Genomic DNA, 57199 nt, shown 5'->3' with positions numbered 1-57199 from the left:
GGTGGCTTGTGTGAGGTAGCAAGGTGAAAAGTATGACGTTACATTAATTTTCTCTGCCAAGTCAGTTAAGGTCAGGTTTATGTGCGACTAATGGTCATCGCTTTGTATAAGTACTGCAGGTCTGTCTTTGTTTCTGCATTGTATAAGCATACCCAACAATGTCCATGCGTTTAATGTAACGGGAAAGGTTTTCTTCCTCAGCCCAAGAGAACAAACTCAGGACCTTCACGAAAGCTAAGTGACATTATGCCAAAAAAATACCTTTGATGCTCTGTACACAGACATCCCAGTAGGTTTTCCTATAAAAAAGGAACACGAGGTTCTCTAAACGTCTACGTGTTAAAAACAATACAGGTCAGTGTTTAACTTTAAAAATATTCATGGGTCTGCAACCAACCGGAATATTTGACAGAAGACGCACGCAAATTTGGAATAACTTTTTGAAGTAAAAGCGATTTAAAAATTGAATATTTTTGATAAACATAAGTATTCTTATATGTACACTTACCGTAAATATGTTCATTGTGCAGTACGTGTTGAAAGAAAACAGTCCTCATAAAATGTAGGTCAATTTTCGTAGATGGCGCTGTAGTTTTTTATTGTCACGAAAATCAGCTCAGAAAAGTTCAGAAAAATAGAGTTCATTGACGGGAATAAATGCTTATAACTGGAAAGTTTTAAAGATCTGATATTAATAATAAAATATTTTGTTTATTTAATGGCGTCAGCATTATGATATCACCATGCGTGCGTGTATAGGTTGTCTTTCCCTATTAGGGAAAAGATAAGGCGATTTACTACAAGAAATCTTTGTCTTTCCGCGCTAAGCAGCCAAAAATGTAATTCATTTACCATACCTATACAAATGTACGTAACAAAGTGTTTTATTATCAGCCTTTTCGTAATATTAAAGAGAATATAAAAGCAAGCATAATTGTAAATAGAGTCTATACGATATATACAGTAAGACATACTAACCTATTCCTATTAAAGGACCTCTGTGGTATTGTCGTTAAAATTGAATAAAGATTACGTAATACGTTCATATCTTATTGACTGACATCATCAAAGTGTAATTTTATTATGTTTAGAATTATGTACAGAGTAAAGAAAAGTTTTGGTCCGTTATAGATCTCAAAACATACCAAACTGATTACTGTGCACACGACGTTTGTAAACAACAGACCATCGTTTGGGATAGTACCTGTGAACTAAGGTTACTAACATAAGGTCAAGCACATCAATGACTAAAACTTTATTTATCTTTATGTGCGGTCACGGATATTATTCAGCTATTTATGTAAACGCTTATGTAAACAGGGTAGTTAAGTAGAACACAATTTAAACGATAGATGGATGGATTTTGCATTTTGAAATTCAGAATATTCATTGACATTTTTATCAAGTTTGTGACTACATTTTCGTTGACTGAATTACATTTTAACGATGATTGAAATTTCTACTATAAGTGTTCTGCTCATTGCATTTACAGTAAACCTTTTACTTTTTAAACTTTTTGTTGTTGTAAAACGAAAACGGTATCCAAACGGACCAGTTGGTTTGCCAGTTCTCGGTCATTTGCCGTTTTTCGGAAAAAGTCCTCCAATCACGTTTTCTCGATGGAGACAAAAGTATGGAGACGTGTTCCGTATTAGAATGGGAAGCTGGAATACCGTTGTTGTGAATGGCTTTGAAGCAATCAAAGAAGCTGCTGAAAAACCGGACGATGCCTTCTCAGGCCGACCGGATTTCGTGACACAAAAACTGTTACAACAAGTTAATGGAGACATTTCACTTGCATTTGGACCTTTTGATAATATCTATTTACAACATCGAAAGTTAGTCGCCACTGCCTTGCGACATTTTACTTGTCGTAAAAGTATATTTACAGAAGATCTGATATCTGAAGAAGCCGACAATCTTATTGAGAATTTGTTAAAGAAGTCAGAAAAGGAGCCTGTAGATATTAGAGAGAATATACAATATGCTACCGGGAGTGTGATCTATCAGATGTTGTACGGACGTGGTAATGATTTGAATGATAAATTGAACGAAATGGTTGAATCTGCAAATAGATTTATCAAATTCACAGAAAGCGGAAACCCTGCTGACGTACTACCATGGTTACGAAATCTGATGCCTTGGAAAATTTCTGGCTTCAAAAATATGGCCATCCACAACACAGTAATCCGGAAAGGACAAATTGATAACCACATCAGATCATTTTCCGCCGGTAATGTAAGGGACATCACTGACACCTTTTTAGCTGCAGACCTGCGAGGAAAGAATAGAAATGAACGTGGATTGACTAGGTAATCATTAGCACATTTCATTTCGCGTTTAGACAACTAATTTTTGAATCTTAAAGATGATTCTGTCGATAAATATCAGCAGACGATATAAAATGTGTTTAATCCAAAGCGAACGAAGTTACTGTGTTAATTAGTGTCAGAAAAATGCTGTTGTCATCCGCACTTGTTTAAGAATATCCGTAGTATAGCTATATCCATGTAAATATATGTGTCAAAAGTTAAATGAATGAATGAATGTTAGGATAGCTAGTAACGTAGTTTAGTCATTTGTATCTCAGATATATATTTCATAAAAATATATTTTAAAATTTCTCGTAATTTCTCATTAATGAATTGTTAAATAATTTATTGAAATATTAACAAAAATGTTGATTACATTCATTTCAAAGTGAATACAGTCCATACCTTACATTGTATTCAATAGTTAATAAAATTTAATTTGCTTAAACAGGTCAAGACTTCTGAATAGCACTGCGGATCTGCAAGGTGCTGGATTCGATACAAGTAACAAATCGTTTCAATGGCTCATCTTATATATGTCCATGTATCCAGAAGTTCAAAAACGTGTCCAGCGCGAGATCGATGACGTCGTAGGAAGCGGGCGCAGAATCGAGTTAGTGGACAAGTCCCGTCTTACCTACACCGAAGCGACCATTTTAGAAGTAATGCGAATGACCACAATTGTTCCATTTGCACTGCCAAAACTTACAATTAAAGACACTACATTAGGAGGATACAACATTGATAAAGGAACCGTAGTCTTTTTCAATCTCCATTCGGTATCGTATGACAAGGAATTCTGGGGTGATCCCCAAACATTTCGCCCTGAACGATTAATTGACGAAAACAATAAATTGAATACGGAAAAGTGCAACCATATTTTACCATTTGGACTCGGACGGAGACGATGTGTAGGAGAATTCCTTGCAAGAATGGAGCTATTTCTTCTGTTTACAAACGTCATCAGAAAATGTAAATTTTCAAAACCTGCTGGTGAAAGTTACGATATGGAACCCGACCCTGGACTTGTATACTCACCAAAACCGTTTCGTGTTTTAGTGGAGGAACGACAGTAATTTGACTTCCATTTTTAAAATGATGTGTGCCATTTTTTTATTGTACGACAAGGAATTTTGGGGAGATCCGCAGATGTTCGACCTAAACGCAAAAAAGGTGACAGCGACAATTTATATACGGAAAAATGCAAACATATTTTATCTTTTAAACTTGGATGAAGACGATGTTTTGGATGATTTCTGGTTGAAAAGGAATCATAGCCTTTGTTTACAAACATCATAAGAAAAAGTAGATTTTCAACGCCTGCTTGTGAAAACTATGACTTGGACTTAGACCCTAGTCTTATATATTCAACAAAACGATTCATTGTAGACAGTTAACGAAAATTTGAGCCACACCATAAGAAAACCAACATAGTGCATTTGAGACTAGCATGGATCAAGACCAGCCTGCGCATCCGCACAGTCTTGTCAGGATCAATGCTTTTCGCTAACGGTTTACTTGATTGCAATTGGGTTTGAAAGCGTACAGCATGGATCCAGACCAGACTGCACAGATGGACAGGCTGGTCCGGATCCATGCTGGTCGCAATGGCACCATGTTGGTTTTCTCATGGTGCGACTGATTTTGGTACCATTTTGAAAATCTAAAGCACCGACATCAATCATAATTGTTAATATACATGATGATAAGATTACGTAATACAGTCGATGAAATTTTATTTGCCAATGTCTTAAAATATTTGTATCATCCATATTATGTTCATAAAATGTGTTAACCTGCGACTTTTGAAGATGTCATTACAGTCTCCAAACAACTAGATTATCGTTGTGCATGTTCCTACAATAGGCACATCCTACCAGTCATACAGTCGTTTTGGACAAAGCTACGGTAAACGATTTGATTGTGTTTAATACACTGTATTATGCACTAGATATTTGTATTACAGTTTTCAGAAAAAAAAATGTCCTGCTATGTATTGTTATTGAGAACCCCTAGCTGCAAGCCTAGCTGTAAACCTTGTTCAGTTATGTATAACCGTTTGTTACTTTTGTCATATAAATAGATTTAATCCGAAGTATGTGGAATTCAACATTTGTGTTAATTCTCAAAATCTAAATATTTCTAGTTTTCTTATCAATTACAAATTAGCTCAAAGATAAAGTAGGCTTATACTGTTTATGTTAAACGGGCCTTTTTCGTGTTGGTTCGAAACCAATTTCCCTTTTTAGGTCGACTTTTCGAAGAAAATGTAGAGCTACTGCACTCGCTCCAGCGTCGTTTTAAAGTTTTGATAATGTAAAATACCTCTTTTACTGTCAAAGCTATTGACTTGAAACTTAAAATAGTAATTTACTATCAACGTCTACGCCAGGAGTAGCAATCCCCATTACTCTGATTCGAATTTTGATAAATTTATGCTCCTTTTTAAATTAGAATTTTTGTTTAAAGATTTTGACAATGTGTTATTTCTTAATGTAAATCATGTATAATTATGTGGCTTTTCTTTTAAGCCGTGCTTGTAGTACTCGAGCCTGAAATGTAATGTACTTTTATTGTTCTCATTGTTAAATGTTGCTTTGGGCGTATCACATTACCTAGTCTTAAGCCGGGAATTTCATTGGTCAAAGCCGTTGCCATTGGCACTCCGACGGCTATAAATACGGGTGTCTGCGTTCAGTCGGTATCTTCTTCTCAACCGTAAAACCTTGAGAAGTAAAACTTACAGACGAGTCATTTCTATCCAGAAATACATTTCTCTATTCAGAAATACATTAAAAGCTCTTTAGCAAGGTGAAAGAAACACTATTTGGCAGTCTTAACTTTATTTTAAAGAGCAGAAAGTCAAATTCATAGAATAGGCACTTTTAGCCTTACAGAACAACAACAACAACAACAACAACATTATGAAGTAAATACAAGACCATGTAAAACCGAACCTTGCAGAATTACCACGTTATAGCAGAACCAAAGAGATGCATTGGTCTAGGTAATTCTACTTATATTCACATATATTACAATGCTTTGTACTGATGTAGATTCTATATATATCTGCTTTGACTGAAGAAGATCCTATTGCATAAGCCTAGGTCCTCCATTGTTAATCTATGACGATGTATTTATTTTCTACGGTGTAATATCATTTCTACGATGCCATATTGTCAACTTCTGGAACGTACTTTTGTGTTATGTTTACAAGCGTTACACGATTATTATGATGTCGCAATATTAAAGAGCTATTTTTAACCGTTCATCCGAGTTCTTGTGGTAATTTGAAGGTATTGATGTAAACCAGAAAGGAGTACCTGTATATATGCACTTCATCTTAACTGATGGTGATGTGTGTATACTGGTTATCATTATGGTCCGATATCCTGACTAGATAGGACCGAAAAGGTTTTCCCAATAGGTATATGATATATATATATATTGACGCATCTACAGAGATTGTCCAATATCGACGCATCCAGAGGTTGTCCCAGGTATACATTTCAACGCATCTGGTGTTAATCCCAACATACACTTGTATTTGCATGCTTTATCAGAGGAGATGTTGATGTGCAAATACCAGTTATTACTAAGTAGATCGGTATCCTGATTAATAAAGATGTGCAACTACCCAGGGGGTAGGTCCTTAGAACTTGGTGTCAGAAGTGGGATACCTTTTCTTTTAAGGTATCCATGAGACGAATATATCCTGGTGGAATGGAGAGAATACCAGATGGTCAAGCATTGGACACGAATCCATAGGAGTTCAAGATGTATATTAACTATACCATATTACTTTTAGACATATGAAGATGGCATCATATGCAGATACACTAGTTTGGCAATCGAAGACTTATGCAATGGTAGTTTTTTTTATTTTGTCTGTATCAAAGGACCCTTGACACAAACTACTAATCTATTGTTTTTTTTTATGTTTGTAAATAGCAAACCTGACGGATTCCGATTCCGGAGTACAGTTAAATATTCCGAGGAATGGGGACGATATACCTGATCGTGCACAGAATGATGACAGTGCAAATGAAGTGGATCAAGTGGCCTACTACACTATGCCGTCAGCATCAGATACAGACGTAGATGATGAGGTACATGATTTAACAGGACAAGGAAATGGTAGTAATGTTCCACAAGATAACAATGTCAATAGTAACAAAGCTGGAAGTTGAGATATACCAGATGATGAGCAGTACATAATACATCGATAGAGTGATGTTGAAAACCGCAGAACTAGACGCAGAGTAAACTTTGACAAACATGATGACAACATTAACGATATTGACGATACAAAAACAGTTGGACTTGACAGAAGACAGAGAAGACGTGGGACCACATCAAGGTATACAAACAACCGACAGCAATACACCGACTCTGACGAAAGTGAAGATGACGATGGCCAGGCTTTACTTAGACCATTTAGAGTGAATCAACAAGAAAAGGTAAAACGTGGTCCTAGTAACGTTGAAGAAGGTAACAGCAGAGGTTTCAGTGACGGTTATGAACCAGATAGAGAAAATGATGTTCTTACCCGCAAAGAAAATTCAAAGAGAAACAGGTCACATCTTCCTGTAATTAAACCTGGAATATATGATGGTATTGAAGATTGGGAAAGTTATTTTTCACATTTCTTAAATTGTGCCGACCTTGGTAAATTGTCAGATGAAGAAAAAGCACTTACTTTAGCATCTTGTTTGAACGGTTCAGCAAGAATGTTTTATTTAGGACTGCGAACAAGAGAGCAAAGACTGTATGTAGTCTTGGTGCAGAAACTATCAGAAAGATTTGGAAGTACCAGACAACAGACCAGATATTTAACCAAATTTGAAACTAGAAAGCGTAATCTAGGAGAAACTGTCGCATCTTACGGAGATGATTTGAGACTTTTAACACGAACAGCTTACCCCGACCTTGGAACAGAGGCACAAGAGCCCCTTGCTCTTCATCAGCTTTACAAGAATATAAGCCCTGATCTGAAGTAAAGATGTATGGACAGAAATTGCAACACAATTGAACAAGCCGTAGAAATTGTAGAAAGATATGAATCAGTCTTAGGAGTTGATGACAAAAAGAGGTCAACTGTACGTAATATTACAAACACTGGCAAGCCCAGTACTTTTTCAACAACAAAGAGGGCTAATAGCAACATTAATATAGAAGGTGAGATAATGAGCCAAATGCAAAACATCCTGAGCCGACTTGACAAAATGGAGACAAAAATAGAGAAGGTGGGTACGAATGAGAAAGATGACAGGGGTGACCGTTATGAACGAAGGTGGTCTGGTTGTTTCTTATGCAAGGGGATGAACCATTATGCAAGGATTGCCCAAAACGTGGACAGAAGTCGGAAAATTTCAGACCGCTAGCTTGAGTGGCCAATTGTTAGCAGATGATGAAAGCCAGGATGACGAATAATTAGAAAGATGATTAGATGACTTGATGATTTGACGTACCTGATTCGCACTTCAACTAAAATGGTACCGAAGGCGGTACACATTGACAGACTTCTTCCCTACCGAGGCACAAATCTACCACGATGGATTCGAGACTTTAAACAGATTACTTGAACAAAGACATGAGATAGAAGACAAAATGATGATATTTACTGTTGCAAGCTTTAGTTGCCTTATATTTTTCTTATATATATGCTCTAAATGATATGGTTTTAACTCGCCTATGTTTCATACGCTTGGTAGCGTACGGTGATTTAAAGGCTGATGTTTGATTTGCCTTTGTGTTTCATATATTTGGAATATATGAGTAACAGAGCCCAGGGTGGGTTCTGTGTCATTTATGTATATTGTAAATATACATGTGTTAGTCTTTACTTGTTACGCAAAAGTAAGACTGTTGTGATAGGTTGGGTAAATGAGGTGACCATAAACTCTTAGATGATATATACAAGTCTTAACATCATTAGTTATAGCAGCGGAAATATTTTCGACGTTTATAGGCGACGCGTATTTTCCGTTTCTTCCGAAACTGCTTCGGTAGCACACTTCAGTCAATAAAAGTCCAGCGAATCCATAACAATAATACCAATCTAAACCATTTGGATGACAGAGTCAGTGACCATAATGGCCTATGCAATATGGACCCTTTAATGAGTAAAGGATGACCCAAGTAACAAAGTTCTTTTACCACTATATTTTCAGTATGGTACTCAACTGTTGGTCGTGTGGCCAAGGGTTTCCAAACAAAGATCGCTTGAGGAACCACTTTATGAGTAAGCCTCATCGCTTTTTGGAGGTCGTCTGTGCGTGGTGCTCTGCCAGAATTAAAAGACCGATAGATCTGCGTGCACACATTGTCTCCAAGCATCGAGCTGTGGCGAAAGAGCATGGGAATGACTTTCCGTCTGTTGGAGAAGCCTTCTACGCAGCGGTTGTACCTAGGGCCTTCCGGACATGTATGAAAGGAGTCCCTGTCGAATCTCCAAGCGTCCTGATCATGAAGGAGCAGCTTTTGAAGGGTAACGCGCGAACACCTGACGAGTGGCAGCGAGGTTAGGAGAGGCATGGTCCCCACTCTACAGTAAGATACAGCACCACTGAAGTCAGTAAGCCAGAGGCTGGATCTTACTCTCCAACAAAGCCTGAGATTTGGACGGTCCAGTCAGTGGAAACTGGAGGCTTCGTTTCCAAGGTAGTTGCATACGGTGGAAGTGGGCTGCATCATCGTCTTACCCTGGAAAGTGTATAGCAAAGGTGCCGGGACAGACTGATGAGAGTTATGGGAGCAATCAGGGAGATACCAAACCTCCAGCCCAAGCAATGGTCAACATCTGAAGTAACACGGAAGTGGGCAAGATCCTTAAGACGATTGGACTAGATGGGATGACGGTGATAAAACTGAGGTCAGCCGTTGGAAGCCGGCAGACTTGAGCTCAAGCCCACCTCGAAAAAGGCTAGCGTTGTCACCTGCATTATCCTTCATATCACCAATGCTGTCTATGCCGCCTCTTTTTTCTCCTTTGCATGAGCCGGACCTGGACTACAGTTTCAGCGAGTCAGAGTCTCCTGATGCCACTACTACGACCTCTACAGCAACCATCACTTCATCCATCTCTGAATCTAGTACTTTAACTACTGCTCTCACAAGAACAACTGCCACGGGTACGACAATGTCTTCTTCATCAGCTGCGTCCACATCATCGTCTGGAACCACACATTCATCTTCTTGTGTAACGTCCTCTATGTGTTCATCCGTCTCTACTTCAAGCACTTCAACCACTGCTCTCTCAGGAACGACTTCTTCAAGTATGACAATGTCTTCTCCATCACCTACATCCTCATCATCCTCTGGAACCACTCAGTCATCTTCTTGTGCAACGTCTCCTTCTGATTGTTCATCAGCATCTGCCGTCTTCTCAACTTCTGACACTACTGGGCTACTGGCCACAGCTACTTCTACAGTTACTACTACAGCAACTGTGTGCTCTTCTTCATCATCTGGAACAACATCCCATACTTCATCAGTTAGACCGAAGTCTGTAACCTCCACTGTTTTATCATCATCTGTTTCTGGCAAGAAGACCGAAGTCATTTCTTCCATGGACAGCGCTTCAGAACTTTTCCTTCCTACTGTCTCTCTGCCAAGATTATCTTCCTCAGTTTTCCTACCAAATGATGTGACGAAGGAACCAGAAATTTATACAGCCACGCCTACTACCACAGATTCTGACAGCGAGATATCTATTGCTGAGTTAGCATCTCTTCTTCTTCTTTCTGGTGAGATGCCGCTTTTCCCTCCTGCCCGACGTGACTGGGACACTGCACCATCCATCAACTTACCAATACCAGGACCACTAAGAACTTGGCCACCTGCCGACTGGAGAACCCTCTCACCTGACAACCGCCTTCTTATGTGGCAGACTGTTTCTACATCATTAGCTGTTCAATGGGACATGCCTTTAGACCGAAGCTTCATCATGGATGCCTTCCAGTTTCTCGCCCTTCCAGGAACGAAGGAGTCTGATCTTACTTCAGCTGAATCCCGTCTTCGTCATGCAAACTTCTCCATTGTAAAGAAAATTTCTCAGAAGAAACCCGTCACTGGATCCACTTCTCTTATCGCTATCTACGAGTCAGGATATCCAAACAGTTTCAGCCCACAGCCAGGACCTTATCGCGACTTCCTTGCCAGCTTGAGCCATATTCCAGTTCGAATATGAACATTTTCGCCTGAAATAGAGTTTTAAAGGTGACGTAATTTGTTACGTAGTAACATTATTAAATATTATTATTATGGACTTTGTCAGATACAGGAGTATCTAATTCTTTAAGGTGGGGAGCGTGTAATGGAATTCTCCCTTACAAAATGAACGTCATGAAATTATGTGACAAATAAACATTTAGCCTACAAGTAACTGCTGAACTAGAGTAATTTAACTTAATTATTCCTTCTCTTGAGAATATTATAGTTCAATAAGTCACACTTGACTGAGCTACTGATACCGAAAGCTGTCGTCATTACAAGCTGGCCAATAAAACTCCGTGACCTTAGAAATAACCTCTGACGTTTGACTATTCTTTCCTAATTGAGGCGACTCTGACTGAACGCGTTCCGTGGATTACATATTACTAAACCCGAGGATGTTATTTCCTCCATTCTTGAAGAACATAACATACATTCATTCGACCAGATAGACATATATCAGCAAATTTAAATGTAAACAACTAAATATTATCGTTACCTTGAAATGCACAGTAAATATATGAAAACAAACCCCATTGAGACCCTCTAATTATGCGCAACAAATTCACGCATCAAATCGTAATGGATTGACCGGGTCAATGTCTTATTGCCGTATTTACTCTACTGAAAGTGGTAACAGATTTAATTTGTTGTTGGATTTAACAATTTATGTTAAATAACTAGCGTAAATACTAACTTGAAAATTTTTGGCAGTATAAAACAGACATTGCAACCAAAAGTTTACAAGATGATCATTTTATATTTATATAGATATGCCCTAGAAGGAATTTTTGCTATGCTTTAACTTGTACAAGGACTGTTTTCAATATTTAAAGTGTTTATATACATCATACCTAAGTAACTTTCCTTCAAATGAACTGTTTCCTACAAAGATTCTTCATAAAAATTAGAATGTCATCGTTGTTGACATTTCTCCTTGTAAGAGAGTAGTCTACATTAGGATACGTAACTCTTGCCATAATTAGTACAGGAGGCAGATGGTTCTCTTGGCAAATAAATAAATTACTACCCGACACGTACAGGAAGAGATTTTTACCACATCAGACTATCTACAGACGTATTGGAACATTTCTGACGATGCTGCCTTGTGCCATTTACGGTATTTAAAAATGGCGGACACGGAACTTTGGACTACTTCTACATTTTTAGGGTCCGGCTTTTCGTGAATGTATCTTTGTTATGAATAAAACTTTTAGGGATTCATATTTATGCTTAAATAACTTAAAGCCTGATGTAAGCCGGATATTTTACATCAATTTTAACATTTTACTATGTATGTACTATATATTGTTAGCGTAACAAATTTCGTCTGCATGTATCACTACGCTCAGCGTATAATGCTCCAGCTTTTTGTCAATATGTTATTTCTTAATGTATATCATGTATAATTATGTGGCTTTTCTTTTAAGCCGTGCTTGTAGTACTCGAGCCTGAAATGTAATGCACTTTTATTGTTCTCATTGTTAAATGTTGCTTTGGGCGTATCACATTACCTAGTCTTAAGCCGGGATTTTCATTGGTCAAAGCCGTTGCCATTGGCACTCCGAAGGCTATAAATACGGGTGTCTGCGTTCAGTCGGTATCTTCTTCTCAACCGTAAAACCTTGAGAAGTAAAACTTACAGACGAGTCATTTCTATCCAGAAATACATTTTTCTATTCAGAAATACATTAAAAGCTCTTTAGCAAGGTAAAAGAAACACTATTTGGCAGTCTTAACTTTATTTTAAAGAGCAGAAAGTCAAATTCATAGAATAGGCACTTTTAGCCTTACAGAGCAGCAGCAACAACAACAACAATATTATGAAGTAAATACAAGACCATGTAAAACCGAACCTTGCAGTATGCCTAGTCTGAATTACCACGTTATAGCAGAACCAAAGAGATGCATTGGTCTACGTAATTCTACTTATATTCACATATATTACAATGCTTTGTACTGATGTAGATTCTATATATATCTGCTTTGACTGAAGAAGATTCCATTGCATAGGCCTAGGTCCTCCATTGTTAATCTATGACGATGTATTTATTTTCTACGGTGTAATATCATTTCTACGAGGCCATATTGTCAACTTCTGGAACGTACTTTTGTGTTATGTTTACAAGCGTTACACGATTATTATGATGTCGCAATATTAAAGAGCTATTTTTAACCGTTCATCCGAGTTCCTGTGGTAATTTGAAGGTATTGATGTAAACCAGAAAGGAGTACCTGTATATATGCACTTCATCTTAACTGATGGTGATGTATGTATACTGGTTATCATGATGGTCCGATATCCTGACTAGATAGGACCGAAAAGGTTTTCCCAATAGGTATATGATATATATATTGACGCATCTACAGAGATTGTCCAGTATCGACGCATCCAGAGGTTGTCCCAGGTATACATTTCAACGCATCTGGTGTTAATCCCAACATACACTTGTATTTGCATGCTTTATCAGAGGAGATGTTGATGTGCAAATACCAGCTATTACTAAGTAGCTCGGTATCCTGATTAATAAGGATGTGCAACTACCCAGGGGGTAGGTCCTTACAATACAATACAATAAATATGAAAAATGTAAAAGGGGAGCATAAGTTTTAAAGATATATTTTTCAAGATCAGTTGCTTTAGGTTCTAGGGGAGGTAAGAGTTGCATGGAATTGCCACAGTAAGGCGAGAAGAATCTCGCAAATCAAATTCGTTTTAGAAACATTCTGACTTATGATGGAAGTAATATTGTAAACAGGGTTGGGGGTTGGGGATGGGGTTGGTAGATGTAAGCCCGTTATCAAATGCATTTGAGGTTATATTAAGATAGCACTTTATTTATTTATTTAATTTTTTGGTGGGGTGGGGGAGGGTAACATCGCACCGACACAATCATCGATCACATGGCAACATTCCAGCTTTGATTCAAGCTGCCCATTCGTGAATTATTTCATCATGAGCAGGGTACCTGGGTAGAACCACCGACCTTCCTACGCCAGCTCGATGGGTTCCTCATATAAGAAATTCAACGTTCGAACCCACATCGGTTAGGGGCCAGTGGTGCGAAGTCAGCGACCTTAACTACTAGGGCATGGAGGCACCTATTAAGATAACCACAGCGCAAAATGATCGCAGAGAACTCATTATACCAAACATATTGATGAAAGAAATCTCAAAGTATTGCTTAACGACTATAAAACACAAAATAAAACTGTCGATAACATTTTTTTTGGTGTGGGGCGGGGGGGGGGGGGGGGGGGGGGGGGGGGGGGGAAGTGGATAGACTCAAGCAAAATGATTTAATCGGACAGAAATTATGCTCCAACCTGAAATTATGGCATTGCTCTTGGCATTCAAAAGGAACCAAAGTGCAGAAGTTAAACCTACCTACATTTCTTCAACAATATGTAAACTAAAGAATAAATGCAAAATAAAGAACTTTTACCACATGTGACTCAGTATTTTTAAAGATGTCTAAATCTTCACCCTTCTCCATCAGAGGTTAAATTCACTTTAACTTTTAACAGCAAGACATTGTTAATCAAATGACAAATTTCAACTTTTGTACAACAAACCAATATTAAGTCTTGAAAAATGTTTATCTTACTAGTTAAAAGAAATCTAATGAGAAAAAAATACCCTTGGTCCTAGTGGGACTTGAACCTACGTCCTCCTGAAAAATTAGTTAAAGTAGGTTCATGGCAATCTGACTAAAGTGCATCTCCTATTACGCTACGCATAGGATCTGAGAACGAGCTATTGATAGCCTCGTTCTGACGACCCTTTCGCTAGCCAATCAGAGCTTAACTTACAACATTTTGCAAATTTCTATTTAACCTTGATTTTTGATATTTACAAATCTTATGTCGTAATGAGTCAGATAGCCGGTTAGCTCAGTCGGTAGGCCACTTGCTCTGTAAGCGTGGAGTACCGGGTTCGAGCCCTGGAATGACTGCACAATATTTTACTCTTTGACATTGGAACAAGTCGTCTGATTGGTTCAAATAAAATAAATTTGCGAAAACAAAAATAGCATTATTGGAAATCCAAAATATGGAGAAGACGTATGTGAATAGGTCGTTCTCAGATCTTCGTTTAGAAGATCAAGTACTTAAGTCAGATTGGGTTCATGGTTGCAATTGAATACTCTTCAGAAAAGGAGGTACACTATAACAGGTCCATCAATTTTCCTAATCATCGTATTAGGGAAGGAACAGAACTAGACCATAGTAATTAACAGTCCGGCAGGTCGCGGTTTTCGAACCTAACATTTCTCTCAGACCGACAGGAAAATCTTCCCTTCAGTACCCCAGTGCTTTGATTACACAAGTGAGCTACAGACTACAGTTACTGATATAAACTTATGGTACAATCAATGTGAATTTCATCAATTATCATGAAACTGATGTAGCCTCGCGTTTGCGCGGGAATCATGCCATCATTGAGGACTACCATAACGGAAACGTTGTTGTTAAGACTGTAATTGGATAGCCCGCGAATGTATGTAAATGAATTATTACTTCTACACAAGATATTTCGATCCATTGTTCGAATCTCTGGTTATTTCTTTTTTCATCATAATGAGTTATCATTTAATATGAGAAGGCTGTAGTGAACCAATGCCGTTGAGTGGCACAAAGAGTAGATGAAAAATAAAATGTGTAAAAAGATCCCTTGCAAGGAAAGTATTCAATCAAGAAGAATAATATCAAACTCGATTATATTGAGTCTATTCATGAGAGGTAATGAAATGTGTAACACCTCTCAAGCCCACTAGCACCGGCTTAAGCGGAACTCTATCACACATGATGAATGGCGTCCATGATCCCAAAGGACCAGAAAATATAACAACACAGAATCCAAGTACAGGGAGACATTTTACAGCCGCCAGACGGCACGTAAAGATTGTTGTTGTGACACGCTATAGATATTGTTACATACCATATTCAAGAGCCAGTTATCGCCAGACTAACAGATTCGCAAGGTGACATTGAAAATGAGTCATAGATTGATACTGTAAGCTACTATTTTTCAGTGTTAAACTCAAGCTGAGCACAGGTGACTGCCATAGAACACGTTTATTATTATCATAGTATTTCTAAAATGTTGAATGTTGTGCTTTAGATATTTTATTTTGAATGATAAACCTACTACGCTATCTGGTTTATTTTAAATAATATATTTTGCAATATATGGTTAATAAGTAAGTGGGTAATCGTTTTAAATAGCAACTCGATTGCAAAATTGTGTTAGCGTTGGGTGGGATGGATAGGGATTGGGGTAGGGGCACAAGTGTATTGCTCATGAAGAGAGGCGTTTTAGAAGCAAACGCTTGAATTTTAATTTCAACGCAAATTTAAAGATATTGGAAGCTTCTATAATAAATTATCATTCTGTTAATTCGATTTACATCAGGTGATGTCATAAACATTTAAACATAAGCCATGTTAGTTCTTCCGAAGAGGTGCCGATCCCTCCACGTGTATCTTCAATCAAAAATAACATAAACTATGAACAGTACGAAATATTGTTCAGCCCCAATTCTTATTACTATAGGTTGATAAAATCTGCACATTGAGTCCTTGACGAGTAATTAAGTGTTGTAATGGAATATTATCTCACAATCCCTTTTGAAGTTGTCACATTCCTATAGACATATTTAATCAATAAACATGCAAATAAATGGGTATTCTACATAACGTCTTTTTCATTTTGTTACATTTTGTCTACTCTTATGTATATAGGTGAGATTATCCTCCCTCCCATATTCTTACTGACTTCGTAATCATGACACTTATTGTGACTGGTATATAAAACTTTACGATCACTCCATTTCCAGTTCACGTGTAGCTCTGTTTGAAGTGTGTAGCTCTGGTTAGGTTCACTTTGACCAATGCTTCCTTAGAATCGAATTTCACATTTATGTTAATATGCAAAAAGCAATCTGTCACATTGCAATGTACAACTGTATTATCACCAGTGACACTAGAGTAAGAAGTAAGAAGAAATAGCCATTCATGTATCACATCCGATTTATTTTCTCTAAATAGATGACACAATTATGATATGACATGTAAACAATATGGAACACTTATTTGAAATAAACTTTAATTTTCTGCAGTCTTTTCGATGATAAAATACGTAACAAGTCTTTTGGCAATCATTAATATTTTCAATATATCACTAACATATCAAAGAAGATGCCTAATATCTTCTCCTTGGGTATTGTTTAATTGGCTTCGCCGGGTACACGGGTTCCACTGGGTTGACTTGGAACAAGGAATTGAGTGCGTTGGCTTGGTACGTGGGATTAACTGGTCGTACGAATGAAATTGGTCCTCCTCTGTTCATGTTATTATAGCCGCAGTATATTAGAGCTATCAATAGCTCGTTGTCAGATCCTATGCGTAGCGTAATAGGAGATGCACTTTAGTCAGATTGCCATGAACCTACTTTAACTAATTTTTCAGGAGGACGTAGGTTAAAGTCCCACCAGGACCAAAGGTATTTTTTCTCATTAGATTTCTTTTAACTAGTAAGATAAACATTTTTCAAGACTTATTATTGGTTTGTTGTACAAAAGTTGAAATTTGTCATTCGATTAGCAATGTCTTGCTGTTAAAAGTTAAAGTGAATTTAACCTCTGATGGAGAAGGGTGAAGATTTAGACATCTTTAAAAATACTGAGTCACATGTGGTAAAAGTTCTTTATTTTGCATTTATTCTTTAGTTTACATATTGTTGAAGAAATGTAGGTAGGTTTAACTTCTTCTACTTACGGACAATATATATGCGAATTTTTACAAAGCAAGTCATAAGCTGTATCCTAAATGTTTGCTTCTTATATAAACATATTTTGGAAACTGGTATCCCGGATGAACATTTAACAATTAAATTTAGAGGTCTGCAAGGTCTAAAGAATATAAAGTATTTAAATGAGGTTTTCTCATGAACTTCTGAATTTTGTCTTCACCAAAATGTGTCTGAAGCCTCCTTGTTTGCTCCTCTCTCAGATATTTTAGAAGATTCAGCTTTGCGGTCTCATTTAAGGGTCACCAGAGCTAAAACTAAAATAAAATAAAAAACACATTTTAACAGCTTCTGTTCATAAACTACCAAATGACCCTGAACCAGACTTGGTTTATACAAAATTACAAATAACAATTCATTTACAACATGTACATTATATCAAAAAGACATACAGGATTTAGCAGGAAGCTGAACGAATGTGGTCCTACAAAGCTCATTTGAAACTCTCTCCTTCAAACCGACAAATTGAATCTGACTTGATCTATAATATCCGTGTATGATCCTCTGTAAACGGTATTCAAACGTTTTACTTCGTCGTCCAGTTTAGGGTCCACCAGAGCTAAAAGAACAAACAAAAATTAAACGACTGTTATTCATGAACCACATGATGGATATCGAATTAATTCAAGCTACATATAAGCTGGACCTTGACAGGAAGTTTGAAGAGAATTCCTATAGTTTTTTATGCGCATCTTTCTGCGCAGCCAACACTTTCTATGGAAAACTGAACTGAAGTCAACATTTGTTGAAACGTGTTACAGACAATCTTAAATATGAGGAATCTTGAATGAAATAACATTTTTGATAAGTTTATCAATAATCAAATGTTGATACTGGTTTATGTTGTATTGACAAGTATCATGCCTGACAGGTATCTTGCTATTTTTGTGGTTGTGTTTTCACATCGCATTTCAGTACAAAGACAGTGTTGTTCATATAATGTAAGATAATTGACTTAGGCCTGTTTCGTCGGGCCCTTAAGGGTGTTTTCCTTGTTGCTCTGTCTTCTGCAAAGGCATTGAGTACTTGCGTATTAGGTTCTTAAGGACTGCATTTTTATATTATATTTACAAGGGCATCTTTGTGTTTTACATAACATACCTTCTGTTGCCTTTACGTATGTTAGGATTTCACCTGGCGGGGATTATTTTTATTTACACTGTCTTGTAACTTTGGAACATGGTGGGGGTAAGAGTGAGGTTAGGTGCACCATAAACCGGTTTAAACTCCCCAGTGGTGGTTTTGCCACTGACCGTTCCAAGGCGGTGCCCCACTATGTTCCTATATTTGTTTGTTTTGTCCTTTGGTGTTTCATTTTCTGCGTTGTGTGAGAGGGTTGTTCGTGTGTGTCTTTGGGGAGGCTGCGTGTTTTGAACATGGCTTTCCATGTTGGATATTCTTCCTTGTTTTTTAGTACTGATATGACAATATCACCTTTCAGATTATTTAGTATTCAATTATAGAAAGAACTAAGAATTTTTAAAACTTTTTTTTTAAATTTTTAGCAGACATACATGTAATCAATTTGGCCAGGTTCGCGCCATTTCCGTCCGAACAGGTGTTCTATTCTAGAGGTCTTCACATAAAATTTAGCCTAGTGACACATACATTTTTAGCCATTTTTATGCTCACAATACAATTATCTATACACAAGAAAAACAGGAAAAAAATCTACGAAAGAGTTTTTTTCAAAATTAAAAAAGAAAAATTCTTCACTATGGGTATTTTTCAAAAAAAGTTCACAGAATTAAATATGAAACAATATTTTATTTTTTTTTTCATTTGTACCCATTATTGTAAGGATAGAGTATTACAAACATGACTATGATATCAAATAAGTATATAATAAAATCTGTAAAAAGAAAAAACCGTATTGTGCTGTCTTGATGTATATTTTGGTTGGTATTTATAAAAAAGCAGAAAATTATGAAAATGTTGAAAAATCGCTGGCAGTTTCAGCATTAGTAGGTGTGTTCAAAACAATTTTTCACAAAAACAAGCCTGGTGACCTATTGTTTTTATTTGCTCATTGTTTTCAGCACAAATGTTCCTACCATATATGTTAATTTAAAAAAATTCTATGAAGGGAAAAAAACTATAGGAATTCTCTTTAATATACAAGAAACAGAACTAGTCATGTTAACTGTTTTGGAATGATCTCTTTTTGTTGAATATCATTGTCAGAATGATTATTTATTCGAACTCCATACAATGATAGAAGGCATACAGGGAAATTGCACTGTTTAAGAATCATACCTCTACTAAAAGTAGAGCTCTCTTTTTTAGCTCACCTGAGCCAAAGGCTCATGGTGAGCTTTTGTGACCGCTCAATGTCCGGCGTCCGTCGTGCGTCGTGCGTCGTCCGTCCGCCAACATTTCCTAAAAAAAAATCTTCTCCTTGAAAACCACTAGGCAGAATTACACCAAACTTCACAGGAATGATCCTTGGGTGGCCCTCTTTCAAAATTTTTCAAAGAATTGAATTCCATGTAGAGCTCTGGTTGCCATGGCAACCGAAAGGAAAAACGTTAAAAATCTTCTTGTCCAAAACCACAGGGCCTAGGGCTTTGATATCTGGTGTGTAGTATCATCTAGTGGTTCTCTACCAAAATTATTCAAATTATCCCCCTAGGGTCAAATATTGCCCCGCCCCGGGGGTCATATGGTTTATATAGACTTGTATAGGAAAAACTTTGAAAATCTTCTTATACAAAGCCACAAGGCCTAGAACTTTGATATTTGGTATGTAGCATCATCTAGTGATCTTCTACCAAGATTATTCAAATTATCCCCCTAGGGTCAAATGTGGCCCCGCCCAGGGGGTCCCAAGTTTTTCATAGACTTATATAGGAAAAAAAGTTAAAAAATCTTCTTGTCTGAAACCACAACACTTAGACGTTTGATATTTGGCTTTTAGCATTGTCTTATGGTCCTCAACCAAAATTGTTCAAATTGTAACCCTTGGGTGAAAAGAGGCCTTGCCCTGGGGGTCCCAAGTTTTATAACTTTCTTCTTACAAGCAGATGCGGCGAATAATGTATCATTGAAAGCGTAACTGGGGAAAATTGACTGCTGCGGACATGTTTCAAATATTGGTCATCAGTGTGCGCAACCCAAGGATTGGACGCAAAGACATGACCATTCTACCTTATTGACATATATTCCGCTTTTTCTGTTTAACATCCTAATGTAGTGATTTGCTGCGTTAACAGTCTACGTTCTCGCACACAACAAACTTAGCGGTCATTGATCAAGTAATTCGTAATCCTGATTGACTTACTGACAAAAATGACTTACTGACAAAAATCAAGATTCCTAGTTAGCGTAAGTGAATATGTTGGTGTCAGTAGTGGTCACTAACATACATTTTAAGCCTATTAAGATACTTAAGTGGATAACACGCAGTTTTGACACTTAACAGATAATTTTTTTATCAATATTATACCACATTTATATAGCGCTCTTTTCATGCACATGCATGTGCGCGTTCAGAAGTGCTTTACAGAATAAATTGTAAACAATACAAACAAATATGCATACAAAATAATAATGCATTCCACATTAACACAAATCATGAATGTAAAACATATAGATAAATCAAGACAAACATACTGACTAAACGGATATTTATGAAAACTGTAATTGCTTTTTTCCTGAAAATGAAACGTTGTATAAAACTGTGAAAGAAAGTGTTACTTTAACCGAGTACGATAGATGAATGTTTTCCAATTACAAATCATTGTAAAGCAAATATGGGGTATAAAATAGACCTACATGTGAAAAAGATTCATCAGCCCATCAACAACTTAAGCATCCTTGATTAATGCAATTTGAAAGCTTTTGCTAATGTCATTTGACATTTGTAACTGTTTTAAGAGGCTACGTCACACAGAAAAAGTTTAGTTCATATGACGACATCCCAATTCAAACCAAGGTGTCCCATCCGTTTATTATTTCAAGCACGGGCAGACACGTGGCCGGCCTTCCAAACAACCAGCTAGACGGCCTCCGTACGTGCACGAATTGTACATTTAAAGTGGGATGTGGAAAGGCAAAATATTGAAAGGCATCTTAAGCACATAGCCACGGAGGATACAAGATAAATGGTGTTCGATAGTGTCATTGTTTCGAATACACCCTCCTCTAAAGAAAATTAATGTAGCCATTTAGAAAAAATAAAAATTCGTATCAAGCAAGCCTCATTACCGCCTAATGCGCAGGTGCCCTCGGGACGGATATTTCTATCCGATTCGTAAACACATGACAGATATTATTATTCTTGCACTTAACCAATCTACGAATTTGCTTAAACATCTTGATTTTTTTTAAAACTTAGTACATTGTAGTTAGAAATGTGTGTAATCTGTAATACCGAAATTTAAATACTGTGAAATTGTGAAATCATATGATAGTATACGCTTACATACTTTTAAAAAATCTCGAAATGCCCATGCCGATATTGACTTTATCTACGATTTGAATTTCTTACAGCATACTATCGGTTACTCTTTATTTACGGGTTGCACCTTTCAAATGATTAATGCTCTACAAATAAATTCCAATAAATTAATTATTTGTACAAAGTTTCTACTTGACGATGTCGGCATCGAATCCTTCTTGTCATGAAACTCAATATGGGAATATTTTCATCTATGCAATTATCATCTTTTCTACCAGATTTTTCCTTAGTGAATCTTTTTGAAATTCAGATATATGTTTGTATACCAGTAAGTGTGATCGACCCTACAACAAGTCCAAATTTTCTTCCTGCTATCATCATATTTTCGACATTTGAGCCCCTATCCCGGGCTTTCCGACCTGCCCACAGCCCAATAGATAAGATAATCAAGTAGAATACAATGATTGCAATAAGCCCAGGTATATGAACCTCCATAACCGAATCTTGCTATTGCTTGCAGAAGCCTTGATCTGGAACAAATATGTTTAATGTTAAAGTTATCATTATGAACTGCAATGGCCCATATTACAAAAGTATTTTCTCAAAAGAAAGAAAACGGCATAAAGAAATTGACGTTTTCATATATTTTCTGTGTCCTTGTCCTAGTGTTATAGTCTTGCCTACATATTTTTGTTTGTTTGTTTGTAAGTTTGAGGTTTAACGCCGTTTTTCTCAGTCATGTAACGGCGGGCAGTTAACTTAACCAGTGTTCCTTGATTCTGCACCAGTACAAATCTGTTCTCCTCAAGTAACTGCCAACTTACCCACATGAATGATCAGAGGTTTGTCCAATCGTCACGGAGAACATACGCCCCGCCCGGGGATCGAAGTCCACAAAGGGTCATAATTCAGCCAAAATGGTTGACAGAGTTATGTACCCTTGTCTACAGATAGAAATTGTTATCATAAACAAGTGATAAAAGTTTAAAAGCCGTATTTAAGCATTTGAACTAAAAATACAAACTTCAAGTAAGCAGTATCTATTTCAGATATATGTGTAGTTAACTCCATCAAAGTACACATTCTGAAAAAAATATCTGAAATATCTTTTTCTAAAACAAAAAGTTATTTGATCTGAAAAAAAGAAGATCTTGATTAAAATATTTTGAAAAAATGGAGACAACTAGGCTTAGGTGACTGTGTACATAGTATCTCATACAAACCATGCACTTTTTGCCTCTAGGCAGGAAAAAAATTGTGCTTAATTATATTGATGGAGTTATGTACTCTTGCCTAAAACTGGACATCGTAATGGTATAGCCTGGTTAACGTCGTGTACTTATAGTACCACTGCGTAGCAGTAAGGGGCAGGTAATCAAGACTAGGTGATGAAAGTTTCAAAGCTTTATCTCAAAATGTTTGATCAAAATGTGGACTGGTACGAAAAACTAAACCAGGGTGTGACGTCGACGCCGACGCTGCGGTGAGTAAGATATCTCTACTTGTTCTTCGAATAGTCGAGAGCTAAAAATGAAATTGACATGAACTGACACATCGGGTCACTGGTGGATGTTTAAATGACAATGTAGATCTGTGTTGTCGCTGAGAAGAAAGGCCAGATTCTTTTTGTCTTATACACTCATGACCATGGTGAAAACTTGAGAGTGATTAATATCTGTTGTAAAACTTGTTTCACTATCGGCACAAACAAATAAGTATAGCCTAAGCTTTTGGTTAAAATTAAGGGTTAAAAAAAAGAAATTTATCAGCTAGAGACTCTGTATTCCAGCAAAAGACTTAGTACAGGTAGACAAGCAGGCGCGGAAAAGAGAGCGCTGATTTAATAATGTCTGTCTTCAAGATATGGTGAGTAACAACGTTGTGAATAAAATATTTATATGTATAATTGCAATTTTGAGGTAGTCTTAATTAAAAGTCTCTTTAATCATATACCAAATAGCGAAATAACTTCTATTCAATTACTTTAAACGAAAGATGAAAACAGATATATTAGGTAGATAATATGCGTGAATGAATCTAGGTATATAATCGTGCTAAAACTAGGTGGATTTGTAACATGATTTCTTTTCGTTTTCCTTAAATAAATTGTTTGTTTGTTGTTTTTGTTTTGTATTGTTTCTGTTTTATTTTGGAATTACAGGTTAGTCCTTCAACTTTATCTTTTTTAATGTTTACACTGTAATAAATAGCTGAAATAGCAAAGAAGAAGCGATTCACCAAAACATATAGAATTATCAACGAGGAGATGATTGCATATATTTTTTCTTTAATGTGTAGTTAAAAGCAGGTGATGCAAACAAAATTTGTTATCGGGGTAATTTGTAAATATAGTTTTCCTTTGTCCTTATACTAGAGCTTAATAACATGATAAGTAAGCCCGGTTATCGAATGTAAACCAGAATTATTGTTTGTTTAGACAGTAGGTGCAATTTAAACGAGGGCATGTTAAGGATGTTGTTAACCAGTCAAAAGATGTTACAGTTATGATACTCCTAATTAATCACTAAACTGAACGCTTTTTTAACTAGCGATTTGACTTGTTCGTCTGACTGTAAGCTTTAGCAGTAAAAAAATAGTACGTTATTTATAAAACATTTGACATAGATACGTCTGAGCATTTTATTTAAGCACAATATACCAGTTGTATAAATGAATCGAGAGTAGCCGAGATCACTCATTCGTTTCATATTTGTGAAATAAAATCCTATTAACGATGAAAACTATTACATTTATTGGGATAATTAGATGTATCTAGAGCTAAATTTAACACGGTAAAATAATTTTCCTGAATATTTGTTTTTAAACCGATGTCTAGGAACATAACAGTTAGTTAATTAATTCGTGTAAATCTTCTTTTGCTAATTGCAACAAACTCATTGAAAACAATGAGTTTATTCAACTATACATGATACGCATTTCAAAGTATTACTGTAATGTTTTCAGACCGGATGCGGTAGGTACGACAGTCGTAGCGAGTTTTAAGTCCACCAAAAGCATCTCGTGTACTTTAATCACAAACATCCGATCGAGTAGATAATGTAAACAGGATTTTTCTATGAGCAACATCCGGTTTACATGGGACCATTCAGATTATGCATGAACATATTACAATTACTAGGGATAGGTTCATCACAGTAAATACATTCAAACGTCAAATTGTTTATGCCTTTTTCTTTCTTTTGAGAAAATAGTTTTGTAACATTGGTCAATACAGTTCATTCTGATAACTTTAAAAATCTTTTGTACATTTGAACTACATTAATCATATTTGTTCCAGATCAAGGCTTCTGCAAGCAATAGCAAAGATTCGGTTATGGCGGTTCATATACCTGGACTCATTGCAATCATTGTGTTCTACTTGATTATCTTATCTATTGGGCTGTGGGCAGGTCGGAAAGCCCGGGAGAGGGGCTCAAATGTTGAAAATATGATGATAGCAGGAAGAAAATTTGGACTTGTTGTAGGGTCAATCACACTTACTGGTATACAAACATATATTTGTATTTCAAAAAGATTCACTAAGGAAAAATCTGGTAGAAAAAATGATAATTGCAAAGATGGAAATATCCCATATTGAGTATCATGACAAGATGGATTCAATGCCGACATTGTCAAGTAGAAACTTTGTACAATAGATTATTTTTTTAGAATTTATTTGTAGAGAATAATCATGTGAAAGGTTCAACTGGTGAATAAAGGGTAAACGATAATATGCTGTAAAGAAAATCAAATCGTAAATAAATTCAATATCGGCATGAGAATTTCGAGATTTTTAGAAAGTAGGTAAACGTATACAGTTATATGATTTCACATTTACATGGTATTTAAGTTTCGGTATTACAGATTACACACATTTCTAACTACTGAATTTAAAAGAAAAAAAAAAGATGTTTTAGCAAAATTCGTAGATTCGTTAAGTGCAAGAATAAACATTTACATCAGACAATGTATTGTCCAAATAAACTACCTTTCACATCCCAGTAAATTTCAGCTACCTGGATAGGAGGAGGTGCAATAAATGGAACAGCCGAAGGCGTTGTTAGATATGGTCTTGTATGGTGCCAGGGTCCTCTTGGATATGCATTATCGATGTTCATAGGTACATTAATTTTATAGTATAATATTAAATTCTTCACGTCTCGTAACTTTATTTTTATCAACAGATCTGATAGAAGATACATATATACATGTAAAAAGGACTTTCTCAAGTCATTAAGCTTCAGCAGATGATTATGCACAAAACAGGTGAATTAAACCTATTTTGTGACACGAATTATTATTTTTGCTAAATGGCTACATTAATTTTCCTTAAAACCCTTTAGAGGATGGTTTATTCAAAACAAAGGCACTTTCGAACACAATTTATTTTGCATCCTCCGTGGCTGTATGCTTGAGATGCCTTCCGATATTTTGCCTGTCCACACCCCGCTTTGGATATACGATTCGTGCACGTATGGAAGCTGGTTGTTTTGGAAGGCCGGTCACGTGTCTGCCCGTGCTTGAAATAATGCACGGATGGGACACCTTGGTTTGAGTTGGGATATCGTCAAATCAACTAAACCTTTCTGTGCTTTCTGTGTGACTTAGCCTCTTAAAACAGTTACATTGACTGTCAAATGACATTAACAAATGTTTTCGAAATGCATTAAGCAAGGATACTTAAATTGTTGGTGGGCCGATGAAATATTTTCACATGTAGGTCTATTTTATACCCCACATTTGCTTTAAAATGATTTGAATTTGCAAAACATTCAAATTAACACTTTCTTTCACAGTTATATACAACGTTTCATTTTCAGGAAAAAAAGAAATGACAGTTTTCATAAATATCTGTTTATTCAGTTTGTTGCATCCTTACACCATGCAGCTATTCTACTTTCTACTCAAGTTGTATTGCTAGTAATGTTTTTAAATGACTTCTAAAATAATTATAAAATTGTATTTGTTTGTAATTCGAAGTTGTTTTGCTTTAAACACTACTTGCGGTTAGATGAGATTTATTTGAATGTTCATTTAGGGGTTAATTAGAAGTAATACCTGTTTGTCTTTGCATACATTCTGGCATGTCAACAACTGTTTAGTAATTTGGTCTTTTGTTCTATGAAAACACTTTTTAGTCAAATGTTGGTCTTTAACTCTAGGAAAACATTTCTTTGTCCATTGTCTTTCATTCTAAGGGAACACTTCCTTGTCTATTGTTGTCACAAATTGACATACGGGCCTTATTTTATCTGTAGTGTAAAGGCAGGTATTGCATCATCTTTTTGTAAATTTTTGAGTTATTGAGGTAAATGTCAGATTTCACGCATGAAATACCTCAGAGACACTATCCTAGTAGTCGTAATGTAGGCACTAGTAATAGAGGTAGTAGCAATGTTGCTAATAGAGGTAGAGGTTATCAACCCTTTGGTGTACTGAAGTGTTATAAGTGTGGTCGAATAGGGCATAGTTCATATTACTGTAGGAGCGGAAAGTACGGCGGTAACAGTGCTAATGCATCAGCAGAGTTAGAAGTCCATTGTGACAGGAAAGGCCGTACCGGCGACAGTAACCATCAGAACAAATCAACACCCTTTACAATATTTACAAATTTATTTACATAAGATGATTATTAACAATGAATAGATATGAAAAGAAAAAAAAAACTGATTATAAGAAAGAAAAAAAAAGTTCAGTATCTCTAGATACAAAAGTTCTTATAGTCCATTCTAATCTGACGTGACACAGGTCTTTAATGTAATTGTGAACTTTAAGTAGCACAAACAAAACATAGCTTCTAAATTCAGTCCCTTTAAACCGTGAATACGTTGATTCCGTGTTGGCTTCCTATGGTGGTAGGTGATTGCATCCCTGAGCTGACTTCAGAGGATAACAAAAATCATCGTCTTCGCGGTTTACGGCACAACCATGGGACGAAAGCTCTGCGCTGGGAATATCACATCCAGGCGAGTGAAGACAAGTGAACCTCGGGCATTGTACTTCCGGGTTATGACATCACCAGGAAAAATCGTCTGGCGGAAGAAGCTAAAATATATAACATATGGTAAGCACCATAGCAAAACAAATAAGTCAGGGCATAAAACTGCTCCTTTGGGTATACCATACCTCCGTAGGCCCCCATAAATAATACGTGCTACTTATACAAAATATATGTGCTACTAAGTTCAAACGTCACATGATTAAAATACGTCACTTATTACTTCCATTATTACAAAGATTACTTACTTAAAAGACTAAAGTTAAAGTATGAAATGATATGAAAAGTATATGAGGAAACATTATAGATACGGACATGATAAACTGCAGCCATTATTTACAACTACAAATTAACAAAATTCAATGTAAATCAAACGTTATATGATAGTTGGCATCCATATAATATCTAATGCCATACACTAAAACGGACATTGTATGTGTATGCAATAGACTGTCACACAATTTCATTAAATTCTGTTCAGTAATAAGAAAGTTGATATTTTATAAACTTCAGTAATTTATGTTTTTATCCCCAAAACCACTATAATGGGCCTCAAATTGTCAATTTAAATTCGCGCCAAAGTAGTTAGATTTCCCGGCTATATCGTGAATCCCGTGAAAATGACAATAGTCATAGCTCACGGCTTAGCCGTGAATCCCATGAAATTTAGTATTTGGCGGGACATTATCCTTTAAATAGACTGGACTAGATATGCCTTGCGCACACCACCTTCCGACATTATAGACGAATCTATGTCTGAATTATTTTCTTGCTAGAAATTTATGCTCGATCGAGGTAAGAAATTTATTTGTTAGATTTTTGTATGATTTTTGCATTACGATTTTTTTTGGATAAATTTTTGTTCATTCTACAGAATTCTGTAACATTTACTTTTCGGCATATGATTTTTGCTAGTTTCGGTATGTCAGGATGATTTATTAAATTTTTCAGACTTTTGTAAATTATTTCGAAAGAGGAATCTAAAATGTTTCATTTATATAAGATGTAAAATTTGTACTGAAATTTGTAACATGATATTTATAAAGTACTTTGTTTCAAAAACTTATGTCAAACATTTTGTTAATTATGGAACGCCATTACTGCATTGTATGGTTATGTATAAATCTATATGGCAAGTCTAGTGCCATGTTTGTAATATATTATTGTAATATGAAATTGTGTGACAGTCTATTGCATACACATACAATGTCCGTTTTAGTGTATGGCATTAGATATTATATGGATGCCAACTATCATATAACGTTTGATTTACATTGAATTTTGTTAATTTGTAGTTGTAAATAATGGCTGCAGTTTATCATGTCCGTATCTATAATGTTTCCTCATATACTTTTCATATCATTTCATAGTTTAACTTTAGTCTTTTAAGTAAGTAATCTTTGTAATAATGGAAGTAATAAGTGACGTATTTTAATCATGTGACGTTTGAACTTAGTAGCACATATATTTTGTATAAGTAGCACGTATTATTTATGGGGGCCTACGGAGGTATGGTATACCCAAAGGAGCAGTTTTATGCCCTGACTTATTTGTTTTGCTATGGTGCTTACCATATGTTATATATTTTAGCTTCTTCCGCCAGACGATTTTTCCTGGTGATGTCATAACCCGGAAGTACAATGCCCGAGGTTCACTTGTCTTCACTCGCCTGGATGTGATATTCCCAGCGCAGAGCTTTCGTCCCATGGTTGTGCCGTAAACCGCGAAGACGATGATTTTTGTTATCCTCTGAAGTCAGCTCAGGGATGCAATCACCTACCACCATAGGGAGCCAACACGGAATCAACGTATTCACGGTTTAAAGGGACTGAATTTAGAAGCTATGTTTTGTTTGTGCTACTTAAAGTTCACAATTACATTAAAGACCTGTGTCACGTCAGATTAGAATGGACTATAAGAACTTTTGTATCTAGAGATACTGAACTTTTTTTTTCTTTCTTATAATCAGTTTTTTTTCTTTTCATATCTATTCATTGTTAATAATCATCTTATGTAAATAAATTTGTAAATATTGTAAAGGGTGTTGATTTGTTCTGATGGTTACTGTCGCCGGTACGGCCTTTCCTGTCACAATTGTTGGTCTTTTATTCTAGGGGAACACTTCTTTGTCCGTTGTTTGTCTTTTATTCTAGGGGGAAGATTTCTTTGTCCATAGTTGGTCTTTTATTCTAGGGGAAAACTTCTTTGCCCATGGTTGGTCTTTTATTCTAGGGGAACACTTGTTTGTTTGTCCATTGTTGGTCTTTTATTCTACTGGAATACTTCTTTGTCCATTGTTCGTCTTTTATTCTAGAATACTACTTGTTTGTTACTTGTAGGAGGATACTTCTTTGTTGATAAGATGAGATCCCAAGGATACGTGACAATGCTAGACCCTTTTTCGCATAAATATGGAGAAAAGATGGGCGGACTTCTCTTTATTCCTGCTGTTCTAGGTGAAATATTTTGGTCAGGTGCAATTCTGGCTGCTTTGGGTAAGTGTTTTTCCAGTTTGTTCGCATATTTATTAACAGCTGATGAGGAACTGAGGAGATATGCCCATATTATGCAGATATTACTGAATAGTACTTGTTATAGTTATAATATGTGTTTTTTTTTTAATTTCCTGTCTTCGTTCTCTTATATATTTATCATCAATTTGAATATTTTGATTGACTTCTTTAAATAAAGTTATTTCATCCATTCCCTTTTATTACCCATATTTATGGCTCTGGCAGAATAAGTTCATGTGTAACATTAAAAGTAGTGCTTTTCTGAACGAGTTATTATGCATATTTGTATTGGACAGTATCTGTATTTAACACAAAATAAAAACTATTATTATATGAATCCGTATACTGTGGACCGGTCTATTTTTCGGCACTAATTTTTGCTGAGATAAGGTCAATTTTTAAGAAAAATATTACGGAATTTTATTTCTAATGTCAAGTGATAAAACATAGAGATAGTACCTACGTTTTTTCAAATCATAGGTATGAAGTTAAAAAGCTTTGAAATGAAGACAAATATCCATATATTTCTCAAAAATAGATATATTGACAATATTTTAAGCAAAAACGTAGAGTTATGAGAATTTAATATTTTCATGTAAAAGAAAATTTTGTGATCAAGGAAATGTAACTCTTCTTGAAACTGGAGAGCAGAAACATCAAAGGGACATAATATAGCGAATATTTTCTTCTTGGGTGCATTTGATTTAACATTCAACTGTGATCTGGATTTCTAAATAATGATCCATGATACTGTGTGCTAAAACTATAGAACAACTGGAACAGTCGTTTAACAGCAAAAAGATGCTGTAGCAGAATGAAAATTGTTAAGCTGTACCTGGGACTCGAACCCAGGACCTCTCACACCTGAGGCAGACACTCTACCACTTCCCTATAACAGCAGTAGCTATAGCTAGGCAATTTAAGTGCACCGATTACATTACGTAAACTGGAACAGTTTTGTGACAATAACACATAATCGGCCTACTCGGGATTATCGGCGTATTCGCTTTGTTACCTAACGGCAATTTTCGTGTAAAGAAAAAATAGAATCTAATGCTGTAAACATTTTAATCGGTCAAAACTGCCCAAATTTCTCTGACGTGTTTTTTAGAGTATGAACTTACTAACTGGTAGTACCAGTGAATTATAACTTACACTGAATCTTATATATTTGCCTTTTTAGTAGCTGGCGAATGGCAAAGACAGTGGGCTTCGTCCAAGTATAAGCAATTACTTTACCAATTTCGAGAGGATATCAATTGATAGGAAATCACAGTTACAAACTAAATACCTTTCTGCAACACAAGGAGTCATTAGCATTCACTGTCAATCAATATTATGACTAAGATCGACGATCATTCATTCATTCAAATAATTTATAGACAAAGTCCGTTGTTTACATTTTTAATCGTAACCGGTGCTCTTGTAAAAACCACTTTTTTTTTTTTGAAAAATCGAAGAATGCGAGCTATGGCACGGTCTCTATAAAACACTAGCAGTCAACTATTGCCCTCGGTCCAAAAATAAGTATATTATTATCATGGGTCTTTGCCTTTGTTTTTTACGAAGCAAACAATTTATGGGGTACACACATTTTAGTTTCGTTACACATTTTGTATTATTTATCAACTGAATAAAAGATTATACGGATGATATATGACTTCCTATGTAAGACAAGATTTTCCCAAAGTCGAAGAATAGTACACCGATCGCTAACGATGTTTTGATTAACGATTACCCGAGGGGCAAGGAAACATTCGGGCCGATATGTTAGATCATCTTTCTTGACCCAAAGATATTGTTAGTAAAAAATCACTCATGCACTATAACGTTTTGACGTCGCAATATGACGTTGATGTATGGCGTTCCTGTGCGCATATGTGACTTGCTTTCACTAGGGAAGAGGTTATTAATATTGTTTCCCCCCGTTAAGCAGGCATGAAAATGTGATCTCCTACCGATGTAATCTTGTCTTTCTTCAAAAGATAGGAAAGAAAAAAGATTTTTACTTAATTAAGAGTATGATGATTTTATGTATATACTCTGTAGAAAAGTATAAAATGTACCTTTTATGTATACACTCTGTAGAAAATTATAGAATACACCTTTTCTAAGCATTCATTGATTTAACAAGACAGTGATGACACAAAGTAATGATCCTCGGGACTGATAAGGACCACTTGAATTTTAAAAATATCACTGTTCCTTGATCTGCTATGTTGTATTTTGCTTGAGCGGATTTTGTTAAGAGCATTTGCGAGCGATGAGAGCGAGAGCTGAATGCATCATTGCAGATCAATGTACTGTTTTAATCAAATTTTATTATATAAACCTTTTTTTGTGTTATGTTAGTTAAAACTGGCTATCACTTAAATAAATAACTAATGGTTGTTGGCAGATTCGCCCAATAACTTGCGGATCAAGGCTGAGCGGCGGGTTGAGTCATCTGCCTATAATCTCGAGATTATTCCGGAGTCAAACGGGTTGTGCATGAAAATTTCAAGTCTCACTCAGTTGAGTAATAGATGATCGGCAAATCATGTTTATTGAAGTATTTACATGTATAGTATGTGTATGTGTATACACGGTATAGCATTATCAGATTGAAGATGCCCAGGCAAAAGGGCGTACTATTTTCTCCTTATGAGAAAGAAGTTTTAATAGAGCTTGTAGAGAACCATAATATCATAGGAAGCAAATGCAACAATGCGAAGATACTGTTTCAGAAGGAGGAGTCCTGGATGAAGATAGTAACATCATTTAAGTCGTACAATGCACTCTCCATAAATTTCTGTCAAGTTCCTTAAATATATCTAGGTAATCAAACGCAAACATATTTTAATTTACCTCATGTACAATTGAAAACAAACCATGTATATAAATGAAATATGTTTTGACTCGGCGATAAACCTACTAACAAACAGGTTTGTACAAGAAGTGTCCACTGAGAAATCATTACCTTGAAATTTTCGTCGTGCAACCCAGCCATATCTTGGCCAGAAAATGTAACGCTTACCTAAGATAAGAAGGCACTTCATGCAACCCTTTTTATCGGCGAATTATAGTTGTGTTGCAACCGGCCATAAGACTGAACACTCGTTTGTCACTGTGGTCTCTTTGACGAATAGAAAGTCGAGGTATCATCATTAAGTCGTTTCCGATTTGATAGTTTGCCATATCCGATGGGAGTTGATTAATTAGTGAAATACATATATTTTTCTCTCTAATACTTTAATGCTTTGTAATTACGAGATACACGCATTTTCATTTTGCATTTGGACTATTATTTGACATATAAACTTTATCTACTCCAGGTTCTTCCTTGTCCGTTATACTAGAACTGGATTCCACTATTTCTATTATTGTATCAGCTTGTATTGCGGCACTTTATACCTTCTTTGGGGGACTGTACTCTGTCGCATACACAGACATAATACAGCTAATCTTCATATTCATAGGTTTGGTAAGTTCAATAAAGTACCTTGAAATCTAATCAGTTTTAAATATATTAGTCAGATACATTTGAATTTTGAATTATTTGTTTAATAACCTATCCTTTCAAAAGAAATGTTTGACTTGAAATGTTATGGACACACCTACCATGCTGTTCTTCTTTATCACATTTTATTCAACACATTAAATTTAACGTTTCAGTTCAGTGTCTCAATATTTTTGTATCAATTTCTTAAATATAGTTTTGTTACATATTATCGCCTTTACTTAAGCTTACTTAAGATACTTCATATAAATAAATACATTATTTTTATTATTTCGACTATTCGAAGAATAGTGAAATCTATTCTACCAACCAGACGTCAGCGTTGGCAACGTCGTCGGCGTCACATCTTAAAGTTAAAGCGTTGCATGAAAGGTCGAATCTCAGTTACCACAGTGCATTAAATGCTTCCCAGTTGTCAAACTTACTAAAATGTTCAGTTAGACATCTCGTGAATTGAACGGAACTTATGGACCTTTCCGACATTTGTTTAAAGTTCTGCGTGCAGCTAACCATTAGATTGTATCTCCGTCAAACCTTTATAATGTGGATTGCAATTCCACACAAGATTTTCAAGTCATCATGCTTGCTTATAATAACCAAATCACATGACTCGTAATAAGTGGTGAAAGGTGTTCTTGACCTTTAAGTCTTGCATGCTACTTACTGTCAAATAGTATTTTAGCAGCAACTGTTAATATTGGAATTGAATTGTCCACAATGGATCCTTCTTATCAAACGTACCTATATGACCAAGTTAGGGAGAAGTTGCTTTAAACTGATTCATACATTATATACAAGCTGTTATCATTGCCATAATAACATTTGATTTTTAATACAATCACTCAGTAACTAGGTTTTACCTGACTATAATGAAAGTTTTAGTTCTTGTTAGACAAAGACATGGTCGAATAGTTGAGCACGCTGTCTTAAAGACATCTCTTGCCTTTAAAGAAAATTGTAAAATTGTATGATGGTCCCCTCCGGTACCGCGGTACTTAATTTCGCCGAAAAAATAGAATAATAAAAAGAACTTACTTTTATGTATTTCCTAGACCATGATGAACTGTTGTGTCTCAAGTATCTATCCACGAGGAATCAAAAATTTAAAGCCATGTTTTGAAATAGTTTATCAAGCTCAATCGGCCATATTGCATAACAGGTGCTCCCAAGGGAGTCCACTCTGGTACCGCGGTAATTCTGTCATTAAAAGTATGGTGTCCATGAAGGCACAACATTTTCAACAATGAACTGGAAAACGTTACTTAACACTGTTAAACCACAAAATTTATGAAAATAATTTATTTTACTTTTTTTGTTCATATTTTTTGCAAATTTTATATAAAAAAACCTCTAACTTGCTGTTATTTAGTCAATTTGCAAACAGTGATGACATCTAAATACACTGTTCCTCCTCAACACTTTCACCTCTGAGCAGTACCTTAAGTGTGTCCAGTGTGGACAAAAGTCACATTTTCCCCAGGTCACGAAAACAATAGTGTCACATCCCCTAATCTCCTCGGGTTGCCAGCCAGAGCAAACACAGCACAAATCTTCATTTTCCTGTTCAGAGACAATACTGTTATCTTAAATATAGGGGAATATAGCAATAACGACGCTGTTTCAGGTTCGATACCTTTTTAGTAATGACGTTACATACAAAACATTGCAAGGATGTGACGTTGACGTTTACATTAGTTTAAAGCGCACTAATTCCTGACATACTCGGGGCCACGAAATGATACTTTACACATTAAAGAAAATTACTTAATCACAATAAATCGCGTGTATCAGAATTAATACTTAAAAGTTCATGAATATTGCTATCACATATGAAAGTTCATTAGTTTATAGTTCACACATCGTCAGTGATGTGGTCTGTGGTGGGTACACTTCCTACTTCAAGTGGGTATAGCTTCACGATTGGTCGTGACGTCACACCTGTAGTAGTTCTAAGTTTGACTGCTCGTGTTAACCCGTCCATACCTGTGAGTAACTCGTCTACTTGGAGAATCGTCATGGATTAGTACAACGTCACCCACTTTTATTGTTTGGGCGTTACATCCTGTCTTCTGGTGGTGTTCACGAAGAGCTGTCAGGTACTCGGACATCCATCTGCGCCGAAAGTGGTCTATTAGCGTCTGCTGCATCCGGGCTCGCTTGGTAAGTGATGTGTGATCTGACGTTACATCACAGTTAGTGGCATCAATGTCGTTGGAATATTGTAATGATGTCGTCTGGCGGCCATACAACAGGTGTGCTGGGGTCAGTGGTCTAGGATCATTTGGACTGGATGGAACGTGCGTCAGCGGTCGATTGTTAATCATGCACTCTGCCTCTGTAGTGATGGTTTGAAGGGTTTCCAGGGTAACGTACGCTCGTCCAATAATCTTCTTAAGGGTCACCTTCGTCAGACCGATGAGTCTTTCCCAGAATCCTCCGTACCAGGGAGCTCTCTTAGGTATAAATCGCCATTCTGTATCCATTTCACTCAGTGATGTTCTAACAGATGCAGACTGGAACAGTTTTCTGAGACTGGTAGCAGCAGACTGGTATGTCGTAGCGTTGTCTGATATCATGACTTTAGGAAGGGACTTTCTGCTGACAGACCTTCTAAACGCTTGCATAAATGTAAATTCTGATAGGTCGGTGACAACTTCTAAATGTATGGCTCGTGTAGCTGCGCATGTGAAGAGACATATGTATGCCTTTGATGTGGTTCCTGTATTGTTCTTAGTTTGGATGGCTCCGGTAAAGTCAACACCTGTGACTGTGAATGGAGGTGCATTTTCAACTCGTATCTTTGGCAACGGTGGTGGATCAGGGGCACTGTAGGGTCTCCCGGTGACTCGTCTGCATGTCACGCACTTACGGGTTATGGCGTTCACACACTGTCTAATGGGGGATATCCAATACTTCTGACGAATGTAGGTTACTGTAGCGTTCGTTCCGGCATGCAGGTATTTCTCATGGACGTTCTGTACAATTAGGCGGGTAAGTAGGTGTTTCTTAGGCAATAAGTAAGGAAACTTCGTTGATTCAGCAACAGGGGCATTCTGGATTCTCCCGCCACATCGAAGTAGGCCATTACCGTCTTGAAACAACTGTAGCTGATTCACAAGCGTTGGACGAGGTATGCGGGACGTAGGGGACTTCAGGTAGGTAACTTCATCTGGATAAGCGGTTTCCTGGCAATCTCGCAATAACATTTGCTCAGCATCTTGTAGTTCTTGTGTAGACAGAACACATACCATTCTATGTTGAGTAGTTCGACAATTGTATACGAATCGTCGTACGTAGGCCGTAACACGAAGGAGCTTGCTGTATTTGCTGAATCTGGTTATGTCAATCAACTGGAGTATGCTTATGTCTTGGCTAGATGTCGTCTGCTGGTTGGCGAGTATGTTAGATTTATCAGCTAATGTCGTCTGCTCTTCACTGGTCGTCTGCATTAATGCCTGTGTAGAATCCCAAGTAGGCCACGTACTAGTGTCACATAACCAGGAGGGACCGGTACTCCATAGACTGCTACTCAGGAACTTATCTGCAGTGATGCCTCGGGTAAGTAGATCCTCTGGGTTACTATCTGTTGGGCAATATCTCCATGACGACCCTGGGGTTAAGTTAGATATCTCGGATACTCGGTTGGTAATAAATTTCTTGGTAGATTTCGATGACTTCAACCAGTGTAGGACGATCTGGCTGACCAATATGTAATGTCTGTGACCATGAGCGACTTCTGTAGATGGGAACCTAGTCTTGCACCAATCAAGGCAGCCATCGATTCTAGTTGTGGTTGTGTGAGTTTCTTGAGGGGTGCCACTCGATTCTTCGCCATGACAAGTCGTGCGTCGGTGCTATAGCAGATGTACGCTGTGGCTCCATATGATGCCATACTGGCGTCTACAAACACGTGTAACTTCCCTGAGGTCTTGTCACTCCGGAACTAGCGGTAGGCAGCAGTAATCTGGGGAAGGTCATGGTTTGTGCGGAATTCAAATCGAGGCTAAAGGTATGCCATATGTGCTGTATATCTTTTGGTAACGGGACATCCCAGTCATAACTCTTCTTCCATAGATCTTGTAGTAGAATCTTGGTTCTGATGGTTATAGGGCTAAGCAGGCCTAGTTGGTCATAAATTCTGGATGTATACTTCAAGACTGCTCTCTGTCACTTTGTCTAGTTGGGGAATAACTCTTGGGGGGAAATGACAGCATGTCACTAGTGGGATTCCAACGTAAGCCTAGGACCTTGGTAAACTCATCACTACTGAGTACGCCGACGGTACTTGCGGTATGACGTAAATTGTCGCTGTTAGAGGACCAGGAACGTGGATTCATGCCGGCGTTCGACATCAGTGTTCTGGATTCCCAGAAGTAGTTCAAGAGGTCTAATTCATTTGTAAAGCTGGATACTACGTTGTCTACGTAGAGGTCTCGCTCTATAATGGTAGCTGCTTTGAGGCTCGGGTTCAAACGTAGATGCTTTAGGAGGGTCGCATTCAGCATGAATGGCGAACATGTAGCGCCGAATAGCACAACTTTAAAGCGATAGGTAATCAAGGGACTGCAGGGATCGTTAGTGTTCTGTAGCCATAGGAATCTCGTAACATCTCTGTCACTCTCGTGCAGGCCCACGTGAAGAAATGCCTTTTCAATGTCTGTAGTAACTGCGTATCTGTTGTACCGGAATCGGGTTAGAAGGGAAGTCGTTCAGGATTGGCGGGGTTGATTCTAGGCAATCATTCAGGGACGGCTCATCACGGGATTTTCATCAGCTGCAATCATACACAATTCTGATGGGGGTGGTAGAGGAATCCTTTTTCACTGAGTGATGGGGTATGTAGTGCACTCTTGTTGTCTGGAAATCTTCGTCAACTTTCTCTATAAAGCCTCTTCTTTCCTGCTCTGCGATGATCTCGCCATACTTCTGCAGTATCTCTGGCTCAGCACTTAGTCGCCTGATAGTGTTCTCAGTTCTGCGTTTGGTAATCTGGTATTTTGTGGGAAGTGGAGGATGGTCTTGTTTCCATGGTAACTGGACAGTGTATCTCCCATTACTATACTGAATGGCATTCTGCTGATAATTCTCAAGGTAGTCTGTGATCTTCTCGTCATCGGTACTATCGGCGATGTGGATTTCATCTGCACAGGAAGTGATAACGTTCAGTGCATGCTGGGTAGAATCTCTGGAGGTCGAATCAGGTAAGCGTCCGGATAATAGGTAGCCAATCTTGGACTTTACTGCCGTGGGACCATCTCCGCGTCGTACCTCATCTTCAACAATATCCCAGTAGAAATCAGCGCCGATGAGTAGGGATATGTTAAAACAACTGTCACTGCTCACTGGATGGGCTAACTTAAGACCACGTAAGTATGATAAATTAACCGTGGAATCTTCCAGGTGATTAGTAATGGGATTTGCTATGGTCGGGACAATAATAGTTTTGATAGGGATCTTTTGCTTAGAATCTGTTATCAGGTAGACCGTGGTGGTATCAAGGTGCTGAACTCCGTCACTCCTCCCTCCAAATGCCGAAAAACAAATTGTCTCGGTTGTCTCCCTTGGCAGTTGTAATTCTTGCGCTAACGACTGTGTTATGTACGATCGTTGTGATCCTTCATCAAATAGGATAGTAGCGTCTAAAGAATGATTTTCTCTGGAGCATATAGGGCGATGGCTGTCTTCAGTAAAACTCCGGATAGGGATATTTGGGTTGATGATGCGTGCATCGTAACTTCCGGTTGGGGATAGGACGCTTGAGCTGGTGCCTTTGGGTCCCTGTAAGTCTGTGTAGGTCTACTAGGTTGCGGGGCGTTTTCTGGCTGGCAAATACTTGTGTGATGCTTCTTGTGGCATTTCTGACATGTACGACGTGACTTGCATCTGGACATCATGTGTGAAGCAAGGCAGTTGAAGCATAGTCGATTCTTTTTTACGACGGCTAGTCTGGATGCGATGTCAGGGTACTTGGTACAATCTATGGAACTGTGTGATTCCTGACAGAAGGCACACTTTACTGGGTTTCTATGTGATATTTTAGGGGGAATCATGGGGTTGGAAGAAACTGGCGCAGTTCGTTTCGTCTTTGTACCAGTATAAAACAAAGCTGTTCACACATACATGTCTACTTCCGGCTGATGACTTATAGGACCGCCTGCATCTAATATGTTTATTTCCCTGGATATTGCCTTGCGTAGATCTAGTAACTGCCAGTCACCGTCGCCGTGCTCTCGGGCTAGGTTACGTCGTTCTTCTCCTGGCAACTTATCTAAAATTATGGGAACTAGTAAGTTGTTGTACGTGTCCTGATACTGACCATTGGACTCTAGACTACGGATATACGATTCCAGAAGGGCTTGCATAGTGGCATGGGTAATTTTTTGTCGGCGACCATACCTTTCTTTCAGTAAATCTATCGCTCGAGCATAATTTGCATTGGTCAGCGTAAAACCTTCAATGGTATTGGCTGCTTCAGATTCAAGCTGAGAACTTTTGCACATCAGTTAGATTATAATTTAGATGTATGGTGGATTCGAATGAGTCTCAGAACGTTTGCCAACGTAAAATATCCCCGTTGAAAGTAGGAAGCGTAAGTTTCGGCAGTCTATGGAAAATGGACGAGTTTGTAGAATTAATAGAAGCATTACTTACAGGTTGGCATGTATACTGTACTCTGTCTGTGACTATACTCTGTGACTAAGCGATTGCGTTGCTGAATGGTTCTCCAGGGCAGACGTCAGTGGGATACAACTCTGTAGACCGGATACCCTCCGCAGACTGGACACGGAACTCTGAAGGATGGAAACTGAACCCTGTAGTTTGGATACTAGACCTGGTAGGCTGGACATCAATACTGGCGGTAGTTGCGGCTTGGATAGATGGTGTGGAAGATTTGCGGTTGTTCTTAAAAGCTTGAAGACTTTTGATCTGAATTTTTACGCTCAGCATGTAATCATCGGTCTCAGTCATCTCAGTTAGTAAATCTTCGCCATCAGTTTGCGCTAGTATCTTTTCATTAGTACCTTCCAGTGACTTGAGCTTGGCCTCTACTGCCTCAAGAATCGTGTCGAATTCCACCATGTCGACATCGCTACTTTTTACATCTTCAATCTTTTTCAGCTGGGCAGTAATGACGGCTTTCTGTGCCTCTCGTACCTGGAGTAGTTTCTGCTTCATTTCTGTTGATTTTCTTTGGTCACGGCACCAATATCTTAAATATAGTGGAATATAGCAATAACGACGCTGTTCCAGGTTCGATACCTTTTTAAGAATGACGTTACATACAAAACATTGCAAGGATGTGACGTTGACGTTTACGTTACGTTAAAGCGCACCAATTCCCGACAACTGTCTTCATCCTCTGACAGAAGATGTATAGGTCCACCAGTTTTATTCACTCCTGAGGTGCTTGGCATAGGGTCTTTCTGATTTTGTGACAGTGGTTCTGATTTTGTTTGGTTTTTTTTGCAGACTGTTCCATTATTTCAATGTTTTTTTCTTTCAATAAATTTCCAGTGAGGAAGGGAGGTACAAACTTTCGTTTGGTTTTTTTTACAAGAGCTTTAGTGACAGTTCGTTCAGCAAAGAATGACTGGTCATCTGTGTTAGAAGATACTTTTGTTTCACAGTTAATGTTGGTCGATGAAGGTTGCATTGGACTTGGAGTGCACTCCTGTGACAAATCAGAAGTTTTGCAAGATTCATAGATGACAGCTGGAGCAAGATCCACATCAGAAATGGTGGTTTTGTCAAATGGAAATATACCGGCTTTCCTAAATGCACCTTGTAGATTTTCTGTGGACAGAGCTTTCATGTATGGTTTGGCTGTCAATGCTGCCACACTGTACTTTGAAATGGTAAGACCAGGGTTCTGTTGCATGTAAGAGTGACAAGCCATACTATACATCTTCTTGAATGGTCCAAATACCCCAACATCCAGTGGTTGTGTCAAATGGCTTGTATGTGGAGGCAGGACAAATAATATCACATTGTTTCTTTCAGCCCACTGAGTAAGAGTAAGGGAAATGTGTGATTTATGTCCATCATACAGTAATAAGGTTGGTATCTCTGGTGACAGATCTGCATACATCTCAAAATGGTTTGAGACATAGTTCTGGAATACCTGGGTGTTCGACCAACCATTCTTTGTCATTTTACCAGATGATCAAACACAGGCGTCCTGGAGGAATTCAGGGTTCCAACGTTTCCCAGAAAAAACAAAGCATGGTAGTATAGAATTACCAATGGCATTACCTCCTGCAATGATTGTAACCAAAGAAGACGTAGGTGATGTAACAGCTTGCGGAGTTGTTTCTTTACTACAAACAACCTTTGGTGGTTGGTGCTCTGTGGACAGTCCATCTATGTTGAAAATCCGTTCTGGCTTGTCTAGTAAGTTGTGTTCTTTCAAGATAGATTCAAGTTCACAGTAATAGTTATCAATGGTTTGTCTTGATGCAGATTTGGCTCTAGATATGGCAAGTTTCTGTGGTTTTGCAATTTTTAAGTTAGGCCATCTCTTAACAAAGTCATAAAACCAACAATCACTGAGACTTTCAGCAGACTTAACAACTTTTCCAAGATGTAAGGCATAGTCCCTGGCCATGTACTTTATTTTGGACACATTATATCCATAGCCTATGCCTGCCATGTCAGAAATGTGCTTGACAAGCTTTTCTTCTTCATCTAGAGAAAACAATGGCTTAAACCCCACAGTTACGTCAACAGGAACCAATCCCCGTGTTCTGTCACGTAGAGTTGATTCTGAAACGTTATACTCTCTAGAAGCCCTGTAGACTGACATGCCCTTCTGTGTGGCTTGAAATGCCCTCAAAAGATTTGCCCTGTCGTATTTCATCTTGTTTTGCTTTGCATTCTGAAAATAAAATGTAAATCCTTTGAGCAAAATTGTGGAAGAAGAGAAAAAAAATTCATTATGATGGCACTTATCCGCTTCCGTAGATTTTTTTCATTGGCGATCTATGACGTCATATCACCATTTTGCAAACGGCCTTGACTTGTCGAACTTTCAATCGAACTTTTTAAGGGTGATTAAAGGATAAAAAATGGGTGAATGGTGCAAAGTTGAACAGAAATGGTGGGTTTTATTGTATTTTGTATAAATAGTAGGGTTACTTACCAGTATTGGAGACATTTTCACAAGTTTTCGTCCCGATGAAAAAAGAAACACTTCCGCTTTCAATTTCACGTGGTAAACAGTTGACAGGGGGCACTTTGTATGCAAATTAGGTAATATACGGATTACCTCGGTATCGGCGGGGACTCGGTACCAGCGGGGACGAGTATACTTGAATAAAATAGCAAATATTTAATACCTTAAAATTTCAACAATAATTCAAGAATTTCATTATTCAATACATACAGTGGCTTGCCCTTCCGTTTGCCTTCACGCACGATGCAGTCGGTGACATATCAAAGAATGCATCGGCTAAATGGATAAAATCGTTGGATCCAGCATCCTCAGGGATTTTCATTGACAATTACTTGCTTCTTATACTTGGTGGATTTCCCTGGCATGTAAGTGATGGAACTATTTGCTTTCAGAATGATGTTGTATTATATAAGAACGAAAAGACACCCATGAAAATAAATATACCTTATTTGTTTCCAAGATAGAAAATTATGAAATGAAGCCTTGAAATTGACTTTCAAGTTTTTTATGAACGTTTTATCTATATCAATATATGAAGTTTTGAGATTTTGTATACATTTGGCGCAAAGAACTGTAGCTCATGACTGTGCAGATGTTTGCAAATATTCTTCACTATATGGATAAAAAATTGATATCATTTAATTTTGTTTTGCACTGTTATAACTGTGCAAGAAATTCCAATCTGACTAAAGTACTTGATCTTCTAAACGAAGATCTGAAAACGGCCCATTCACATTCGTCTTCTGTATATTTTGGATTTCCAATATTTTTATTTTTATTTTCGCAAATCTATTTTTATTTGAACCAATCAGACGACTTGTTCGAATGTCAAAGAGTAAGAAAAATTTGCAGTCAGTCCAGGGTTCGAACCCGAGACGCCTCGCTTACAGAGCAAGTGCACTACCGACTGAGCTAACCGGCTATCAGACATTTTTCGACATAAGAATTGTAGATATCAAAAACCAAGGCTTTTTTAAACTTGCAGAATGTTGTAAGTTAGCTTTTGATTGGCTAGCGGAAGGGTCGTCAGAACGAGGCTATCAATAGCTCGTGTTCAGATCCTAAGCGTAGCGTAGTAGGAGATGTACTTTAGTCAGACTGCAAGAAATTCATTCATAAAGAAGACAAATAGGGTGTTTCCGAATGTGTTAGATGTACATCTGTATTGCAGCAAGCCAACATATTTTTGTCAGAAAAAATTTAAACAATGTGATAATAAACTGTGGTATAACCGCATTTTATGGTGGAGATACTATATTTTTGCTTGTAACAAAATGTCACATGAACAGTCAAGATTGATATTACATTGATCTGTAGTGCTCTGCTTTCATAAATGTTTCCATTCAAATCTGAACTCTTAGCTTTTTGGTGCTGACGTATAATAATGATAATAATAATAATAATAATAATGATACTGATGATAATAATAATAGTAATGATAATAATAATATAACGTTTATTATTATCATTATTATTATTATTATTATTATTATGTCAAAACAGCTTTGTCAGACATGTCGTGTTTTAAGTAATGGTGGGTTGGTAAAACATGTTTCTAAAATTTCTTTATACGGATACGTTTTTGTTATACCGTCCACATTCTTTACGCCCAATTAAATTCAAATTATTTTACTAAATTAAATAATTTTATCATTAACGGGTTTTGGAAAGCAATAGAAACAAGTGTTTATTTACATATTTGAAAATTTAAGGGAATTGACAAATCGATAACAAGTTTGCCTCTCATGAACAGACTCAGTGGAACCGATTCTAATATTTTGCTTGATTTCGTTTTTTACCTTCTTACACTTGAATTTATTAGTGTATAAAGAATATTTGTCATTTATAACATTATTAGTCACTTATATAACATTTGATGATGTCATCTTTACTGCCAACGTCAGTGTGAGTTAACGCTGTTTTGATTGGTGTTATTCGTAAACTACTAATTAATTTATTACGTGTTCATTGTACCTAATTGAATATTGGCGCATGAAACGACGTAGTTAAGAGCACCTGTTAGTTTGTTATCTTTGGCGTAAACTTTAAAGATGTATGAAACGATTCGGTTCAAAAGCACATTATATACATAACTGCCAAATACTACCTTGCGCAGTTGGAAAGTCCGCACGTGTATATGTATATGAAATTAAGATGCAGACGAAAATACCTTCAGAACCGTTTGAAGAAAAATTTCGTGATTATACTAGGTCACTCCATACTGAACAGTGGATTGCTTAATGTGGATTACAAACACTTAAAATGTGCTGATAGACCTTCATCTGAAATAGAAATAAAAACAATACAAAGAATGAAATTTTCGTCAGATATTGGTAAAATGTAAAAGTAACATTTTCCAATGTCCCCTATTTCAGACCTATTTTCAGAGAGTACTTGCCTGTTCAACGGTAAGAAATGCCCAGATTGCTTCATATATATCTGGAGTAGGTATATTAGTATTTACCACACCATCCGTTCTCATGGGTGCTATAGCAACCGTAACAGGTAATTGTGTTATTTTCTTATATAACGTTGAAACTTCAAACCGACACGACTGTATATAAATCTCACCCTTGAAGAATAAACGTAAGCAAAGTTGATTTCATGCACCAAATATGCGTTCCTAGTTGTTTCATTGCTATTTGAACTTCATTGTTTGTCCAGAAGCAAGCCCGTAGAAAACTCGTGTTATGGTCAATTTCTTAGTGCATAAGAAATACCCTAAGCACTGTCCAGAATTTTATTCTTTCTGTATATAACTGGTTCAAAAATATATGACTCTTTTGACACATTTGTCAAAACAAGTATTTGAAAATCTATTTATTTGGTAGAACGATGTAAGCATATTGCACTTAAACATATACAAGATTCAAGACTTATATGTTTATTAAGAAATATTCTGTCAGTTATGTATGATTACAAGACAGTCATCATATCTAAATAAATTACATTTACCCAGGCATTGTTGATTGATGCAGTACATTATTCATATTAAAGTAACAAAAGTCCATATATCTTGAGTGTAACCCAAACGACGTTATTTACAAATACATGTATATATTTCAGACTGGAACCAGACGACTTATTCTGAAGAAGTGCAACTTCCCGAAAAAGACTTAAACCTTGTAGTTCCGCTCGTTTTGGAGTATTTGACACCTAGAGTAGTGGCATTTATTGGATTAGGTGCAGTGTCCGCTGCAGTTATGTCGTCTGCTGATTCAACAATATTGTCTGCTAGTACTATGTTTACCCGAAACGTGTACAAGATCGTTTTCAGACCAAAGGTACATACTTGATTAACTTCTTGAATTGTAACTTGCAACATGGTACTGGTTTCAAATGATATCAATTGTTGAACGCAATACTGTCGTAACTCATTGTAAGTACAGAAGGAGTTATAATAGTACTGCGTTCAAATCTTGATACATCTAATATGCAGTAAACAGAGTTTCAAACATACCAGTCCCCCCATCCCCACATCCCCGACAAAAAAAAACAACACCTTTACAAAGTTTATGAAATACGGGATAAAAATGTGCCTGTCAAATTCATTTAGCTAATACAAATCTATAGCAGATATGGGAAGAATGGTTATATATTTTGTTTCCAATGCATATTCATTAAGCCCCAGTCAAACTGTCAAGTATTAAGTGCTATGTATTCCTATGTTTCCCATTAAAAGGTAGCTGTTCTATTACGAAGTGATGCCAAACAAAACCTGCCAAAGACTAGGTCCCGTGTTCACAAAACGTTTTCAGTCTCAGCTGAGTTTGAAAATGGAACTTTGTCATTTACATCAAAATGGTATGTTTAAAACTTAATTTCATGCTAAAACATATTTTCAAGTGGCTATTCAGTATTGATGATCTGTCTCAGATGGAATTTAACCTTGAAGTTTTAGTAAAATTGATATTGAAATATCAAACTCAAACTCAGCTGAGATCGAAAACTGTTTTGTGAATACGGGGCCAGAATTAAAAAGAAAACAAGGTTTTTAAACGTACCCCTTATAGTATCCGTAATAATACTACGTGATGTCAAACAATGTATGCCAAAACTAAATGAAACGTAGAATAGGATGTAATAGACTCGTATTTAATCCTAGATAATACGTAGTAGTGCGCTGATGGCAGCCAAATTTGACTTAACAACGTTTCTGTACGGATTTAATACGTTTTTACTATGTTTTAGTAGGTAGGCTACTTATCTTGAAACTCCACTTTTGTCTCGAACAGTAACAGAAATAATCATTTACGTTTATAGCCATATCGAATACATTTTTCTACGTAATTATTTTGCCGTTTCATTACGTTTTTAAAAACCTTTATAACTGGCTTTACAATGATAGTATTGCATTTTACTGAATGTTACATATCATTTCTTTACAGGCATCTGACACCGAGCTTATCTGGGTAATGCGAATATCCATACTATTTGTCGGTACCTTGGCAGCTGTAATGGGCATTGTGGTAGAATCCATTTATACTCTCTGGTTTCTTTGTTCGGATCTTATTTATGTTCTGGTATTTCCACAAATATTGTGTGTAATCTACTTGCGTTGGACTAACACATACGGGTCAATAGTTGGCTATATACTTGGTGCATTCTTTCGTTTGGCAGGAGGAGAAGCGGCCCTTGGACTTCCGGCTCTGATTAAATACCCATTTTATCATGACAAAGATGGTCAGCTATTTCCTTTTAAAACACTTTCCATGCTTATATCCTTAACGGCTATTATTTCTGTTTCCGGTGTAACCAAATACTTATTTGAACATGGTGTATTGCATAGCAAATTGGATGTGTTTAAATGCGTTGTAACCATGGAAGGTGAAAACATAGAAACTGGTGGAAGCATAATCGAAATGTCAAGAAATAAAACAAAACAAGGAATAGATGGTCGCATCAACGAAGCATTAGATATATCAGGAGAAGATATGAATACCGGTAAACCAGAAAATAAAGAAAAAATAATGTAAATTTTTTAAATGAAAACCTTTAGAATTATTGAAAATGTTTTCTCAGTACTAGTAGATAAAGATCCTAATGCCCAAAATTTAAGAGAGATATGAACAGCATTTTGGATAACAAGTTCTTAAACACTCGGACACATTGTAATACAACAAAATACTGAAAACCTGTTTTAATGTTACCTTTTGTATTTGAACATACATAAGTTGACTATAATCTAGTGGTTTCATCGATCACTTAGACTATCATCGGCGTCAGAAAGTTCGCCACTGTGTATATTGTACTATTTCATATTTTAAATGATATATTATGCGCATGTTTTCTCTTACTTTACATGACATTTTGTGTATATAATTGATTTTTTATGGTACTTACTGTCCTATGCTTATTATATTGAATAATCAACCAGCCAGGGTAGCTCTTTGAGATGTTTTAGAAAAGTCATGAGAATGAGATACCACCGTCTACTCGTTAGCATTTTTGCACTTTCAACTAGCTAAAGCTATGTACTTATATATGTTATATGGTTACAGTCAATAAAATAAATATGATTTGAGCTTAGTTGCTATCATTTATGTCTAGCCTAGCTTGTAGACAAAGTAATTATACTGTTTTAACAGATCATGTTTCAAACAATATTCAGTTGGTAGGATCGGTCTAATGCACTCCTATGTACAAAGGGTAGAGGCATCTTGATCAGGATTGGGTAGAACTACAAATACCTTGATGCACTAAGAAATACAAATCCACTGTCCTGGTCACTATCGATAGATAGCAAACTACTTCTTTCAACTGAGCTCGCCAGGAGGTATAAAATCTTTTAAAAGTAAGACGTTTCTAAGTAAACGTTCAACAAAGTGCAAAGGTTTTCCTGACCTATGTAAACAAATGTTCATTGTAGACATAATCACTGTAGACATTTCATTTGATCTCTCTTTGTCTACAGTTTATATAGCTATTAAAATATCATGCCACATAAAACGGCCATGTCAGAGACGATAGGTTCTGATTTTAAATTAAAATGACAACAAGTCCGCACTGTGTCTTTCAAACGCATTTACTAGAAACACGTTATATAATTATCATATTAAATCAATGTTCGTTTTGGTAGATTGTTTCACTTTTTATGGTCAAAACCATTAAGTCCATTCTGTTATTTCTATTTGAAGCCACCGATTCTAAAAATGTAGAGAAGCAGTTAAAAATATGAAAAAAAGTATATACATTTAAATGTTTCTGGTGTTATTCTTGATTATTGATTTTCAATTTTTAATTAATAAAAGAACATTGACTGGCAAAGCCACTCGCATATATCAGCAGCTAAACATTTGACCATGTGCCATGAGAAAACCAACATAGTGGGTTTGCGACCAGCATTGATCCAGACCAGCCTGCGCATCCGCGCAGTCTGGTCAGGATCCATGCTGTTCGCTAACAGTTTCTCCAGTTCCAATAAGCTTTAAAAGCGAACAGCGTGGATCCTGACCAGACTGCGCGGATGCGCAGGCTGGTCTGGATCCATGCTGGTCGCAAACCCACTATGTTGGTTTTATCATGGCAAGGCCCATTTATCTGAGATGCACAAACCCACAAGTTCCCTTCACAGGGACCGGTTAACGAACTACACAAAATGGTTCAGAGATTTTAGAATCTACATAGAATCATCTAGACTCTCGTGACACATAATTTGGTATACAACTAGTTCAAGATGTAACTGATACTAAAATGTCTCCCATAATCTTATCACAAATGACAACGAAATTAAAAGACAAGTGCTCAATTTCATAATAATAAGATAAATTCTGCACGAGAAAAATTTTTCAAAGTATCCTAATTATCCGTTCTACCATTTGACGATTTCTAATATGTTATAATATGTACATGATTACGTGGTTATATATCTCAGATTAGCTGACATGTTATCCTAAATTATTAACCCTTACCCTGCTAAATTTCTATAATAAATTTGTCCATCTTTCAATTTGGACAGTACCATTAAATGTTAAAATGTGTGCATAACAAAAGGATACTGACAGAATGGCGAACAGTGACTGCACGGATGTGCAAGCTGTTCATGATCTGCACTGGTAGCAAAGGCAGGATCAACCGTGTCCAGCATGATAAGTGCTAATAATTTCTAGAAATTGCTTGAATAATTTTTCATAAGTTTGATAATATAAGAGGATAACGGCGAAAATGTCAGGATGTAATTTGAAACATTTTTCATAAATTGGTAGCAATTTGTACTCTTATAAATTCGCTGCTTCAGAATATCCCCGTTCGCAGTGGTAGATACTTTTATCCATAGTAAACTTACTTACATTTTAAAATATGTTTTACAAATATTGCTTTGCCTATTTGTTGACTTTGAGTGTAGTAGCGGCACAAGGAAGACTTTTTTCTGAAGAGGAAAACTGCTCTGGAGTGTAAGTTAACCTTTTAAAATTCTTAAGACCTTAAGCCCATTACATTGTGTTTTTATCATTTATATTTTATTGGAATACATGCAATGAATTTACAAGACCGTGCGACACACTTCACACGTAATAAGTTGTAAGGTTTTACACCTTCATTTGAGCCGTGCCATGAGAAAATCAACATAGTGGGTTTGCGACCAGCATGGATCCAGACCAGCCTGTGCATCCGCGTAGTCTGGTCAGGATCCATGCTGTTCGCTAACAGTTTCTTTAATTTCAATAGGCTTTGAAAGCGAACAGCATGGATCCTGACCAGACGCACAGTCTGGTCTGGATCCATGCTGGTCGCAAAGCCATTATGTTGGTTTTCTCATGACACGGCTCATTTACGTGTTCAAGTTAATTTAAAGTTTACACCATCGCATTAAACAGTCATTTTAAACACCTATTTCAGCATGTTATTTTTCTTAATTTGATTCAAGTATAAACGCATACAAAGATATAATGACTTTTGCACCGTCATTTGAATTAATATTTATACAGTTTATATTATAGTGGTAATCAAATATATGTATTTATAGGAGCGACTGCGCATGCGGAGAACAATGTGTTGATGTCACAGATGTCACAGACCTTACTGACCTAATGGACTCCACTGATCTAACACTCTGCAACAGTTCATCATGTGCATGCATACCAGGTAATGTACTGAATTTACACATGTTGACTTTTGTCATCATATGTGTGATTTCTTCAAAATCCGTTCAACAAAGATATACACCAAATTGTATCATTTTGAATAAAGGCTGAATTATGTTGTTTAAGGCAGAACTATATTGTTTCAGGCTGAAGTTTGTTTTGTGAGGTTTAATTATTTCTTTAAAGACTGAACTATGTAACCTAAAGTATGCTATTCAAAGCTAACATATGTTGATTTAAACTTAACTATATTGTATAAGACTGAACTATGTATTCAAGGCTGACTATGTTGTTTGAGGCCTAACTATTTTGTGTAAGGCTTAACCATGTTGTGCAGGAGGTCGTGGGTTCGATCCCCGGCCGCGTCATACCAAAGGCTTAAAAAATGGTACTAGTAGCTTCTTCGCTTGGCGCTCAGCATCAAGAGGGAAGTGCTAGGACTGGTCAGCCCGGTGTCAGTATAATGTGACTGGGTGGGGTATCATGTCACATGTCTACGGCGTGATATTCCAGTGAGGCAGCACTATAAAGTTGGACATTGTGCTCGCTGCTACAAGTAGACACCGTCGTTTATATGACTGAAAAATTGTTGAAAAAGACGTTAAACCCGAACACACACATAACCATGTTGCAGAAAGGCTTTTCTATGTTTTTAAGGCTGAATTATGTTTTGTAAGGCTTATCCTGGTTGTATTAAGCTGAACTATGTTTTCAAGGCTGAACTATGTTGCTCAATGCTTAACTGTGTTGGATAATGCTGAAAATGATGTTTAAGGTTGTACACTGTTGTTCAGGTTTGAGAATATACTTTACTTTTTGAAATTGGGTCATGTTTTTTAAGGTTGAACAATATAGTTTTTTTACAAGCTGGGTCATACTGTTTCAGGTTTGATCAAAATATACTTTCATTTTTAAATTGTACTATGCTGTTTCAAGTTGAGTTAACCTAATTCATTTTTTACTACAAATCCGCCTCCTGAAATCTACAAAAAGAAACGCGACTTCTGGCTGAAAAAGTTTAGAATGCCTTTGATACTATATCCTTTCTCAATATAATTACTCGGAAACAAATGTTTATAGAACTCAAAAGTTCTTACGATAAATCATAGTTCCTCATATATGCTTGAAAAAACTTGAAAATTGCCAAAATCGCAAAATCTTTGTTAAGCGAGAAACACGCTTGTTTAATTTATTTTCAGTTTAGTGATTTTGCAGTAATATTTTATTCGAAAAGAGGTACTGGAATATTAAGGTGTTCTACGCTAATAATCTATTCGGAAAGAGGGGCTTGAATATTGCTTAAAGCATTATAGCATTATGCAGTAATATTTTATTCGTTTTTTTTTTAATATTGCAAGTATTCAGCAACTGCTACACAAACGCGCTAAAAAGAAAATTTTAAGTTTGAGCATGTCCTCGACAAATGTACCTTTGACTTTATATGTCAGTCTTTAAATGGGTTATTCGTTTCTCTGCATACGTTACAGGCTGGACATTGTTATTTCAGAATCGAGTATAAGGGAGTAGGTATCTTTCAGTCTCGGAAGACTACGGAGTTGCGCTCTAGGTGTTTATTCAGGTACAGCGTCGGGTGTGGTTGGCCAGTCCAGCGCGGGAATGACAGTCCCTGTAGCAGAGGGCGCTTATGAAGTCTGACGCTGGTCTGTCTGCCTGGGCTGCAGCATTTCTTCTCATTCTCTTTGCCTCGTGTGGCTGAGCAAGTGTCTCTTCGAGTTTGGAGAGACCTTTCTTCACAGTCTGTCTCCAGACTGACCGTTTGCGGGTTGTTGCTTCCCAGTTGGTCTGGTCGATGTTCAAGGCTTTTAAGTCCCTCTTGCACACGTCTTTGAATCGCAGCTGCGGTCTGCTTGTTGGACGTTTTCTCTGCACAAGTTCTCCGTAGAGGAGGTCTTTAGAGACCCGTCCGTCGTCAAAGCGCACGACATGGCCAAGCCAGCGCATACGTCTCTGTTTCAGTAGCATGTACATGCTGGTGCATCCAGCTCTGTCTAGGACAGTGTTGTTTTCGCTCTTGTTGGGCACGCAAAGTCCAGGACTGCAATACAGGAGCGTGCAAACAACGCAGGCTCTGTAGATCTGGATCTTTGTGTGCTCAGTCAGCTTGCTATTGTTCCATGCTCTCTTTGTCAGTCTTGACACGGTGGTAGCTGCCTTGCCGATGCGCTTGTTTAGCTCTGCGTCAAGTGAGAGGGTGTCTGAGATAGGTGAGCCCAGGTACACGAAATCATGGACGACATCCAGTTCATGGTCATTCATGCTGATGGCTTTGGGAGAGTCAACATCCTGTCCCATGACTTGTGTTTTCTTCAAGCTAATGGTAAGCCCGAAGCCTTGGCAGCCATCGCTGAAGCGAGTTATGAGATGCTGTTGGTCTTCAGCGGGCGGTTACTGCTGCGTCCTTTGCAAAGAGGAAGTCACACAGGCACCTCAGCTGGACTTTATTCTTGGCTCTTGGTCTGGAGAGGTTGAAGACCTTTCCGTCTGACCTGGTTCCGAGGTAGATTCCTGCAGGACCAAATGCGTGTTTCAGCATCACAGCAAAGATGATTCCAAACAGGGTGGGAGCCAGGAAGCAGCCGTATTTCACTCCGCTCCGTATGCTGAAGACAGGTGCCTTTCATGTCTTCGTGGCCATCCCTACTGACCAGATCGAAAGCCTTTGTGAGGTCTATGAAGGCAATGAATTGGCTGCTTTTGCTCCCTTCATTTCGCTTGAAGTTGTTTGAGGGAGAAGATCATGTCTATAGTGGATCTGTTTGCACGGAAACAGCACTGCGATTCAGTGTAGACTTGCTCTGCAAGTGCTTGGAGCCTCTTCAGTACTACTCGTGCAAAGACTTTCCCAACGATGCTGAGCAGCGATATGCTGCGATAATTATTGCAATCGCTTCTATAAGCTTTGTTTTTGTACAGTGTGACAGAGGCAGAGGATTTCATGCAACTCGGTGATGTGTGTCTCATTGCACTACTTCAGTACTTCGGCGGGAATACCGTCATTCCCAGGTGCCTTGCCGAAGGCAAGAGAGTCCAAGGCTTCGCTGATTTCATCTCTGGGTGGTTCTCTATCAAGATCTTCCAGATCTGGTAGGCGCTCTATGGCATTCAGGACATCTTCCAGGGCTACATTTTTCTTGCATATAGCTCAGTGTAGTTTTCTACCCAGCGCTCCATCTGTTGTTCTTTGTCTTGAATCACCTCACCTGTAGCTGATTTCAAAGGGGCAGTTTTCTTTTGTATTGGGCCCAATGCCTGCTTGATGTCGCCATACATCGCCTTGATGTTGCCTATGTCAGCTGCGATCTGAATCTGGGAGCAGAGCTTAAGCCAACAGTCGTTTTTACATTTCCTGGCAAACTGCTGGACTTTGCTACAAGCAGCACGGAGAACCTGGAGGTTCTGCTCGCTGGGATTGGTTTTGTATGCTGTCAGGGCGTTTCTCTTGGCCTCGATGACTGGTGTCATTTCTTCTGAGTGGGCTTGGAACCAATGAGCTGACTTGCTGGTCTTTTTGCTTAAAGTGGACATGGCGGCGTTGTAGACATAGTCTTTGAAGTGTTCCAATCGTTCTTGGGCATTTGCAGTTAGTTGGCTAGGGAGAGATTCCTCCAATACACGCGCAAACTCCTCCACTTTTCCCTGATCATGTGTTGTGCTGGTGTCGATGCGAGGTCTGTGCAGTCTTTTCGCACGGAGCTTCACATTGCTGCACACCAAAGAGTGGTCAGTGTCACAATCGGCGCTCTGGTAACTGCGAGTGACCCAAGCAGGTAGGCCAGGATCTGTGGTCGACACCTACTCTGGCGTTGAAATCGCCGGCGATAAACAGTAGTTCTTTGTCAGGAGATCTCCTTATAGCAGCACTGAGGTCGTCATAAAACTTATCTTTTGTATATGGGTATAAGGGTGTTGTTGCATAAAATATGATATATTCAATAGAAGCTGTTAAAATTACTGTTTCCTATCTAAATTGAAACCATTTTTTTCAGGTTGTGCAGTTGGAGCAATCTTCATTCCACGCGGTGTGAATCGACCACGTACTTACTGCAACCTATGTTCTTGTCCCAGTGGCCACACTGATGGTATCCCTTGGGTAATACTTTTTAATTGAAAGTATTCGATGAAGAAAGAAAATGTTTTTTTAAAGGAAGTGTTAACATTTTGACTTCGGCAGTTTAACTGGAATGTTTGATTCCATATATTGAACTATTTTCTATGCATCAATATAAACATAAAATGAAACGACTTCGAGCAAATTATTATCAAGTTCAAACTTTGATACAAAAAAAAATCAAATTAATTTTGATAAACGAAATAAAGTTTGAGCAAACATATTTTTACAAATCTCGACGTGAGTCAACTTATAATTTACTATATTTATTTTCATTTATATTTAGTATGATAGTAAGTATTTCTCACTGTTTTTGTATTTAAGTGTACAAGAATGCCAATGTGTAACCTGCCTGATATAGGATCCGTTTACCAAGAAAACCCAGCCTGTCACGGACAACAGCAAACAATTTTCGAGGGATAATTCTATTTGTACAAAGATACACAAAAGTGAAACGAAGATGCAACTTCTACCCGAGAATAATTCCGTCAAATCATGGCACCAGAAATAGCGTGGTCTTCTCTTGTAAAATGAAAACCTCAAAAATGAAAAAATTAAGTGAATGAAATGGTTTTTGACAGCTTTTCTTGGACATAATTAAATTTTTCTGGCTGACGTTGGCGGCCTAACGGCCTGAAGTTGGCGGCCTAGCAGCTTAATGGTAGCGTTGGACTGGCGGCCCAGCGGCTCAACAGACTCTAGTATTTATTGTAAAAAAACTGATTTAGAATATATGAAAAATATCAAGAAAACCGTGAAAACAAATGTTATAACTCAGTAAAACTCGAAGAAGAATGTTGCAGCCTTGTGGTCTAGCGTCCTGTCGGCCCGGAAAACTCGTGTCTTTTTTTTTTTAATAAGATTAATATAAAACTAAGTATAGAGAAAACTGTGAATACACACAGTAAAGCACAAAAAGGAATGTTGCTTTCCTTTTGAAAACTAGCAAAGCAAATATGAGAGTAATTCATGCTTGATAAAATACTTAAAATAAATTTTCCATTCCAGCAGTTATTTTTTTATTTAAAAAATTGAAATATATATAGCAACAATTTTAATTTCCATCCCATTGGTTCATTTATTGGTGAATGAAATACATTAAAAACACTGGATTGGAATTTTTCAGAGCAATTAAACGTTTGTTTGATGTATTGTATTGCGCATAAATTAATCTCTAACAACTGTTTCTCAGTCTCTATAATAGTCTACTCTCATAGGCTGCTTTGCTAATTTTCAGTATAAAGCAACATTCTTTTTTGCGCTTTGCTGAGTATTCACAGTTTTCTTCATATTAAACGTATTTCCAGAATTGTTATTTTACATTTAATGAATGTTATCCAGACCGACAGTCCTCTAGGACACCAGGCCACCAGGCCGCTGGATTGGAAATTTTTAGAGTAATTAAAAATGTTGTTTTATGTATTTCATTGAGTATAAATTAACCACAAACATGATGGTTTCTTAATTACTTTGTATTAAATGTACTGTATTAGGCTTATATGCTAAATTGCAATGTTAAGTAACATCGTTATTTTGTTTTATTGAATATTCACGACGGTAATCAGACTTTTTCCTATACTAGTATATTAATCGTCTTTTCTGGATTATTATTTCAAAAGAATATAAGAGTCTGCCGGGCCACAAGGGCATTACGACGCTAGACCGCTGGGTTTGAGAAATTTTGAGAGTAGTTAAGAATTTTGTTTAAAGTATTTCATTGAGCATAAATTAACCAAAACATGATTGTTTCTTAATTTCTTTGCGGTAAGTCTACTTTCATAGGCTGCGTTGCAAACTTTCATGGTTAGGCATCATTCTTTTGTGTTTCATTTAGTTGTAACGTTTGTGTTAACAGTTTTGTTTATATTAATCATATTTTCAAAAACTTTATTCTACAACAAATACAAGAGTCAATTAAGCAACATAATAGGAAACTTACAGAGTAATTAAAATGTTGTTTAATTTATTTCAACGAGCTCGAATTAATCACAAACTTAACTTTTTCTTAGTAGTAAGTCTACTCTCACAGGTTGCTTTATTTGGAGAGTTTCGTCTTTGTGTTTTACTG

At 37.1% G+C, this 57199-nt stretch overlaps 3 protein-coding genes across 3 annotated transcripts; all 3 read left to right on the top strand.

Annotated features, from left to right (window-relative positions):
- The first annotated feature begins 1348 nt into the window (after positions 1-1348).
- Positions 1349-5583, top strand: LOC128548720 (cytochrome P450 1A1-like). Its single transcript, XM_053524102.1, has 2 exons — positions 1349-2312; positions 2764-5583. Exons 1-2 carry the CDS (start codon positions 1447-1449, stop codon positions 3386-3388), a joined length of 1491 nt encoding a protein of 496 aa, XP_053380077.1. The 5' UTR covers positions 1349-1446; the 3' UTR covers positions 3389-5583.
- An 18206-nt stretch (positions 5584-23789) lies between these two features.
- On the top strand, positions 23790-48432 carry LOC128555326 (high-affinity choline transporter 1-like). Its single transcript, XM_053537428.1, has 9 exons — positions 23790-23897; positions 25035-25239; positions 25749-25856; positions 30074-30229; positions 33562-33710; positions 43131-43283; positions 45294-45423; positions 45985-46202; positions 47307-48432. Exons 2-9 carry the CDS (start codon positions 25071-25073, stop codon positions 47892-47894), a joined length of 1671 nt encoding a protein of 556 aa, XP_053393403.1. The 5' UTR covers positions 23790-23897; positions 25035-25070; the 3' UTR covers positions 47895-48432.
- Positions 48433-50150: 1718 nt separating this feature from the next.
- On the top strand, positions 50151-56662 carry LOC123564801 (uncharacterized). Its single transcript, XM_045358623.2, has 4 exons — positions 50151-50312; positions 50885-51003; positions 55010-55113; positions 55456-56662. The coding sequence occupies exons 1-4, from the start codon at positions 50218-50220 to the stop codon at positions 55552-55554; spliced, it is 417 nt and encodes a 138-aa protein (XP_045214558.2). The 5' UTR covers positions 50151-50217; the 3' UTR covers positions 55555-56662.
- The last annotated feature ends 537 nt before the right edge of the window (positions 56663-57199 follow it).

Source organism: Mercenaria mercenaria, chromosome 2 (genome assembly GCF_021730395.1).
Source record: "Mercenaria mercenaria strain notata chromosome 2, MADL_Memer_1, whole genome shotgun sequence".
In the NCBI taxonomy this organism is placed as follows: domain Eukaryota; kingdom Metazoa; phylum Mollusca; class Bivalvia; order Venerida; family Veneridae; genus Mercenaria; species Mercenaria mercenaria.
Note: the sequence above shows the minus strand (reverse complement) of the source record. Positions and strands in the feature narration are given on the sequence as shown.

Bases quoted from the DNA above. Each gene is read 5' to 3' on its own strand.
- LOC128548720 (XM_053524102.1), top strand. From the start codon at position 1,447: ATGATTGAAATTTCTACTATAAGTGTTCTGCTCATTGCATTTACAGTA. The intron at 2,313-2,763 runs GTAATCATTAGC...TTGCTTAAACAG, and splicing joins AATGAACGTGGATTGACTAG to GTCAAGACTTCTGAATAGCA.
- LOC128555326 (XM_053537428.1), top strand. From the start codon at position 25,071: ATGGCGGTTCATATACCTGGACTCATTGCAATCATTGTGTTCTACTTG. The intron at 30,230-33,561 runs GTAAGTGTTTTT...TATCTACTCCAG, and splicing joins TGCAATTCTGGCTGCTTTGG to GTTCTTCCTTGTCCGTTATA. The intron at 46,203-47,306 runs GTACATACTTGA...ATTTCTTTACAG, and splicing joins AGATCGTTTTCAGACCAAAG to GCATCTGACACCGAGCTTAT.
- LOC123564801 (XM_045358623.2), top strand. From the start codon at position 50,218: ATGTTTTACAAATATTGCTTTGCCTATTTGTTGACTTTGAGTGTAGTA. The intron at 51,004-55,009 runs GTAATGTACTGA...CATTTTTTTCAG, and splicing joins ATCATGTGCATGCATACCAG to GTTGTGCAGTTGGAGCAATC. The intron at 55,114-55,455 runs GTAATACTTTTT...TTTGTATTTAAG, and splicing joins ACACTGATGGTATCCCTTGG to TGTACAAGAATGCCAATGTG.